At 43.5% G+C, this 72089-nt stretch overlaps 2 protein-coding genes and 1 long non-coding RNA gene across 7 annotated transcripts; 2 read left to right on the forward strand and 1 right to left on the reverse strand.

The window, feature by feature from the left end:
* Positions 1 to 1114: 1114 nt before the first annotated feature.
* Positions 1115 to 35304, forward strand: LOC118392135 (calpain-1 catalytic subunit-like). Its single transcript, XM_035783790.2, has 22 exons — positions 1115 to 1283; positions 9298 to 9963; positions 10854 to 10923; positions 12539 to 12657; positions 20373 to 20506; positions 20789 to 20957; positions 21249 to 21332; positions 21560 to 21645; positions 23442 to 23516; positions 23675 to 23835; positions 23923 to 24083; positions 26065 to 26076; positions 27793 to 28004; positions 28122 to 28161; positions 28389 to 28454; positions 28550 to 28607; positions 30032 to 30096; positions 30237 to 30305; positions 30808 to 30886; positions 31110 to 31226; positions 33546 to 33604; positions 34111 to 35304. The coding sequence occupies exons 2-22, from the start codon at positions 9712 to 9714 to the stop codon at positions 34135 to 34137; spliced, it is 2115 nt and encodes a 704-aa protein (XP_035639683.1). The 5' UTR covers positions 1115 to 1283; positions 9298 to 9711; the 3' UTR covers positions 34138 to 35304.
* Positions 35305 to 35870: 566 nt separating this feature from the next.
* On the reverse strand, positions 35871 to 43413 carry LOC118392142 (purine nucleoside phosphorylase-like). Its single transcript, XM_035783807.2, has 6 exons — positions 43104 to 43413; positions 42281 to 42450; positions 41817 to 41920; positions 39472 to 39647; positions 36905 to 37095; positions 35871 to 36712 (listed from the first exon to the last, which is right to left on the reverse strand). The coding sequence occupies exons 1-6, from the start codon at positions 43124 to 43126 to the stop codon at positions 36495 to 36497; spliced, it is 882 nt and encodes a 293-aa protein (XP_035639700.1). The 5' UTR covers positions 43127 to 43413; the 3' UTR covers positions 35871 to 36494.
* Positions 37149 to 39444, forward strand: LOC127906777 (uncharacterized). 5 transcript variants are annotated; one of them, XR_008062825.1, is made up of 4 exons: positions 37363 to 37381; positions 37412 to 37681; positions 37802 to 37921; positions 37999 to 39444. It is a non-coding gene; the product is annotated as an uncharacterized LOC127906777 (long non-coding RNA). The 5 variants fall into 5 exon arrangements; XR_008062822.1 differs by lacking the exon at positions 37363 to 37381 and adding an exon at positions 37149 to 37291 and having other exon boundaries at positions 37802 to 39443; XR_008062824.1 differs by lacking the exon at positions 37363 to 37381 and adding an exon at positions 37240 to 37351 and having other exon boundaries at positions 37442 to 37681; positions 37802 to 39443.
* Positions 43414 to 72089: the final 28676 nt, after the last annotated feature.

Consider the following 72089-nt stretch of genomic DNA (forward strand, 5'->3'; position numbering starts at 1 on the left):
CAATTCTTCTTTGAAAAACGCCATTGCAGCTCAGCTGTGAGACTGTCGATCACCTGATAAAAGATAGCTCTTTGGAAGCTCTCAACATCACTTTGGTCACTATTGCTCTGTCCTACAGGGCTCATCATCAATGAGTTGTGAAATCTTAAGCTTGTTTTAGGCTGTCTTTTACACACTGTTTGTACACTTATTTTGCAGTGATCTGCAATAAAATGCTAATCTTGCACTGTTTTTAATCCTTGGAGACACACCAGAATGCTTTCCACTCATGACAGATGCACCGTCATAGACTTGCTCCACAATATTATTTGTAACCCAGACCATGTTTTTCAAGGCAATCAATTATCATATTTGTGAGACCTGCTGCATCTAAGCTTTCAGCTGACTGAAAGTGTAAAAAGCTTTCATGGATGGCCCTTGTTGTAATAGTACCTCACAATTAAAGACGTGTTATTTTTTCTTAAAATCTTTGGTTTCATCTGCAATTACACTAAAAACGTCCATTTCTTTTACTTCTCTTATTATTTCACGTTGCACCATCTCAGCGAAGCCCTCAAAAACTTTGTTCTAGATACTTGTGTACTTAGCATTGCCACATGCATTCATCCTTTTCTCTTTGAGAGGGTCATGATTAGCTATTTCTTCTTACCCTGGTTGTGATTACCCTTGTTGTGAGAGTCATCAGACTCTCGATGACCTCTCTACGGATTATTTTGAGTGGCAGTTAATATGAAAGGTATAATTCAGGGATCCACAAGATTAGATACTAACAACTGCTGACTAAAATGTGTAGTTTAAAGTATAGGCCTGGCCTACATTTGGGTCCTTCTGGAACAGCATATCTGGTGTTTGATGCAGTTGGGAGGGGCTAGATGATATCTCCTGGGAGGTCTCTGTGTCATCCCATGATACATATATTACATTAAAATAACAGAAGAACCATTAGTGTATAATCACAATAAAAATGTGATGAATGAAAACTAGTTAGAAAATTCAAACATTTATTTAATGGAAAATTGATCTTTCTGGGCTGCACCATGCTACCTTGTTGACAAAATGGCCGAGCGCCACAGATTTCAGAATTGCGCTCCTCCCTCCCCGCTTTCTTCCGATGACGTGACGGGTCTTTTCCCGGTGACCAGCGGCTAAGCATAATCGAATCCACCCACTGGTTATACCCATGCGCTTCACGCTGGGCTGTGGATGGAACCGGGCTTAATTTAACGGACGAGAGAACAGAGAAAACAAAACAACATATTGAACCGCTAAACAACCACCAAAAGGTAGGATATTTCTTTAGCTTTTCTTAAAATAAGTCACACGTGTAACTTATTTTTACTCATTAGGGCGACGTCATTTACATCGGAGCTGTCTTCCAAAGACAACCTACAATGCTGCTTAGTACTGTAAAATAGTTGTATTTTCCTGTAAATACTGGCACCACAGTCACCAGCTTAATACTGCAATTAAATATTCTGGATCTTGCTCTGATCTGGTTTTGAAACCATGTAACATCATGTAGTAGTTGTATGGCTGTAGCAAGCAGTGTTGTAACAGTGTTTTGACATCTTCCTGTTCCCGTGAGGATTTCATGTGTGTTAGGCTACTTTTATATATTTTTTTAGACCGACCAATTCTTCCGTTTCTTCTGAAGGCAGCGGGTGTTAAGCACATTTCGAATTAATTTACTAAATAGCTTAGCGTCAAGTAGCCTCTCAGATACTCAACAAACAAATACTACTATGGTCGGACTTGTCGCTTGTTTATTCAAAAGCCACAACTAAATCCAAATGTGGTGACTGTCAATTGTGTGAAAGACATGTGCGGCGAGATGAGAGGACTCTGCTTGTCCAGCTGTTCACTGTGTCACCTCGATGAGAGCATGCCTTTGACAGCTGGCCAGCCCATCAGTTGTTTTTTTGGGGAAACTTACCTGACCTTCAGAATGTAGTTTTTCCTGTTTGTGTCTGTTTATAGCTGAATGTAGTTTTTCCTGTCTATGTCTGTTTATAGCTTACACTGTAAAACCTTTCCCTGTACATTTACAGCCTCATACTGGCACCACACCAAGGATGCTGTAATATGATTTACAGTGAGGAAAATAGTACTGTAAACTATATTACAGCATCTCTGCTGTAAAGCAAAATTACAGTATTAAGCTGGTGACTGTGGTGCCAGTATAATACTGTACATTTATAGGGAAAAAACCTACAGTAAAATACAATTATTTTACAGTACTAAGCAGCATTGTAGGTCGTCTTTAGAAGACAGCTCCCTGAAATGTAATATTATAAGAAAAACAATATGTTTACAAATATTTATACAGTACCAGTCAAAAGTTTGGACACACCTACTCATTCCAAGGTTTTTCTTTATTTTTACTATTTTCTACATTGTAGAATAATAGTGAAGACATCAAAACTATGAAATAACACACATGGAATCATGTATTAACAAAAAAAGTGTTTAACAAATCAAAATATATTTGATATTTTGGATTCTTCAAAGAAGCCACCCTTTGCCTTGATGACAGCTTTGCACACTCTTAACATTCTCTCAACCAACTTCATGAGGTAGTCACCTGGAATGCATTTCAATTAACAGGTGTGCCTTGTTAAAAGTTAATTTTGCTGCATCAGATGACCTGGCCTCCACAATCAACCGACCTCAACCCAATTGAGATGATTTGGGATGAGTTGGACAGCAGAGTGAAGGAAAAGCAGCCAACAAGGAAAAGCAGCCAACTCTGAGACTTGGAGTAGTTGTTCCCCTTGCTCTGCATGGGTAACGCTGCTTCGAGGGTGGCTGTTGTCGATGTGTTCCTGGTTCGAGCCCAAGTAGGAGCGAGGAGAGGGACGGAAGCTATACTGTTACACTGGCAATACTAAAGTACCTATAAGAGCATCCAATAGTCAAAGGTATATGAAATACAAATGGTATAGAGAGGAATAGTCCTATAATTCCTATAATAACTACAACCTAAAACTTCTTACCTGGGAATATTGAAGACTCATGTTAAAAGGAACCACCAGCTTTCATATGTTCTCATGTTCTGAGCAAGGAACTTAAACTTTAGCTTTCTTACATGGCACATATTGCACTTTTACTTTCTTCTCCAACACTTTGTTTTTGCATTATTTAAACCAAATGGAACATGTTTCATTATTTATTTGAGGCTAAATTGATTTATTTATACATTATATTAAGTTAAAATAAGTGTTCATTCAGCATTGTTGTAATTGTCATTATTACAAATAAAATTTAAAAATCGGTATCGGCTTTTTTTGGTCCTCTAATAATCGGTATCAGCATTGAAAAATCATAATCGGTCGACCTCTAGTAGTTACAGTCTTGTCTCATCGCTGCAACTCCCGTACGGACTCGGGAGACACGAAGGTCGACCCAACTAAGCCGCACAGCTTCTTGACACAATGCCCACTTAACCCGGAGCAAGCCGCACCAATGTGTCGGAGGAAACACCGTACACCTTGCGACCGTGTCAGTGTGCACTGTGGCTGACCTGCCACAGGAGTCGCTAGTGCACGATGGGACAAGGACATCCCTGCCGGCCAAACCCTCCCCTAACCCAGACGATGCTGGGTCAATTGTGTGCCACCTCATGGGTCTCCCCGTCGCAGCCGGTGCGACAGAACCTGGTGCCTTAGACCACTGTGCCACTCGGGAGGCCACCGAACTCTAATGAACTTATCCTCTGCCTTAGAGGTAACTCTGGGTCTTCCATTCCTGTGGCGGTCCTCATGAGAGCCAGTTTCATCTTAGCGCTTGATGGTTTTTGCGACTGCACTTGAAGAAACGTTAAAAGTTTTCCGCATTGACTGACCTTCATGTCTTAAAGTAATGATGGACTGTCGTTTCTCTTTGCTTATTTGAGCTGTTCTTGCCACAGTATGAAATTGGTATTTTACCAAATAGGGATATCTTCTGTATACCACCCCTACCTTGCCACAACACAACTGATTGGCTCAAATGCATTAAGAAGGAAGGAAAGAAAATCCACAAATTAACTTTTAAGAAGGCACACCTGTTAATTTAAATGCATTCCAGGTGACTACCCCATGAAGCTGGTTGAGAGAATGCCAAGAGTGTGCAAAGCTGTCATCAAGGCAAAGGGTGGCTACTTTGAAGAATCTCAAATATATTTAGATATGTTTAACACTTTTTTGGTTACAACAATTCAATGTTATTTATGTAATAGTTTTGATGTCTTCACTATTATTCCACAATGTAGAAAATAGTCAAAATAAAGAAAAACCCTTGAATGAGTAGGTGTGTCCAAACTTTTGACAGGTACTATATATAAAAAGGGCAAACTATTAACACAATAAAGCAACGAATGCGCAAGAATTAGTTGCATTCTGGAGAGCTGAGCACATTCGGTAGAGAGAAGTGCCAACATCTTCGCCACACACCCCTCCCCTTCTTCTCGTCTCAATGTGTCTTGAGTGTGATTAGACATTTTATCTTCACACATATTTTTAGATGCATTGCTTTTCACTGCCTGCCGCATCTCAATAATAAGCTAGGCCTATTGCCACGTGCTCAGACCAAATTGCGGCATTCCCAGCTTGGCATATTAGCCTCCACGCTTGTGATTTCAAACAATCCACAAATACAAGAAGCACATGATCATCTGTGGCTAAGTCATGCTCTCTGGTGAAGTATTTTGAATGATTCTGAAAAGTGTTTCTTGTTCGTTTGGCCTTCGCCACAGCTTTAAAACTAAATACTTAAACCATCTTTTGATTACTGAATGTGTCTGCACCGGGGTCTCGGGATGTGGCTGCGTTATTTACATCATGTTAATCATGCCTTTTGATTTGAACATAGATATTTTTAGTTTTGTAGGCTAGGCTACCTATTTCCTTAGTTCATTTATGGATCAAGCCTTAGCAGTCACTCCGATCTTGTTCCCAATGATCCGTGCTTTAGTTTATTATGTTGCTGTCCTGAATTTCTGAATTTGTACCCAACAGCGGTTCTGAATTTGCGATGTACCCCACTGTCCATGTCTTCAGTCCTGTTTAAGTAGGATAGATGGGCTATATGGACTACGGTATATGTTGAATGGGATTGTCTGCCTATAACCAGCCTGAGTAGGCATGTAACTCCATTCCTATTCTATTAATTTATATTTAGAGAAAGTAATCGAATTGGAAATTAGCTATTATCAGGCCGGTTAATGCGATACATGTCTGTTGTTGAATTTGGTAAACTCCACCGCAGTCGACCCCGCCCCACCTACTCAGCCAGTCAGGAGTTGCTACTGCGTTGCGGCGGTGGCATACTGCATACTTTTTTTCTTAAACAGTACATACTAAAAAGGATGAGTATAAGTATGTATGTAGTACGTTAGTATGGGTGTTCGGACAACCAGAGGGTGGTTGAAATGTGAGCTCCCTGCTATTTGGAGGACATGCACAATTACACTTGCGCGTGTTCCAATGCTTTAGCACGAATAATGGGGTTATTATAACCGACTGTTACTGTAATAGAGTAAACTGTCTCTTTCTGTGTGTGTATGTGTGTGTGTGTGTGTGTGTGTGTGTGTGGCCTATACAGTATAGTCTGGTCTAACTGCCTGTTTGTGGTCAAGCCTTTCTTTGTATCAAACAGTAGGTAGGCTACACTACTACACTTTTAGTAAAGATTTAATTACCGCAGGCAAAAATTGATACAGTATTACACTGTCTAACTGTACTCGAAGTCCATGTGTGAGTGGTAGGCTGTTTCCAGCACAGGTAGGCTCCAGAGGGGGTTATCTATTATCTCAAATCAGTCTTCTCTCTCTGCCTATATAGAGCTCACCAGTTGTAGTCTTCAAAAACGTCAATTAAACCTCTGGTTCGTTCAGCCATTCCTTATGGGGGAGATTTAATGGGGCTTTGGGGTAAAAGCTGAAAATAAGGTCTGAGGTTAACGCAGGTTTGGGAGATGTGATATGTTTTGTTCTGTGAGATAACATCAGTCAGTTGACATGACCTTTATGAATAATGAAGCCTTTTACACGCTTTATGTGCTTATTGTGATAACATTAACGCTTCAAAATTCACAAAAAGTGCTGTTAGCTGATGAAGATGATCTGATAGAATAAAATGGATAAAATCTCATAACCCTGTGTTTACCACAGACCTTATTCTCTGGGTTTATCCAAAACCGCCATTCATTTCCCCCATAGGCTTTTTTTCAACGAGCCATGTCAGAGTTGGCCTAAATTAGTGTCTACAAAAAGAGGCCATTACTATTGCTCTCTATATGCGGTAGCAGTTAGCCTGGGGATAAGGTTATCTCCCATGTGATACAGATGTCAATAGTGACAAATTGTCACTTCATTGCTTAATTGTTTTAAGTTTTAGGCTATTTGATTAGCAGTAATAATACAATAGTGATAGGCTACAGATCAGTAAGAAACGATATGTCGTGAATTGGGCACACCAGTGGGGCTGACTGGACTACTAATCTGTCATTTCACGTCAGTGAAACTACTTGCAGTGAGGCGCAAAACGGAGAAATATTCCACGTAAGGAACATCAAATGTTAATTTGAGTTGAAAGCCCTACTTGGTGAGAAGACTCCTGACTACACCCACACTCCGCTGTCTGTCGACCCACCACAGTCACAGAAATGTGAACGTTTCTACCCAGACGATGTGTAGGTAACTGACATGCATGTATAGGGGTTGACTAGGTATTCGGTACGTGCTGAAACTGTCCCAAAATATGGTATTTTTCTACCAAAAAGAGACGTGTTCAATATCCACTTGATTCTCTTCCGTCTAAGATGGTCGAACTTCATTCCATTATCTTTCCCCATAGTATTACCCTCGAAACTCTAAAGGAGTGGTGAGAGTCAGTCAGAAAGTCAACTCTGACCAGTGGGAAAAATCTTTGAGTCAGGGAACAACAGGCAATAGCGATGGGTGTGGCAGAGTAGTGGGTGGCAAGCTGTGCCTGACCGGGCTCTCTTTCTGCACCAATGAGAAACAGACAAGGCTTAGGTTTTGTTTTTACTGACAGTTGAGGGGTAGAACAAGAAGAGAGCTCAGTGTGAATAAGCGTCAGCCTGTGTGAGTGCGTGAAAGTGACAGGCTGAAAAAGAGTGAGAAAGAGGTGAGGCAAACTTAACTACAGAATGTGAGTAAAGGTTTAAAATAGACACAATAAGCAATTGTATGCCTCAGACTTTCTCTCTCTCTCTCTCTCATTGTTTTGTTTGTTGTGGGAGAGCATGAGTGGGAAAGCAGGAGGGAGAAAAAAATAGCGTGATTGTGATGTGAGGAAACGGGAAAGATAGAGAGGCTGTGGAACTATGAAAGAAGAGTCAAGCAGAGAGCCTGAGAGTCTTTTGCATGTTCTTGGCTGTGTTCCCTCCTATTATGCGCTGTCTACACTGTGTCACACACGCACGCACGCACACACACACACACACACACACACACACACACACACACACACACACACACACACACACACACACACACACACACACACGCACACGCACACGCACACGCACACGCACACACACATACCAGCTACAACTCTACCTTAGTCTCTGCTCATGATTAGTAGCTGTCTCTTCAGTACAAATCAGTGGAGGCTGCTGTGGGCCGGACAGCTCATAATAATGGCTGGAACGGATTATATGGAATGGCCTTGTTTGATGTATTTGATACTATTCCACTCCAGTCATTACCACGAGCCCGTTCTCCCCAATTAAGGTGCCACCAACCTTCTGTGGTACAAAGTCCATGCAAAACATTCAGAGAGTTTTACATTTGCAGAATAGAACTCAGATAGCACATTTAGTTTCTTGAAACATTTGGTTCTGGGAACGAAGCCATATTTTTTTATTATTTTTTTTTTTAGAACAGAAGGTACATTTTTTGCCTTTCTGGGAACGTTCATTTTTAGGTTGCAGGGAGGTTATGAGAACACTTTACTATGGTTCCTTGAAGTTTTTCCGTGGGAGGTTTTATAAACGTTCTGAAAACAGAAATGATAGGTTATTTGAAGGTAATTAAATACCGTTCTGAGAATGTATTAATAAGACTTTTAATAACACTGGTAGCTTAGTTTGGGTTAACTGTTTTGAACTCCAAGCACAGATAGGACACAAAGAAATGAATTTGCTTAGGCATTAATTATACAAACACACAATTTTTGTATTATTCTGGCAGAGATTCAAACCTGTAATGTTCTCTATCCATGGAATTAGTCCACTGTGCCACCAGGATGGAACTAGCATGGCATGTTTTTTTTTTTTACTCGCACAAAGCTATTTAATTAGTCTATTCAAACCCCATATTCAATGTAAACAAGCACTCATTAAGATCAGGTGTGGCTAGTTAGTGGGCGCAGACTACACACCTGAACACACTTAACAGGATCGAGAAGAACATTGTTTCTGAACATTCTCTGAATGTTTTGAGAACATGACTTTAAATAAGAACCACGATGAAACCTGCAGGGGAAAAATGACGCTGAAGTACTGAAATTCTCACAGAAGAACATTGTTTTTGAACGTTCTGAGAACATGACTTGAATAGAACCACGAGGAAACAAGTACAAAACGTTATCATGAAGTAGTGAAATTCGTACAGAAAAACGTTGTTTCTCTGAACAATTGTTTGTTGTTTCTCTGTAGGAAACGTTATGCTGAAGTACTAAAATTCACACTGAAGAGCGTTGTTTCTTAACGTTCTCTGAACGTTCTGAGAACATGACTTTAAATAGAACCATGAGGAAACCTGCAGAAAGTGTTATAACAAAGTATTGAAATTCCCACAGAAGAACGTTGTTTCTAAACAGTTTCTGAACAATTTGAGAACATTACTTGAAATAGAACCTTAAGGAAACCTGTAGGAAACGTTATGTTGAAGTACTGTAATTCCCACCTAAGAAACCTATGGTTCTCAGAATGTTATATGCTAGCTGGGACTCCCCAAGACAAGCACCTATGACTCAACTTTGTTCACAATGAGTAACTATGTTATTCACTAGAGAACTGAACTGAAGTCAGTTGGACTATTATTGTGAGTAATCCCAGTGCAATCCTCTGCTAGCTAGCGTGCATGGCGGGTTGACAATTTATAGGGGGTAGGGGGGCAAAGTGCAATTTGCTAACTCTCTCATGCTATGTGTATCTTGTTTCTTTTGTCTGTGCTGCACAGAGCTGTACAGGCTGTATTTGAATGAAGTATACATTCTTACATGAGTTAAACAGATATTTATGTGTTTTGAATTTCACTAATTTCCTTCTCTCTCTCGCTTCCTTCTCCAGGGGCTTTTGGTGGGACAACAAGGTACAGCCAACTCGCTGAGTCTCACCTCATTCTATTGGCTTCTGAGCCCTGTCTGCTAAAGGTACAGCCAGCCAATCAGTGAATTGTTGCCGTGACTCTGAGATCTGCCTGGTGCTGTGAAGAAGATGTTTTCCTTCTGAGCCCATCCTCCGGTCCCCACTCTACCACTTTTTACATGACTAGGACTGGCACTTCTCTCCATTAAGCCGTCTGCCTGTCACAGCCTATTATCACCACCTCATCTACAATTCTAGCCTCATATTTGGCTGTTGCTGTTCTATGTCTGATTCCTAATTGAACGTCAGCCTTTAACCTCCTCCCTGACTGGCTCCCTGGATTAGCTTTGACCTTTGACCTCGGCCACAGCCAAATACGACTACGGCCAGGTGAGAATGGAGCAGGTGTATGCGTCGGGGATGGCCGCCAAGTTGCGTAGCCAGTGGGACCGGGACGAGGGTCTGGGCCAGAACCACAACGCAGTCAAGTTCCAGGGCCAGGACTTTGAGTCGCTGAGGGCCCGGTGCCTCCAGAGCCGCAGCCTGTTTGAGGACAGCCTGTTCCCGTGTGCCTCCTCTTCTCTGGGGTTCAATGAGTTGGGACCACGCTCCTCCAAGACCCAAGGAGTACGCTGGATGAGACCTACGGTGAGATGATACTGCAGCTGGGACTGCCTGTTCCTTATACTTACTGAGCCTCTTGTAGTTTTTCCCGACCATATTACCTGACCAGGAAAAACTCACCTAAACCTAGACCGTATCTGAGCCTTACTGAGATGAATCTTAGACCCGATCCTTAAGTATTATATATGACTATTCTCAGATGACTCTGACATAATTATTTGTCTTTGGCTATAGTTTGTGTGTGTGTGTCTTATCCCGTTTGTGTGTGTGTCCTAGCTGGCGTGCCTGTCTATCCTAATGCTCTTCACACTCCGTCTCTCCTCATTCCCTTTCATAATGCATGTCCTCCAGCACCTCGCCCCTCAGAACTGCAATATCGACATCCCTGGAGAGAACACACACCATGCTGCTCCGCTCCTCAGCTCAAAATGCGGGAAGAGCTTTTTATAGCTTAGCTAGCTCTCAGCTAGCTCTCACGCTGCTCGTGTCTTGAGTTATGTGTGGATGAGGGGCGGTTGGGAGGCAGAGAGAGGAGATGCAGTACTCTGTAGTTTAGCAGGAATGTCTCAGCCATTTTTTTATGTATTCTATGAGCCACTTGTGTGACTGACGGGGACGCCGTTCGCCATGACAACAAGGACGACAGGCTTTACCAGTGCTGCAGTGCAGTGTCAACACTGTGGTGAAAGGAAAAGAGAAATGTCAGCCTACCAGTCACTGCTGTGTGTGTGTGTGTGTGTGTGTGTGTGTGTGTGTGTGTGTGTGTGTGTGTGTGTGTGTGTGTGTGTGTGTGTGTGTGCAACAACAACAACACCAATCTGGCATATCTTACCTCTCTCTTTCTTCCTCTCTCCCCCTTTCTCTCGCTATCTCTCTTTTTCTTTCTTTCTCCCTCTCTCTCTTTCTGTCTACAGGAGATCTGTACCCGTCCCCAGTTCATAGTGGATGGAGCCACTCGCACTGATATCTGCCAGGGAGCTTTAGGTGAGTCCAGGTCTCAGAAGGAGGGTTGGTGGAGAGCCTGAGAGCCCGATGGAAAGAGAGAGAGAGAGAGAGAGAGAGAGAGAGAGAGAGAGAGAGAGAGAGAGAGAGAGAGAGAGAGAGAGAGAGAGAGAGAGAGAGAGAGAGAGAGAGAGAGAGAGAGAGAGAGAGAGAGAGAGAGAGAGAGAGAGAGAGAGAGAGAGAGAGAGAGAGAGAGAGAGAGAGAGAGAGAGAGAGAGAGAGAGAGAGAGAGAGAGAGAGAGAGAGAGAGAGAGAGAGAGAGAGAGAGAGAGAGAGGAGATTTGATTTGATTTGATTTGATTTGATTGCAATCTTGGTACTCTTGTGTATTCCTCTACAAACACTGTGCCATGCATAATTTACACTCTGCTCTGCTATCTCACATCTATAAACAAAGTAACAACCTCCCTCTGGCTGAGATGCACTGATACTATACCGCCACTACAGTAAACATAGGGCAGGTATACACGTTGCCTGGTACTGTATCGCATACTAACTCTGAGCCGAATGGTTGATTTGAAAATTCTTCTCATCTCTTGGTACTGAATCAAATGCTGGGAGAGAGCTGGCTGCCTACCCCTCTCTTAAATATGCGGCATGCCGAGCCCAGAAAGAGGAAGTGGCGTGCTCAACTCTAAAGTGTGTAGTAGCAAAGAGTATTTGGGTGCCGGGGTTTAAAAGGCATACGTAAAACCTGCCCTCTTTAAGTTTGAATGTATTTTTAGCAGTAGCATACAGCCTTCGAGCCTTCGTCTGCGTTTGGATAACAATAGGCGTTCACCCCTATTTATAGATCATGTCACATTAGAAGGAAGCAGTACTACTGTCTTTTTTTTTTTTCAGCACGCCGAACCCAACCGTGGCGTCTTCTGTGGGCTTTTCAGCCTATGCCTCTACCCTGCATGGGCATTGTATTATATGACCTCTTCTGTTACCGTTACAGTAGATCGGGCTATTTAATCAGCATACTGTAGGTCCAGACAGTTCAAATTCGAACACACTCCTTGGAGGTGACATAGGGTCAGGCTGAAGTGTGTGTGAACAGATTCTCGGACCTCTCTCTCGTTACGCTTTCCTTATAAGGTGCATTCCAGTATTACAAGGTTTTCACCACTTAAGCCTGAAGTGCTCCGTTCCCACAGCAGTGAGAAACAGACGGCAGTATCTGTCTGTAATTAATAAGTCTAACCAGAGCGGAGGGTTTAGTCAGTTAGCTTCACCTAGCCTTGAGGCTCGGAATTATTCAAAGGAAGAACAGTTGGGAACTTTTGAAGAGGTGAATGATGAACAGGGCCAGGAGTTTTGTCTTACTGTGTTTACGAGATCAGAAAAAACTTTGGGCGTTACTTGTATGCTATGACTAACGGCCAGAGTATTTCCAGGTGGTCAAAACAAACACTACCGACTGATGAATGTTTGGTCACTTTTTTTTAAGGGACTGATACAATTCATTGCTATCATTAACATAGTGTGTGTGTGTGTGTGTGTGTGTGTGTGTGTGTGTGTGTGTGTGTGTGTGTGTGTGTGTGTGTGTGTGTGTGTGTGTGTGTGTGTGTGTGTGTGTGTGTGTGTGTATACGTGTGTGTGTGTGTTTCAGGTGACTGCTGGTTGCTGGCAGCCATAGCCTCATTGACTCTGAACGACAACCTCCTCCACAGAGTGGTGCCTCATGGACAGGACTTCGGAGGCCAGTACGCTGGCATCTTCCACTTCCAGGTCACCACACACTCACTTCCTCCTTCTGATTTGACTGTATATCCATCTATACGATAATATATACTAATGTACAGTAATACAGATATTCAGCTACTCTTGAAGTGAACTCGAAGTTGTGGCGGGGAGTGAGCTGGCAACCGGAGGCAATCTCAGGTGCCAGCTACCGCCGATGTTCCCTCGAGCAAGGAACTTCACCCCCTAAACTGCTCATTGGATGCAGCATGTGGCTGCCCTCTGCTCCAGCATCTCTAACCTAATATGTGTTCATATGTATGTATATTGGGAGGGAGGGGTAGGAGGGAGGGGTGGGTGGATAAAAGCAGAAGACAAATTTCCATCTCATGTGGGCTAATAGAAACAAGAAATGTACCTTAATTCACTCCAAGGCACGCTTCCTGCTTCTTGCCAGGCCTTATCACGATGACCTTTGCTTTGTACACAAAACCAGTTCTCTGACACACAGACACACCTATCATTCTCTGTATACGACCTTAAAGCGACACCACAGTTGCCCTCTAAATGGACGTCTCCATGCATGGGCGACCAGGTGGTGCTTGCGTGTCCGTGTCCAGTGCCCACTGTAGCGGCCCTCACTTTCACTCAGCTTTCCTCTCACCGAACCCTTTGATGGCAGTCAGCTGCCCACATTAATAGAGTCCGACTCAGTTGGGGGCCAGGACAGAGACGGAGAGACACACACAGAGACAAGAGCCAATACGGAGCCTGCTAGCCTAGTGCTGACCACTGTCCAGTCATTCAGAGTAACCTTTACTGCTGCTAGACTGAGCAGCAGGCAACCAAGAGGCGGGCAGCCATTAATGCAAACACAGTACTATTACATTGTAATAGCGTCCTGTATGTAGCTGGTGTAGAGAGTCAGGCGCAGGACAGCAGAGATGAGTAATCAACGAGTACATTAATCAAAATACAAAAATACAAGGCAAATATTACAAGCCCACAATAACGGACCGATTTACAAAGAACAACCACTCACAAACAAACATGGGGAACAGGGGGTTAAATAATAAACAGGTAATTGGGTGAGTAAAACCAGGTGTGTAAGACTAATACAAAACAAATGGAAAATGAAAAGGAGATCGGCGGTGGCTAGAAGGAGGCCGGTGATGTCAACCACCGAATGCTGCCCGAACAAGGAGAGGGACCTTGTGACAGTGAGGGGCGGGTTTCGGGTCGAGAGCCAGACCTGGTCCCCCGGTGCAAACACCGGGCCTCGCTGCGGTGGTGGTCGGCGCTCGCCTTTTGCCGCCTCACGGCCGTTGTAGATGCACATGGGCGGCGTCTCAGGTTTCCTCCGAGTGCTTAAACCATTCGTCCACCGTAGGAGCTTCGATCTGGCTCTGATGCCACGGTGCCAGAACCGGCTGATACCCCAGTATGCCCTGGAAAGGAGAGAGGTTAGTGTAGGAGTGGCGGAGTGAGTTTTGGGCCATCTCTGCCCAGGGGATGAACGCCGCCCACTCCCCTGGCCAGTCCTGGCAATATGACCGCAGAAACCTACCCACATCCTGGTTTACTCTCCACCTGCCCGTTCCTTTCGGGAGTTGAAAACCTGAGGTGAGGCTGACTGAGACCCCCAGACATTCCATGAACGCTCTCCAGACCCTGGACGTGAACTGGGGACCCCGATATACTCCGCGTGTGGCGGAGTATATCAGAATGTCTTCGATATACACCACTACAACCTGCCCGTGCAGGTCCCGGAAAATCTTGTCAACAAAGGCCTGGAAGACTGATGGAGCATTCATCAACCCGTACGGCATGACGAGGTACTCATAGTGCCCTGAGGTGGTACTAAATGCCGTCTTCCACTCGTCCCCCTCCCGGATACGCGCCAGGTTGTAAGCGTTCCTGGGATCCAATTTTGTGAAGAAGTGCTCCCCGTGCATTGACTCAATCGCACTGGCTATGAGAGGCAGCGGGTAGCTGTACCTCACTGTGATCTGATTATCCCTCGATAGTCAATACACGGGCGCAGACCCACATCCTTCTTCTTCACAAAAAAGAAACTTGAGGAGGCAGGTTAGGTGGAGGGCCGAATGTATCCCTGCCCCAGGGATTCGAAGACATATGTTTCCATAGCCGCCGTTTCCTCCTGTGACAGGGGATACACGTGACTCCTGGGAACTGCTGCGTCAACCAGGAGATTTATCGCACAATCACCCCGTCGATGGGGTGGTAATTTTGTCGCCCTCTTCTTACAGAAGAGCCAAATCGGCATATTCTGAGGGGATGCGCACGGTGGAGACCTGGTCTGGACTTTCCACCGTAGTCGCAACGATGGAAACCCCCACACACCTCCCTGACCACTCTTCTGACCACCCCTTGAGAGCCCTCTGTTGCCATGAAATAGTGGGTTTATGACAGGCCAACCAGGGTAGGCCCAGCACCACGGGAAACGCAGGAGAATCAATAAGGTACACCAGCTGGTCCAATGTGAGGGTGGTGTCTCGGCAGGCCAACACCCGACGGATGTCCTCGCGCAGACTGCACTGGTAGTGATCGATCAGGGCCCTGTCGTTCCATCCCGCACTGGCGGCCAGGGTCCGGAAGTCCAAAGCAAAATCCTGCTCGCTCCTCCACCTTAGGTGGAACAGTCGTTCACGTACTTTACTCAAAATACAAAAATACAAGGCAAATATTACAAGCCCACAATAACGGACCGATTTTCAAAGAACAACCACTCACAAACAAACATGTGGAACAGAGGGTTAAATAATAAACAGGTAATTGGGTGAGTGAAACCAGGTGTGTAAGACTAAGACAAAACAAATGGAAAATGAAAAGTGGATCAGCGGTGGCTAGAAAGCCGGTGACGTCGACCTCCGAACGCCGCCCGAACAAGGGGAGGGACCGACTTCGGCGGAAGTCGTGACATACATTTGCATACCACACAGAAGTAACACTACTAACACACTAACTGGAATTTACATCCCCAGTCCTCTGCCAAAAGGAAGTGACAATAAGAAACACCTATTTAAAAAGATGATTGACTGATTGCAGAAATATTGCAACATGTTTTCATTGTCACATTTATTTCCACAGTCATGGCCAACTTATTTATGTCCTAAACAGTTTCCTTGCTGGCATGAGAGGAAATAACAAAGCTATGTGTCTATGAACCTACTGGCATATAAGCTCATTCATGCCTTAAATACAGTTGAAGTTGGAAGTTTACATACACTCAGGTTGGAGTCATTAAAAGTCGTTTTTCATCCACTCCACAAATTTCTTGTTAACAAACTACAGTTTTGGCAAGTCGGTTAGGACATCTACATCTAAGTCATTTTCCCAACAATTGTGTACAGACATATTATTTCACTTATAATTCACTGTGGGTAAGAAGTTTACATACACTAAGTTGACTTTGCCTTTAAACAGCTTGGAAAATTCCAGAGAATTATGTCGTGGCTTTAGAAGCTTCTGATAGGCTAATTTACATAATTTGAGTCAATTGGAGGTATACCTGTTAATGTATTTTAAGGCCTACCTTCAAATTCAGTGCCTCTTTGCTTTGACATCATGGAAAAATCAGCCAAGACCTCAGAAAAAAAATTTAGACCTCCACAAGTCTGGTTCATCCTTGGGAGAAATTTTCTAACTCCTGAAGTCACCATGTTCATCTGTACAAACAATTGTATGCAAGTATAAACCCCATAGGACCACGCAGCCTTCATACCGCAAGGGAAGGAGACACATTCTGTCTCCTAGAGATGAACATGCTTTGGTGCGAAAAGTGCAAATCAATCCCAGAACAACAGCAAAGGACTTTGTAAAGATGCTGGAGGAAACAGGTACAAAAGTATCTATATCCACAGTGAAACGAGTCCTATATCGACATAACCTGAAAGGCCGCTCAGCAAGGAAGAAGCCACTGCTCCAAAACCGCCATAAAAAAGCCAGACTACGGTTTGAAACTGCACATGGGGACAAAGATTGTACTTTTTGGAGAAATGTCCTCTGGTCTGATGAAACAAAAATAGAACTGTTTGGCCATAATGACCGTTGTTATGTTTGGAGGAGAAAGGGGGATGCTTGCAAGCTGAAGAACACCATCCCAACCGTGAAGCACGGGGGTGGCAGCATTATGTTGGCATCATGAAGATGGAAAATGATGTGGATATATTGAAGCAACATCTCAAGACATCAGGCAGGAAGTTAAAGCTTTGTTGCAAATGGGTCTTCCAAATGGACAATGACCACAAGCATACTTCCAAAGTTGTGGCAAAATGGCTTAAGGACTACAAAGTCAAGGTATTGGAGTGGCCATCACATAGCCTTGACTTTAATTCTATAGAAAATTGCAGAACTGAAAAAGCGTGTGTGCGCAAGGAGGCCAACAAACCTCAAATCAAATTTATTTATATAGCCCTTCGTACATCAGCTGATATCTCAGAGTGCTGTACAGAAACCCAACCTAAAACCCCAAACGGCAAGCAATGCAGGTGTTGAAGCACGTTGGCTAGGAAAAACCTAGGAAGAAACCTAGAGAGCGACCAGGCTATGGGGGGTGGCCAGTCCTCTTCTGGCTGTGCCGGGTGGAGATTATGGAGATTATAACAGAACATGGCCAAGATGTTCAAATGTTCATAAATGACTAGCATGGTCAAATAATAGGTCTGGGACAGGTAGCACGTCCGGTGAACAGGTCAGGATTCCATAGCCTCAGGCAGAACAGTTGAAACTGGAGCAGCAGCACGGCCTAGGGCTCAGGTCCTCTGAGAGAGAGAAAGAAAGAGAGAATTAGAGAGAGCATACCGAAATTCACACAGGACACCGGATAAGACAGGAGAAGTGCTCCATATATAACAGACTGACCCTAGCCCCCCGACACATAAACTACTCCAGCATAAATACTGGAGGCTGAGACAGGAGGGGTCAGGAGACCCTGTGGCCCCATCCGATGATACCCAGGGCCAAACAGGAAGGATATAACCCCACCCACTTTGCCAAAGCACAGCCCCCACACCACTAGAGGGATAACTTCAACCACCAACTTACCATCCTGAGACAATGCAGAGTATAGCCCACAAAGATCTCCGCCACGGCACAACCCAAGGGGGGGCGCCAACCCAGACAGGAAGATCACATCAGTGACTCAACCCACTCAAGTGAAGCACCCCTCCTAGGGACGGCACCTGACTCAGTTACACCAGCTCTGTCCGGAGGAATGGGCTAAAATTCACCCAACTTATTGTGGGAAGCTTGTGGAAGTATACCTGAAATGTTTGACCCAAGTTAAACAATTTAAAGGCAATGCTACCAAATACTAATTGAGTGCATGTAAACTTCTGACCAACTGGGAATGTGATGAAGGAAATAAAAGCTGAAATAAATCATTCTCTCTACAATTTTTCTGACATTTCACATTCTTAAAATATAGTGGTGATCCTAACTGACCTAAGACAGGGAATGTTTATTAGGATTAAATGTCAGGAATTGTGAAAAACTGAGTTTAAATGTATTTGGCTAAGGTGTATGTAAACTTCTGACTTCAACTCTATGTGCATGTGATCTAATTCACCATATATCCCTTCCTCCATTGTGTGGCCTGTGTGTTAGTTAACAGTTGAAGGTTTAAACCCAGTAATACATTGTTCTGTTGAGATCTCCCTCTACACACACACACACTTTGTTTTACTATCCCTGTGGGGACCGAAACATGTATTCCCATTCAAAATCCTGTTTTCCCTTAACTTAACCTTAACCCTAACCACCCTAAACCTGTCACCACCTCCTAAACCTAACCCCTATTGCTAATTCTAACCCTAACCCTGATTGTAACCTTAACCGTAAACCTAACCCCTTAGCCTAAAATAGCCTTTTTCTCTGTGGGGACCCGGCAAAATGTCCAGATTTGTCCGATTTTTCCCGGTTCCACTATCCTTGTGAGGACTTCTGGTCCCCACAAAGATACTAAGAAACACACACACACACCGTCTAAACCCAATAATAGTGTTTTGTTGAGATCTCCTGATCCTGTGCCAGATCTCGTACGCCTGGGTGACTCATCCTCCCAAATGTAATTGGATGTTCTAATTGGTTTAGCCAGACAAAGGGGGAGCTGTGCTGCAGATTCTGGGAATGCGGTATGTGCTTAGCTAGGCGCAGAGATGAGCTGTGAGACTCAACAAATCCTGTATTGTAAAACAGACTACAGTATGCCTGTAATTTTCAGTTTGAAAATCTCCAGGTTGCTGATAGGATATTATTATCAGAAGGTGAAAGGAACTGCACAGTTGAAGTGCTGCGACTCTAGGACAAACTACACTCCCTCAAGCTTGCTACGCAGATGTGGATATTTGGTTTACTTTCCTTGTAGCCAGCACTGGGTGTGTTTACATCAGATAGCGTTGTGATAGCGGTGGGGGTCAATTTTAGTTCAATTCTCCTGTCCGTTGAACTAGTATGCAATTCAGTTCCCAAATTGGTATTTATATGGAACAGACCTCTACTCTGCTAAATAGATACTGTAAGTGATAGTTTTGATAGTATTCAACCCTAACTTCCACCTACATCAAATGTTCACTTTTCTACTTAACGTGGAAGTTAGGATTTGCCCCATAAAGGCTAACAGGGTAGACAGTGGCTCATGGTTTGGTTCCCCCTCTGTGTGTGTTGGTGGGCGTAGGGGGTGTTGTAATAATTCTGTGTCAACCCAGCCGATCATGTGATCCTGTTCTGCAGTCGACCGTACATTCCCAGCAGTCACTTTAGCCCTGCAGAGCATGCAAAATTAACCATTTATCTCTCCCTGTCTCTCTCACCACCACCACCACCACCAACCCACACAGCTCAGCTGTGGCTCTATGCTCTACATCCCCTCCCTCTGCCACTGTTTGGTAGTCACGAGTCAAAACAGTTTGAATCTAATTAGGTGTCATTGTCACTGCTGGTCTTGACACTTCAGTATTGTTACATTCATGTATCCCAGAGCCACATACCTCAAACTCTATATAATGTCCTGGTGTCCCTGATGTGATTTTGTGGTGGTGGAGCTATATTGCCTTCCCGTAGGTCTGCATCAGTTAGCTACGTGCAGCTGAGGAGAATGGTACATACATTATTGGACAGCCTGTATTTCTCCCTCTAAAAGCATACTAACATCACAGTGGTGTCGGCAGGCTACATGGAACCCGTGTGTATTGGAAGGAAGATAGCGTGATTGCTCAAGATCTTGCCATAAATTCCTGTGGTTGTTACCTCGGTCTTAGTTCCTCCCTCTTCCCTGTTGAGCCAGATGATGATATTGTTCTAATGCCACTTCTGCCACCTGGTGGTCGTTGGGTGTAAGTGAGTAAACGCTCCGCTCTGGTTAGAAGTTACCCCCTGGGCACAGTTCTGAGATCAGTTCACCATCACCACTAGAGGGGAAATCAGAGCTTGTCTTCAATGTTAAATGTATTCGTTCTTGGTGCTTGTGCTACTTTGCACAAGCACCAAGAACGAATACATTACTAATACACTACATGTAAAACTGACCTTAAATCAGTGCTTAGCTGCATCTCACTTCATCCTATCCCTATTCAGATTGCAGTGGCAGGTTGGAGAGTGGGTAAAGGTAGTGATATTGAGGTCCCTACTATCTGTGTGTTGTATTTCTACTGTCTGTGTGTTGTAGGTCTACTGTCTGCTTTGTAGTTCAACTGTCTGCGTCTTGTAGTTCTGATAGTCTCCCTACTGTCTGTGTTTTGTAGTTCTGGCAGTATGGGGAGTGGGTGGAGGTGGTGATCGATGACAGGCTGCCGGTGAAGGATGGGAAGCTACTCTTTGTCCACTCTGCCGAGGGAGGAGAATTCTGGAGCGCCCTGCTGGAGAAAGCCTACGCCAAGTAAGGCGGGATGAGGGATGGGAGGAGTTTAGAAAAAGGAGAGAAGAGGGTGGTTAGAAGGATTGTATACATGGGCTCGGCATTTATTTCACTCTGTATATGTTGGTATGGGTTATGAGATCTGTAAGTCGCTCTGAATAAGCGTCTGCTGAATGACCAAAATGTAAATACAAATGATGTAAAATGATATGTCTATATGCATACGTCCTGTGTGTGTATATTGTACAGAAATGTCTGTTTTTAAATAGTCTTGTGATACAGAATTGTCCACCCTCGTTGCAGGCTGCATGGCTGTTACGAGGCCCTGTCGGGAGGCAGCACATCAGAGGGTTTTGAGGACTTCACAGGAGGGGTAACGGAGATGTATGAGCTGAGGAAAGCGCCCTCTGACCTCTACAGTATCATCAGCCGGGCCGTGGAGAGAGGATCGCTGCTGGGCTGCTCCATAGACGTCAGTACTCAAATTTGTTACGTTCATTTCTTCGATTATGTAATAGAAAACACTGCCTATTTTAATCAGCGTAACGCGGTGCTAAGAACCAGGATGTTTCGCATGACGTCATCATTTTCACAGACTTTGTCATATCATGTCCCTGACTGGAACATGTAAAAGTGTGTCAAGAGTCCCTGTGTGTGTATCCTCTCAAATCAAATCAAGTCAACGGATGTCACGTGCACCGGGATACAGCAGGTGTAAACAGCACAGTGAAACGCTTACTCGGACTCTGTCTTCTGTCCCCAGATCACCGGCAGTCAGGACATGGAGGCTGTGACCTTTAAGAAGCTGGTGAAAGGTCACGCCTACTCAGTGACCGGGGTCGACGAGGTGAGCCAATGACTGCTCTGGTTCGAGTGGCACTCAGGGGTCAATTCCCCCAATTGCATCATGTGTTAGTGGAGTTCCGGAACAGACGGACACAAAAGACAGCATTAAAACGAATACAAACGTCTCTACCTTTACCTGTACATCAACCACATTGATTGAATTGACAGAAGGGTGGCCATTTCCCCAGCTACAATACATCTGTGTAATGCAGTATCCCTCTCCATCAGGTGGTGTACAGGGGGAACATGACCAAACTGGTCCGCATCCGCAACCCCTGGGGAGAGATAGAGTGGACTGGTGCCTGGAGTGACAAGTAAGAGAAGGAAACACTGCTATACACCTCTCGTGTTGCCTATCGTATAACTAGTGAGAGTGGTTTTATACTGCAGGTGTCATATTACATATCATACTGTGTAACTAGGGAGAGTGGTTTTATACTACAGGTGTCATATTACATATCCTACTGTGTAACTAGTGAGAATGGTTTTATACTACAGGTGTCATATTACATATCATACTGTGTAACTAGGGAGAGTGGTTTTATACTACAGGTGTCATATTACATATCATACTGTGTAACTAGTGAGAGTGGTTTATACTACAGGTGCCATATTACATATCCTACTGTGTAACTAGTGAGAATGGGTTTATACTACAGGTGTCATATTACATATCCTACTGTGTAACTAGTGAGAGTGGTTTTATACTACAGGTGTCATATTACATATCCTACTGTGTAACTAGTGAGAATGGGTTTATACTACAGGTGTCATATTACATATCATACTGTGTAACTAGTGAGAGTGGTTTTATACTACAGGTGTCATATTACATATCATACTGTGTAACTAGTGAGAGGGGTTTTATACTACAGGTGTCATATTACATATCCTACTGTGTAACTAGTGAGAATGGTTTTATACTACAGGTGTCATATTACATATCATACTGTGTAACTAGTGAGAGTGGTTTATACTGCAGGTGTCATATTACATATCATACTGTGTAACTAGTGAGAGTGGTTTTATACTGCAGGTGTCATATTACATATCCTACTGTGTAACTAGTGAGAGTGGTTTTATACTACAGGTGCCATATTACATATCCTACTGTGTAACTAGTGAGAGTGGTTTTATACTACAGGTGTCATATTACATATCCTACTGTGTAACTAGTGAGAGTGGTTTTATACTGCAGGTATCATATTACATATCCTACTGTGTAACTAGTGAGAGTGGTTTTATACTACAGGTGTCATATTACATATCCTACTGTGTAACTAGTGAGAGTGATTTTATACTGCAGGTGTCATATTACATATCCTACTGTGTAACTAGTGAGAGTGGTTTTATACTACAGGTGTCATATTACATATCCTACTGTGTAACTAGTGAGAATGGTTTTATACTACAGGTGTCATATTACATATCATACTGTGTAACTAGTGAGAGTGGTTTATACTGCAGGTGTCATATTACATATCATACTGTGTAACTAGTGAGAGTGGTTTTATACTGCAGGTGTCATATTACATATCCTACTGTGTAACTAGTGAGAGTGGTTTTATACTACAGGTGTCATATTACATATCCTACTGTGTAACTAGTGAGAGTGGTTTTATACTACAGGTGCCATATTACATATCCTACTGTGTAACTAGTGAGAGTGGTTTTATACTACAGGTGCCATATTACATATTCTACTGTGTAACTAGTGAGAGTGGTTTTATACTGCAGGTGTCATATTACATATCCTACTGTGTAACTAGTGAGAGTGGTTTTATACTACAGGTGTCATATTACATATCCTACTGTGTAACTAGTGAGAGTGGTTTTATACTGCAGGTGTCATATTACATATCCTACTGTGTAACTAGTGAGAGTGGTTTTATACTGCAGGTGTCATATTACATATCCTACTGTGTAACTAGTGAGAGTGGTTTTATACTACAGGTGTCATATTACATATCCTACTGTGTAACTAGTGAGAGTGGTTTTATACTGCAGGTGTCATATTACATATCCTACTGTGTAACTAGTGAGAATGGTTTTCTATCCCTTTTGATATGGAATACAGTCGGTAATTTATTTTCATTTGCAAATATTTTAGCTCCAGAGAGTGGGAGAGCGTGGACCGGTCAGTCAGAGGGCGACTCCAGAACCGCAGTGAGGACGGAGAGTTCTGGTGAGTGTGTATTTGTGTCACCAAGTCTGATGGCCTCTGGGTACGATACTTGAGAGAATGTGTGAGTTATTGCGTCATAAACACGACAGACGGTCCCTTCCTCTCCCCTTCCCCCTCCCCTGCCTTGCACCTCTCGCTCTCTAAATCCCTCCTCTCAGGATGTCATTCAGCGACTTCCTGCGTGAGTTTACGCGTCTGGAGATCTGTAACCTCACAGCAGACGCCCTGGAGGCCAACCAGCAGAAGAAGTGGAGCTCAGCCGTCTACCAGGGGGAGTGGAGGAGGGGCAGCACGGCCGGGGGCTGCAGGAACTTTCCTGGTAAGGAGGGAGGGAGGATATAAAGAAGTGGTACACAGTTGATAAGAAAATGTCTTCTGATAACTCCCCCCCCCACACAATACTTAGCCACATTCTGGATCAACCCACAATTCAAGATCGACTTGCAGCACCCCGACACAGCCGGCCAATCAGATTGCAGCTTCCTGGTGGCGCTGATGCAGAAGGACCGGAGAAAGAAACGCAAGGAGGGCAAGGACATGGAGACCATCGGATTTGCCATTTACGAGGTGTTGGGGTGTAATATGTATGAATATGCCTAGATCAATTCTTCTCTATCTCCTTTCAGTGTGTGTTAAACAACAGTGGGTAATACTGAAATCCGAATTCTACTCTCACTTACTCCAGGCTATAGTAAATGGTTCTAATAAAATCAAATATATTTCACACACGGGCCTCACATAGACAACTGCATGCTCGACTTCAATTCCTAATATTATATCTTAAGGGTGTAGTTTAACAGTAGTATATTATTCACCAGTGTCCCCTGAGGATAGCGTCACAAAGTCATTTTCTATGGAAATCTCTACAGAGCTCAACTTCCTTGTAATAATTTTACAAGTATACTAAGGGTTGTACATTTCCTATACTATCCTATGGTAGGAAAGTGTCACTAACAAATATGTTCAACCTTTTATTCAAATAACTTCTGTCCTACTCCTAACGTTTTATTCCACCATTGGGCCATTACCTAATAAAAAACCCTATACAGGCCTTTGCAGACACGGTGAGCGTCAACTTGGTTTTATTTGACAAGTCAGCCGTGTAATGATAATGGTGTAGGTGCCCTATGTTAGCCTTCCCTACCTATTATCTAACTTGCAATAATGTCAGTGTGGGTGTTGTATCAGATTGAACTCTTATTTCCTCCACTGTCTCCTCATATGCCCATAAAACAAAATGTCAATTCCACTTAAAAAGGCTCCTTAACTATCTTTCTACAAGTAATTATAGGTCGTATTTCAACGGATACAAAATATGTTGAGGGTTTTACTAGTTCCTCAGGGTGTAGGGTAATATACGTCTTATAGGTATTATCTTTATCATACCCTCCTTTTCTTAAACAATGACGGAACTCCTTCCTGTCTTCCTCACTTCCAAAAATCCCTTTCTTATGCTATTCCAATGTCATGCCTTTATCTACATGCTGTTCCTCATCCTCCTCTTTATCAAAAATCCACTTATAGCAGCTCTCAGTCCTCAGACCAAATAACCAGTTCTCGATTCGTTCATCTCCCCACCCGCTGCACATTTCACTCACACCAAACAAACACATAAGGACAGACAACAGTTTATTTCTATCTTAAAGGTGCCCCATAGGTTATCGCCCGTTTCAGAACTTTCACGCTAGATACAGCTTCTGCTCCCTAACTACTTTTGAGTACCCTTCCGGAAGTTACCCCAGCACCCCCAACACGCAAGAAGGCGAGCTACTGTTCTTAATACATGTAACATATAACACACATTGACATACAACAATTACCACACATTCATTGACTTATACAGGCACATTTTTTAGGTTCCTTTGTTTTTATAATTACAAGAGGGAGGTGGCGCTTTTACATACCAGCGAAACACTGAACACCCACTTCTTTTAAATTACGGACTTCGATATAACAGGTGTCTGCTTACCTTACAATTTGGTGATCAGAGAAGGTGGTTCAGGTTCCGTGCAGTGGCCTTGCACTCACTCCCTCCTGGCAAGCTCGCCAAATGTTGGCTCCGTTTTTCTGTGCTCCGTTTTTTTACTTAACAAATCAGAAAGACTCAAAATGTGCACAATTTAAAAAAAAATCTAAATACAGCTGTAGACAGAAGATCAAACATCACACATACAACTGATGTCTCTCCTGAGTTCTGCAAAATAGGAAAAGTCCAAGTTGCTTTTATCATGCTTTTATCGTGCTTGTAGTCAAACCCCTGTGATGGAACTGCCTTAGTCATTACCTTCTACTCATGAGACCAAGCCCATGCATCGACAGCTATACAAACATTGTTTCCGTGTTATCTAAAGGCTCAGCAGTAAATGTCCATTCCCCAAGTTGATTTATAGTGGTATGTCTGACTAGTCTCTTATCTCTTTCACCCCAATTTGACCCTAACAGAGGCAAGAGACGTTTTCTTCTTTTTCCATATTTTGCAAGGCAGTAGGATTTCTATCTAACGCAGTAGGTTTCTATCTAACTCTTGTCTTTCTGTGTCTTTCTACAGGTTCCTAATGAGGTATGTATTTTCTGCTGGCCAGTATTATTTTACATTGGGTTATGATGTAACTGTGTAATAATTGAAACACTTGTTGGACAGCATAACTGTATTTGAGAGATATTTAATGCATAAAAAATCTGTTGGAGAGTGCATTAAAACCTCTTAGGGATCCCTTCGCCCCCATTCCCGCTCGAATCCCGGTAACGGGATTGATTTGACAACATCCAGTGAAATTGCAGCTCGCCAAATTCAACAGAAATACTCATAATAAAAATTCACAAAACATACGTGTGTAATACATCAAAATAAAGCTTAATTTGTTGTTAATCCAGCCGCCATGTCAGATTTTTAAAAGGCTTTACGGCGAAAGCAAACCATGCGATTAACTGAGGACAGCACCCCGCATACAAACACATACAAATCATATGTGCGACACAAAAGTCAGAAATAACAAAATAATTCATGCCTTACTTTTGAAGATCTTCTTCTGTTGGCACTCCAAAATGTCCCAGAAACATCACAAATGTTCCTTTTGTTCAATAAATTCCTTCTTTATATCCCCAAAATGTCCATTTATTTGGCACGTTTGATTCAGAAATACACCGGTTCCAACGCGCCCAACATGACTACAAAGTATCTACTAAGTTATCTCTAAACTTGGTCCAAACATTTCAAACATTGTTCCTAAACCACGCTTATGTATGTTAAAACGTAAATAATCAAAAAAAAATAAGACGCGATAAAACAGTGTTCAATACTAGACAAAAACAAAGTGAAGCGCGTTCCAGGTTGCACGCTCCAAAAGACTTGACTCCCTTTGTGTGACACATGGAAAGGAAAGGAATACTTCTTCATTTCTCAAAGGAAAAACATTAACCAATTTCTAAAGACTGTTGACATCTAGTGGAAGCCATAGGAACGGCAAGCTTATTTCTATGGTAATCCCTTAAAAGATTACCATAGAAAACTAATGGGAAAACACATTGAGCTCAACATTTTTGGATTGTGCTCAGGGTTTCGCCTGCCAAATCAGTTCTGTTATACTCATAGACATTATTCAAAACGTTTTAGAAACTTCAGAGTGTTTTCTATCTACTAATAATATGCATATCCTAGCTTCTGGGCCTGAGTAGCAGGCAGTTTACTTTGGGCACGGTTTTCATCCGGATGTGAAAATACTGCCCCCTAGCCCAAAGAGGTTTTAAGAACCTCTTGGACAGTGCATTAAGAACCTGTTGGACAGTGCATTAAGAACCTGTTGGACAGTGCATTAAAAACCTATTGGACAGTGCATTAAAAACCTGTTGGACAGTGCATTAAAAACCTGTTGGACAGTGCATTAAAAACCTGTTGGACAGTGCATTAAGAACCTGTTGGACAGTGTGTCATAGCTGAAGTGGAATGTAGCCAAAAGGCCTATATTGACCTGCATGTCTCAAAGGTCAATGTAGCTTGTGCTTAGGCTCACAGCCAATTGTCTCATATGGAGATGCATGGTAGCATTCTCCTAATTTCTATGGTAGCATAGACATAAAGTCAGGGATTAGAGGTCAGGGGTGCTTTCCGTTTCTCTCTGTCCTCTCAGTACATGGGTTAGGTTCACCTAGTTTAACTAACTCACTCATGCTGCTTTCCCCTGCCCTCTGTCCTTAGTATGTGGGCAGATCAGGGGTTAGAGGTTAGAGGTCAGGGGTTAGTGAGTTCATTTTCCCCCTGCTCTCCCTGTCCTCTCAGTACGTGGGTAGATCAGGCATCCACCTGAAGAGAGATTTCTTCCTGACGCACGGTTCCAGCGCCCGCTCTGAGCTCTTCATCAACCTGAGAGAGGTGAGCTCTCGCTTCCAGCTGCCCGCCGGGGAGTACATCATCGTCCCTTCCACCTTCGAACCCCAGAAGGAGGGAGACTTTGTCCTCAGGGTTTTCTCTGAGAAACCAGCTAACTCAGAGTGAGTAATATGGAAACAGAGTGGTGAACAGGACATTTGAGGAGATTATGGACGATAAAAAGGCAATTAATTTAATGTAAGGACATTGATAATAGTGTTCTCTTCTGTCTGTGTTAGAGAGCTGGATGATGACGTCACAGCTGAACTTCCTGCAGAGGTGAGGGGAAGAGACAAGGGCTAAAATGGCACCCTGTTCCCTATATAGTGTGTTACGTTTGACTAGGGCTCTGGTCAAAGGTAGTGCACTGTGTGGGGAATAGGGCTCCATTTCAGATGCAGACCATGGAGAATCCTGTTTGATTAACAAGCCCATACTGTAACATGCCAACACCAGTACTACCAACAAGAAAGAAGAGTTGACGTTCCTCTGTATCTCTGTTTCAGTCTCAGCTGGACGAGAGCCAGATTGACGCTGGCTTCAAGAGTCTGTTCAGACAGCTGGCTGGGGAGGTGAGGAGACTCGGGAGGGGAAGTGAGGGGACAGCAGGGCGATTGGGCCGATGGGAACTGTAGTATTTCCTCATGCTCTGTTTCTGTGTCTACAGGACATGGAGATCAGTGCCACAGAGCTGCAGACCATACTCAACAGGATCATCAGTAAGCGTGAGTCCCGAGGAATAGAAATAGAACATAGTATTGTGCTTTATACACCGCATTCGGAAAGTATTCAGACCTCTTGACTCTTTCCACATTTAGTTATGTTACAGCTTTACTCTAAAATTAATTGAAGAAAAAAATATTATCCTCACAAATCTACATAAAATACCCCATAATGACAAAGCAAAAACATTTTTTTTTTTTTGCACTTTTATTATAAATTTAAAAAATCGGAAAAATCACATTTACAGACATTCAGAGACTTGTCCTGAAGCCACTCCTGTTTTGTCTTGGCTGTGTGCTTAGGGTCGTTGTCCTGTTGGAAGATGAACCTTCACCCCAGTCTGAGGTCCTGAGCGCTCTGGAGCAGGTTTTCATTAAGGATCTCTCTGTACTTTGCTCCGTCCATCTTTCCCTCGATCCTGACTAGTCTCCCAGTCCCTGTCGCTAAAAAACATCCCCACAGCGTGATGCGCCCACAACCATGCTTCACCATAGGGATGGTGCCAGGTTTCCTCTAGACGTGATGCTTGGCATTCATGCCCAAGAGTTCAATCTTGGTTTCATCAGACCAGAGAATCGTGCTTCTCGTGTTCTGAGAGTATTTAGGTGCCTTTTGGTAAACTTCAAGCGGGCTGTCATGTGCCTTTTACTGAGGAGTGGCTTCTGCCTGGCCACTATACCATAAAGGCCTGAGTGCTGAAGAGATGATTGTCCTGCAAGGTTCTCCCATCTCCACAGAGGAACTCTGGAGCTCTGTCAGAGTGACCCATTTGGTTCTTGGTCACCTCCCTGACCAAGGTCCTTCTTCCGCGATTGCTCAGTTTGGCTGGGCAGCCAGCTCTAGGAAGAGTTGGTGGTTCCATTTAAGAATGATGGAGGCCACTGTGTTCTTGGGGACCTTCAATGCTGCACACATTTTTTGGTACTCTTCTACAGATCCGTGCCTTGACACAATCCTGTCTCGGAGCTCTATGGACAATTCCTTCGACCTCATGGCTTGGTTTTTGCTCTGACATGCACTGTCAACTGTGGGACCTTATATAGACAGGTGTGTGCCTTTCCAAATAATATCCAACCAATTACATGTACCACAGGTGGACAACAATCAAGTTGTAGAAACATCTCAAGGATGATCAATAGCAAAAGGTCTGAATACTTACGTTTTTTATTTAACCTTTATTTAAGTAGGGAAGGTATTGTTTTAGGCAAGGTAATTAAAATAAAAACATTTGCAAATCATTTATAGAAACGTCTGAATACGTTCCGAATGCACTGTATCTCTGTATATGTGAGCCTACTCGAGATCTTTCACAATCCTTCGAACGGAGACCCACACTGTCGGTCCTTCCAGGCAGATTTGGATTTTACAGATGCGTATAAATCTATTTTTCTCTGTCTCTCTGTCTCTCACACACACACACATACAGACAAAGATCTGAAGACAGATGGATTTGGACCGGAAGCTTGTCGCACTATGATCAACCTGATGGACGTATCCTTGGTGTACTTCAATCAACTCTTTATACAGTACTAGTCCCATCTGTCTGGTCTTTCGGCATCTGTCTGCTCTCTCTGTCTGGTCTCTCTCTGTGACTGTCTGTATAAACAGGGTTCCTTGACCGTGTCCTTCAGACTGATGGTAGTGGTAAACTGGGACTGGCAGAGTTCCACGTGCTGTGGGAGAAGATTAAACGATACCTGGTGAGCCGAGCTGAAAATCCTGTTCTCCTATTCACTTGCTTCATTCGCTTGAACTGAGCCTTCGCTCTCGTCATTAGTTCCTTGTCCAGTCTCCGTAGAGCATTTGCACTCGTTTCCCTCTCAATCTCTGTCCCTCTCTGCCTGTGCCTCTCTCTCTCTCTCTCTCTCTCTCTCTCTCTCTCTCTCTCTCTTTCTCTTTCTCTTCTTTCTCTCTCTCTCTCTCTTCTCTCTTTCTCTTTCTCTCTCTCTTCTTTCTCTTTCTCTCTCTCTCTCTCTCTCTCTCTCTCTCTCTCTCTCTCTCTCTCTCTCTCTCTCTCTTTCTCTTTCTCTTCTTTCTCTCTCTCTCTCTCTCTCTCTCTCTCTCTCTCTCTCTCTCTCTCTCTCTCTCTCTCTCTCTCTCTCTCTCTCTTCCTCTCTTCTCTCTCTCTCTTCTCTCTCTCTCTTCTCTCTCTCTCTTCTCTCTCTCTCTCTCTCTCTCTCTCTCCCTCCAACCCTCCACCAGACTGTATTCCGTCAGTTTGACCTGGACAAGTCAGGCACCATGAGTTCCTATGAGATGAGGATGGCTCTGGAGGCGGCAGGTCCAGTAGCTCTTTCCCTTAAACCTCAATCTGTTTTTTTTCTTCTGTAGTGCATCATCACTACTTTTATTTAGCCACAGTACGGACACCTGACGAACAGACAATAACTGAAAATAGAAATGCATACGTTTCACCCATTGTTCCCTATGAAAGCATATCTGGTGGGTTTAAAGCCATTTTAAATGGTTCCTGCCTTTGTCAATTTTCTGTCGTGTGTCATCAGGCTTCAAGCTGAAGAACCACCTGTTCCAGCTGATCATTCTGCGCTACACTGAGGCCGACCTGACAGTTGACTTTGACAACTTTGTTACCTGCCTGGTTAGGCTGGAGACCATGTTCAGTGAGTACAGTCAAATCAAATCACATTTTATTGGTCACATACACATGGCTATCAGATGTTTAATGCGAGTGTAGCGAAATGCTTGTGCTTGTGACAGTGCCAGGCCATAATATCTAACAAGTAATCTAACAATTCCCCAAAAACTACCTACTACACACAAATCTAAAGGGGTGAATGAGAATATTTACATATAAATTTATGGATGAGTGATGGCCGAGTGGCATAGGCAAGGTGCAATAGATGGTATACAATACAGTATATACATATGATATGAGTAATGTAAGATATGTAAACATTATTAAAGTAGCAGTATTTAAAGTGGCATTGTTTAAAGTGACTCGTGATCCATTTATTAAAGTGGCCAGTGATAGTGATGGCTGTTTAGCAGTCTGATGGCCTTGAGATAGAAGCTGTTTTTCAGTCACTCGGTCCCAGCTTTGAATCACCTGTACTGACCTCGCCTTCTGGATGATAGCGGGGTGAACAGGTAGTGGCTCAGGTGGTTGTTGTCCTTGATGATCTTTTTGTCCTTCCTGTGACATCGGGTGCTGTAGGTGTCATGGAGGGCAGGTAGTTTGCCCCCGGTGATGCGTTGTGCAGACCTCACTACCCTCTGGAGAGCCTTGTGGTTGAGGGCGGTGCAGTTGCCAAACCAGGATGCTCTCGATTATGCATCTGTAAAAGTTTGTCATGGTTTTGACTGCCAAGCCAAATTTATTTAGCCTCCTGAGGTTCACCACACTGTCTGTGTGGGTGGACCATTTCAGTTTGTCTGTGATTTGTAGGCTGAGGAACTTAAAACTTTCCACCTTCTCCACTGCTGTCCCTTCGATGTGGATAGGGGGGTGCTCCCTCTGCTGTTTCCTGAAGTCCACGATCATCTCCTTTGTTTTGTAGACATTGAGTGAGAGGTTGTTTTCCTGACACCACATTCCGAGTGCCCACACCTCCTTCCTGTAGACTGTCTCATCGTTGTTGGTAATAAAGCCCACTACTGTTGTGTCATCTGCAAACTTGATGATTGAGTTGGAGGCGTGCATGGTCGACCACGCAGTCTTGGGTGAACATGGAGTATAGGAGGGGGCTGAGCACCCACCCTGGTGGGGCCCCAGTGTTGAGGGTCAATGAAGTAGAGATGTTGTTTCCTACCTTCACGACCTGGGAGCAGCCCGTCAGAAAGTCCAGGACCCAATTGCACAGGGCGGGGTTGAGACCCAGGGTCTCCAGCTTGATGATGAGCTTGGAGGATACTAGGATGTTGAATGGTGAGCTGTAGTCAATGAACAGCATTCTTACATAGGTAATCCTCTTCTCCAGATGGGATATGGCAGTGTGCAGTGTGATGGCGATTTCATCGTCTGTGGACCTATTAGGGCAGTATGCAAACTGAAGTGAGTCTAGGGTGGCCGGTATGGTAGAGGTGATATGATTCTTGACCAGTCTCTCAAAGCACTTCATGATGACAGACGTGAGAGCTACGGGGTGCTACTAGTCATTTACTTCTTCCTGTACCCTTCTTGGGAACAGGCACAATGGTGGCCATCTTGAAGCATGTGGGGACAGCAGACTGGGATAGGGAGCGATTGAATATGTCCGTCAATACACCAGCCAGCTGATCTGCGCATGCTCTGAGGACGCGGCTAGGGATGCCGTCTGGGCCAGTAGCCTTGCGAGGGTAAACTTTTTCAAATGTTTTACTGATGTCGGCCACGGAGAAGGAGAGGGGGGGTGCAGTCCTTGTTAGCGGGCCACGACGGTGGCACTGTATTATCCTCAAAGCGGGCAAAGAAGGTGTTTAGTTTGTGTGGAAGCGTGACGTCAGTGTCCGTGACGAGGCTGGTTTTCTTTTTGTAGTCCGTGAGACTACGTCTTGTGTCTGAGCCGTTGAATTGCGACACTTCTTTGTCCCTGTACCGGCATTTCACTTGTTTGATTGCCTTGCGGAGGGAAAAATGTCAATGTTTATATTCGTCCATATTCCCAGACCTCCATGGTTAAATACGTTGGTTCGCGCTTTCAGTTTTGCCCAAATGCCACCATCCATCCATGGTTTCTGGCTAGGGTAGGTTTTAATAGTCACAGTGGGTACAACATCTCCAATGCACTTCCTTATAAACTCACTCACCGCGTCAACTTATAGATAGATGATATTCATCATCCATACGATGTCCTTGTATAAGGTATATTTTACACTGATGTTTCAGATTGGCCAATGATGTATGATCTTGATCCAAATGTTCAGAATAGTGAATGTCATATTCGTATATGGGTGCTTTACATTTTTAACTGACTTTCGTAACACTACTACTGTACCTACAGAAACCTTCAAGACGATGGACGCAGATTCTGACGGAGTCATAGAACTCAACTTCTTCCAGGTCTGAATCTCACATTTCTATCTCTCTGTTACGTTTTTGTTGTTCAGTTGATCGGAGTATAAGAGTGCTGTCTCAGTCATAGCTAGCCGACACAGTTGAAAGGGGTTCCTTGTCATGTGATTCTTATGTCACTATTCATAATGAGCAAAGTTCTGATGACGTAAAAGTCAAATCAAATCATATCAAATGTTATTAGTCACATGCGCCGAATACAACAGGTGCAGACCTTACAGCGAAATTACGTGCCCCTAACCAACAATGCAGTTTTAAAAAAAATACAGATAAGAAATAAAAGTAACAAGTAATTAAAGAGCAGCAGTAAAATAACAATAGCGAGACTATATACAGGGGGGTACCGGTACAGACGCAATGTGCAGGGGCACTGGTTAGTTGAGGTAATATGTACATGTAGGTAGAGTTATTAAAGTGACTATGTGCTCTCTCCCTCTCCTCTGTACTCTCTCGCTGCATCTCTCTCTACCTCTCCCCCTCCTCTCTGTCTACAGTGGATCACCCTGACCATGTTTGCCTAAAGATGATGGACTCACTGATGTTATTGCACCAGACTACACTAATGTAATTTCAGAAGTGCCTTTCTCTGGCTCTTCCTCTCTGCACTGCAGGGATCCATGGATAAAAATGTTTTTTAAAAACTTGAGTAATGTTTACAACATTTAATATGGGGATCATGTGCCAAAACATTGCCTGTTACCTTAGAAACAGAGGGAGACAACTCCACTCACATGGCGCCACAACATAGAGGAAGACGGCAGGGAATTTTGATACTGCCTCCTATTGGATAGGAAGGAAACTTCCTAAAGTTTTTGTTTTACATATTGTGCCAATTTTCACAATTGCCTTGTCATATTTTCAACGTTCCTTTTGGAAGCCATTTTGTGACCTGTGTTTCAGGAATAGGCAATGGGGGTGTTGGCATGGAGTTTGGGTCAAAAGGATTTTCTCTGCTGAGAAAGAAGGCAAAGTGCTATTGTAATTTGGAAGTACTTCATCATCCTTAGAGGATTGAATCACCGGCATGACAATTTGTTTTAGAAGTCGTATATGTCAGTACTTTTCAGTGGGAAAACCCCCCACAATATCCTTGTAAGGCCGCATACTCAAAACTTGATATCCTCATTTTTAATGGATGCCAAAGACACTTCAAACATATCCCAGCTTTTTATTTAAAAAAAAAAAGGTTTAGTGTTCCAAGGGGAACATGAAACTACCCCACTGGGCACAGATGTCAACGTCTATTCAAACGTCATTTCATTGAAATGACATGGGAACATTGATTCAACCAGTGTGTGCCCAGTGGCTATTTGTGTTTTAGTATTTGGGATGTAGGTTATAAGCGATAACTGATTTTTGATTGGAATAGCAGGCATCAACCTGATCGCATGTAATGTCAGATGTATTCATGGATGGAGGATGGTAAAAAGTACAGTTGGATACATTTTGCCAAATAGACTGAGGGAACCAGAAACAGTATGACACTCTTATTGCCATGACATTCAATTCTATAGTTGCCATTTTTCTGTGTAGATTGACAATAAAATGTCTTATATGCATTATGCAATCACGACTGTTGTTTACAGTGCGCACTCTGGAATTGTGTTATGCTCGCTCTTATTATGGAATTATGTACCTTTTCCATTTCTATCTATAACAAAACTTCAATAAACTTTTCCGGAACACAATTATATTCATGTGGATATGTCATAATTTGGGTTTTTGAGCAAAGCTAACATCTCTTCCAAAAATCAATATCAGACTCATGGAATGTGTCCCATTGTAAATGTATAAACCCACGAAGAATACTCCCAAGTTTCTTCCTCAAACTTTTCTGAACTTATAATTCACACAAGTGAGTATTATTAGAGGGGGAAAAGGGCGAAGCGAGAGGATTTACTTCGCCCACAATTTGTCCGTGTGATAAATAGACCCAAGTGGGGAGGTCTATGAGAGTGTGTCGATTTACATTAAGCGTATTTGATCGAATAGAAGTTTCATAATGTTTCAGCTGTTACAAATGTACTGATGTAAGTGATGGCATTCAGGCCACTTTGAGAAAAACTACTGTTGTTCACATGCGTATATGCCCTCTCATTGGCTAGAATGGTCCCACCTGATCTCACCTCCTCCCGTCTGCCTTCCATCTTTGAGAACATTTATTTCCATTTGTTAGAACGGTCGTTTGACTATCTTGTCACTACAATAGACAATCTTCGATATCATTAACCAATAAATCCTCCAATCGACTTGATCACATGAATAAATACAAACTTTAGTAAGCACATTCATATTTAAAAAAGAACAAGAGCAAAAATAACACTTTGTCAACAACTAATGTACATTAGACAGGATACATACGTTAAAAGACATGTACAGCAGATCCATAGCATTCTCATTGTTAAGTTAAATCAAGACATTTACACATGCAGCTCAATATTAAGTTAACATTATCAACTTATAATAGACAATAATAATAACGATAAACATTTTTGAGACAGCCTGTAGAGTCGCGCATGATAGGAATGTACACCATCGTCTTGAAAATGGGAAGAATGTTTTAAAAAGAGGGACTGTGAGCGTGAGAGGTCAGCCAGTAAGTGACTGTTCCACACAGCTCTCAGAGCAGGCAACCTTGTGTCAAAAGCAGGTCATTGGGTTTCATAACTTCAAGGCGGTCGGTTTCTACTGATCTAGAGCCAGTTTTACCATAGAAATGGAATTCCTAGAATGGGTTTTGCACCTCAAACCAAGGCAATTTCACTTACACTGCATTGGTAAACTCAAAATGGCCGCCAGTCCACCCATTGTCTTAAATGGGATTCCCATTGTAGGAATTCTATTTCGATGAGTTTGGTGGTTGGTTCCATTCGTTCATTTAGGCGTTGGTGTTGTTGTATTCCATGCGGGTGACCATGGTAGAGATCAGTTTCTCCAGCTGGATGGCGCGGTGCTGGCCTGTCTCAAGGACTTCCTCATGGTTGGCCTTCTCCTCACTGTCGTAGTCCATCACAGCCCTGTTGGTTATCAGGGATAGGGCGAACACACGCATGCCGCAGTGACGCGCCGCGATCACCTCGTGAGCCGTGCTCATGCCTGAGAGAGAGAGGGAGAGAAAGAATGTTAGAGCAGTACAGACATAGGGAAAATTCGTTTGATAACCGCGTCAGTTATGTTTCCTCAATATAAGGGAAGATTTTGAGTTCAATATGTCAAATGCAATGAACGGAGCATTGTGACGGTCTTGTGATTAAGACTAGGGGAAGGCACGGTGGAGATGAGACTTACCGACAGCGTCAGCTCCCAGTTTGTGCAGCATGCGACACTCCGCGATGGTCTCGAATGAGGGCCCGCCCAGGACGCAGTATACGCCCTCGCGCAGGAAGTCACCGTAGCCTAGTTCCTGTCCCACATCCACAGCCAGCTGCTGCAGCTCTCTGTTGTACGCGTCAGACATACAGGGGAACCGCACGCCGAACCTAGGAAAGTGAGAGAGGGAGGGAGGAAGGGAGAGATGGTTACACCTCAATGCCACAAAACTAGAGATGCACGATAAATAGGTAAGCATATGGGAATGGGCCGTTATTAGCTAAAAATGCCAACATTGGAAAATCTAGTTTAACGCCGATGTGCAAAACCGATGTCAAAGCTGACGTGCATACCTATACAACGTAGGTAGATGATGTGCATACCTATACAACGTAGGTAGATGACGTGCATACCTATACAAAGTAGGTAGATGATGTGCATACCTATACAACGTAGGTAGATGACGTGCATACCTATACAAAGTAGGTAGATGACGTGCATACCTATACAACGTAGGTAGATGACGTGCATACCTATACAACGTAGGTAGATGACGTGCATACCTATACAACGTAGGTAGATGACGTGCATACCTATACAACGTAGGTAGATGACGTGCATACCTATACAACGTAGGTAGATGACGTGCATACCTATACAACGTAGGTAGATGACGTGCATACCTATACAACGTAGGTAGATGACGTGCATACCTATACAACGTAGGTAGATGACGTGCATACCTATACAACGTAGGTAGATGACGTGCATACCTTTACAACGTAGGTAGATGACGTGCATACCTATACAACATAGGTAGATGACGTGCATACCTATACAACGTAGGTAGATGACGTGCATACCTTTACAACGTAGGTAGATGACGTGCATACCTATACAACGTAGGTAGATGACGTGCATACCTATACAACGTAGGTAGATGACGTGCATACCTATACAACGTAGGTAGATGACGTGCATACCTATATAACGTAGGTAGATGACGTGCATACGTAGATGACGTGCATACCTATATAACATAGGTAGATGTCGTGCATACCTATACAACGTAGGTAGATGACGTAATGACGCCACGAAAAACACAGCGCTACAGGTGCAACACGGCGTTCCTAACCGAGCCCACAATGTCTGCCGTGTGGATCTATTTTGGTGTTTCGAAGGAAGATAACAAAAAGGCCATCTGCAACGTTTGTGCTGCTGTTATTTCCCGAGGAGGAGAGAAAGTGAAATCTTTCAATACCACAAACCTAATTACTCATTTGAAAGTGCATCACCCCCCCCAGACGTTCAGCGACTACTTCGGGAAAAAAGCTGAATAAAAACAAAAGTGCACACTTCCAACAACTAAACAAGTTCAAGTCGAGCAGTCATTTGAAAGAGCAAGAACATTTCAGCGAGACAACTCAAAGGTGAAATCCATTAATGCCAAGATAATGAAATTCATTGCCCTTGACAGCCCAGGTACACACCACCAAGTAGCCAATATTTTTCAGATGTTGCCCTACCGGAGTTACAGTATTGTCGAAACTCACCTCCATGAGCTACTTGCTATGAGCGTCACTCTTATTAGCTTCACTACCGACATTTGGACGAGCGATGTCAGCCCCATGAGCATGCTGAGTCTGACAGCACAGTGGGTCAATGAGGATTTCGTACTGAGCAAAGCCGTATTGCATGCTCAAGAATGTCCTGGTTCTCTACCCCTGTTGTCATTTCAATGGCATTTGAGAACATGTTTGAAACTTGGAATCATGAACACACTCCTAGCTCCATTCGAACAACTGACTCGAGAAATAAGCTCATCAAACTGCAGCAGACGTGATGTCGTGGCATTGAAACTCCTGCTCCACAAAACTGCAGACAGACCGTGGGATGCAAACTTGAGGCTGTGAACAAGCGATTAGGTGTCATTCTCTCTGAGCCTCTTCACTGTGTCGCCACCATGCTCGATGCTAGGTAGAAGTACCGCTACTTCGACGCAGACAAGAAACGGGGTTTACGTGAAATGTTACATACACAGCTGGACAAGATGGAAATGGACACAGTGACAGTGCCCACCGAGGAAGAGAGGCCACAGACGGACAGACTGAGCTGAAACTTCACTGCTTGACATGTATGATAATCCTGGTTGAGAATGAAACGACAGAACAAACTAACAACGAAACAGCACAGCAAGTAAGTGAAAGAAATAGGTTTTGATTATGTTTCACTGGTAATGGAGACATACGTGAATGCCAAAAAAATTACTTTTTGGTTAGTGTGTGTGTTTCAACTATTTAACTGTACTAGAATGCTTAAAAGGCCACTAAAGTATTACATATCGGTATCGGGGTTTTTTGGCAAGGAAAATATTGGATCTCAGTATCTGCCAAAAATGTAGTATCAGTGTATCCCTACAAATAACTATTGTGAGCGTAAAGAAGTTAAACAAAATTCTCTGTCATGCGCACGCACACACACACACACACACACACACACACACACACACACACACACACACACACACACACACTTGCCAAGCCTACCTGTCGTCGTTCGCTCCAGCAAGTGGGTTGCTGCCAGCAAAGCCGGGCATGTTGATGTGGTCTTTCATGATCATGATGTCTCCCACTTTGAAGTCCTGGTTGAGACCGCCAGCAGCGTTGGTCAGCATGACCGTCTCTACACCCAGCAAGCTGAAGATACGCATAGGCAGGGTGATCTGGAACACGCATACGTTCCCAGTCAAAAGTTTGGACACACCTACTCATTCAAGGGTTTTTCATTATTTGGAATCATGTAGTAGCCAAATAAAAGTGTGAAACAAATCAAAATATATTTTAGATTCTTCAAAGTAGCCACCCTTGCACACTCAACACACCTCTCTCAACTCGCTTCACCTGGAATGCTTTCCCAACAGTCTTGAAGGAGTTCCCACATATGCTGAGCACTTGTTGGATGCTTTTTCTTCACTTGTTGGATGCTTTTTCTGCGGCACAACTCATCCCAAATCATCTCAATTGGGTTGAGGTCGGGTGATTGTGGAGGCCAGGTCATCTGATGCAGCACTCCATCACTCCCCTTCTTGGTCAAATAGCCCTTACACATCCTGGAGGTGTATTGTGCGATTGTCCTGTTGAAAAACAAATGATAGTCCCACTAAGCACATACCAGATGGGATGGCGTATCACTGCAGAATGCTGTTGTAGCATTGCTGGTTAAGTGTGCCTTGAATTCATTTTTACCACTGACAGTGTCATCAGCAAAGCATCCCCACACCATCACATCTCCTCCATACTTCACGGTGGGAACTACGCATGCGGAGATAATCTGTTCACCTCCTTTGCGTCTCACAAAGGACAGATTTCCACTGGTCTAATGTCCATTGCTCGTGTTTCTTGGCCCAAGCAAGTCTCTACTTCTTATTGGTGTCCTTTAGTGGTGGTTTCTTTGTACTAATTCGACCATGAAGGCCTGATTCACGCAGTCTCCTCCGAACAGTTGATGTTGAGATGTGTCTGTTACTTGAACTCTGAAGCATTTATTTGGGCTGCAATGTCTGAGGCTGGTAACTCTAATGCACTTATCCTCTGCAGCAGAGGTAACTCTGGGTCTTCCTTTCCTGTGGCGGTCCTCGCGAGAGCCAGTTTCATCATAGCGCTTGATGGTTTTTACGATTGCACTTGAAGAAACTTTCAGAGTTCTTGAAATGTCCCGCATTGACTGACCTTCATGTCTTAAAGTAATGATGGACAATCATTTCTCTTTGTTCATTTGAGCTGGTCTTGCCATAAAATGGACATGGTCTTTTACCAAATAGGGCTATCTTCTATATACCACCCCTACTTTGTCACAACACAACTGATTGGCTCAAACGCAATAAGATAAAAGAAATTCCACAAATGTACATTTAACAAGGCACACCTCTTAATTGAAATGCATTCCAGGTTATTACCTCATGAAACTGGTTGACAGAAGGCCAAGAGTGTGCAAAGCTGTCATCAAGGCAAAGGGTGGCTACTATGAAGAATCTCAAATATAACACATATGGATTTGTTTAACACTTTTTTTGGTTACTACATGATTCCATATGTGTTATTTCATGCTTTTGATGTCTTCACTATTATTCTACAATGTAGAAAATATTAAAAATAAAGAAAAATCGTTGAATGAGTAGGTGTGTATAAACTTTTGACTGTCCTCCACAATAGTATGGGGCTTGCCTGTCCTCGCCACTCGGTAGCTCACCATATAAGAATCTTCTAGCCCTTTCTTATTAATGGTATCTGTTGCTTTTAAACACGTCTTACTACTCGAAAGTAGTCTTTATTTTCACTCCAAAACCTCCGGTGGCTTATATTTCAAATGGTTACGTTTCGTTTCTAAATGTCTGCGCAAGAGTGAAGGTTTCCCGTGAGAGAGTAACGTGATTGGATGTTAATTATTTGACTAGGCTACCTGTATTTGACATTGTATTGTTATTTTGCTGAACACTAGATGGTTTAATTTTATTTTGGGCAGTGAAATGAGGCTACACAGGGAATAATTTTTTTTTTTAAATCACCCAAATGTATAGCCCCGTTGGAAAATATAAATGTACTGTTTAAAAATGTGGGGGAAAAAATAAATATATATATTTGATGTACCCCCGACAGCATTGCGCGTATCCCACTTTGGGAATACCTGGGCTAGTTGATTTAATACTGTGTTTTTATTCTCTTTACTTCTATGTATGGTATATTTTACCTGTGTATTTGACTGACTCATCTAGTTGTCAAGAAAGGCATAATAATGAATCCATCTTCTCTACCTATCATTTAAAGTAATGCAGAAGAACACCATATGTCTGAATACTACAGTTTCTACACGGTATGTTGGTAGACAGACATACCTTCTGTATGGCGTATCCCTCGTACAGGTGGAAGCGTCCCTGCATGCACACGCATGGCCTTCCCTTCAGTGTCCCAAACACCAAGCGTCCAGCATGGCCATGCACTGTAACATACAACAACCAATTAGAATGCACTGACGAAGCACAGCAACCAATCAGAAAACATCTTATAGAACCACACTTAGAAGAAAAAGGTGATTTCTATGGAGAACCCTTTTGGAATAAAAAAGGGTTCTACTTGGAACCAAAAAGGGTTCTCCTATGGGCACAGCCAAAGAACTCTTTTGGAACCCTTTTTTTCCTAAGAGTGCAGCTGTTTTTCATAGGCTATAATCTGAGCCCAGAATTTTCCCTGGTTAGGTAACATGGCCAACGTAGACCTCATATACCTTGCCCTGTACATCTGCAATGCAGATTCACCAAATAAGAAAACAAGTAGACAGATATACACTACTACTACATACCTGTGCTCTGGGGGAAGTTGGGGATGTCCTTGTAGTTGAATGCCACTTGGTCTTTCAGCATGTCAGCCAGTCCTCCCATTCCTGAACCACACACGATGCCAACCACAGGGCGAACGGAGGTCTGGGCCAACAGCCAGTCTGCTGTGGCCTTGCAGTCCTCGAAGCTGTACCTGAAACTCACAGAAATAAGAGAGATAGACGTTAGAATATCATTTACTTATAGTAATACTTTATAATGAAAACAAATGGATGTCGTGGTCAATGCGATCACGACACATAGCTGATGTGCCACGGGATGTTTCAGAGTGTCTATGGGAAGTTGAAGTGTGTGTGTGTGTGTGTGTGTGTGTCCTTATTAAACATATGTCTTCTGAGCAATAATCTAAGTCTGTGTGTTAATGAGTGTGAGGCTCCATAGTGTGGAATCTCCCAAGGACACACACACACGGGAGGAATTCGATAACATGATTTCAACTATCATTTAATCTCAATGAAAATATCAAATTCTTTCTGCTGCCCCAATCGCATGTGACTCGTCCGATCCACACAAATCCATTTCTGGTGTTTCATCTAAAATTACACACACACACACACACACACACACACACACCTATATCCTCCACTTGCACAGTTGACCATGTGTGGTAGACCTACAGTAGCACCACATTGAATACAAGTTGCGGCTGAGTACTGTTAGTAAATACAATGATATAATGTTGCAATTGCCTATTAGGCTACGCACTTGCCCGCATAACAATGTGAGAAGCGCGTCCAGAACACGAAAGGAATTAATGAAATTTAGCTAATAGTCTATGCTACTCACCCGGTGCTTGAATCTGGAAACATGATAAAGTAATGTAATGTAATGTCTCTTGTATCCTCTCAAAAGCAGCGATTTATCAATTGGCTTATTGTAACTGCAGCAGATAGACTTGTCTGGCGGCAAAACGTCAAGCGGAAAAAAATCCTTACAAATGTAAACTTAAAATAAATACATGAAAGTGATAGGCCTATTTATAATAATGTTATATCGTTTAAACGGTCAAAATCTACAGTTGAAACCCGTTGAGCTGTTTCGTAGCCTTTCAGTTCACTGCTAAAATGCTTTGGCGCTCGATTCGCTGATCAGTGTTTAGTCAGCCGCGTAGTTATAGACCGAGCCCGTCTCTGTTATCCCTCCCCCTGAGTGACGCAAATAGATCCCGAGGTTTGGATTGGTCTGCACAGCACACCTCCTTTAAACTGTGCAATTTTGGACAGAAATAATGCACCGTGACTGGTGGAAATATGTGGTACATCAGTTTGAGTTTATTCTAGGGCAAATCCCGAAACGCCTCTTCAGAATGTTCAGCACGTCAGAAGCTTCAAATAAATATTTATCAACAATGGGGTGTAATTGTACCACGCCTATTTCATACGAACCATCTGCTGTTGATCACTTGAAAAAGCGAGTTTTTTAAAAAACGTATCTGCGCTTACTTTTCAGCATTTTATGTATCGACAAGATATAATATGATGATGGGGATTCACACAAGGAAGTGACTCAACAGCCTGGACATGAATTATGCTTTTGTTTTGAATATCACCCGTGACTCGATATACTTCTCTCATCACAACCCACCGATGATTATTGCAATATTTGGGTTATCGGCACCGACACAGTCAAAGAAAACACATGGAAGCGCGCGCAAAACCCATGTAAAAATGTTTCAACCTGATCTTTGGCAGAAATGAGCAAAGACAGAGAAAAGTAGCTAATTTTTTTTTACATCTTTGCATCTACCAGTTCTTCCAAATATAAGAAATAAGCTCTAAAAGGAGTGAAATGGTCCTTGTGTGATGGACACCACATCCCTCTTTCCTCCATTTTTTTTTGCGTAGGCTACCACCTTGAACATAGTGTAAGGACAATAAACATAGCTATTTGACATTTGAGATTGTGTGCCTGATAGTAAGATGATATAACATCCTTATAGGCGGCAGGTAGCTTAGTGGTTAGAGCGTTGGACCAGTAACCCGAAAGATTGCTGGATAGAACCCCTGAGCTGACAAAGTAAAAATACTTCAAGGCAGTTAACCCACTGTTCCACGGTTGGCTGTCATTGTTAATGAGAATTTGTTCTTACCTGACTGGCGTAGGTAAATAATGGTTAAGAAATAAAATAGTGCCTCTCCGTTTTGTTATTCTAAAATGGATTACATTCTTAAAAATGCTCAGTAAATCCTCAGCAGTCTACACATAATGACAAAGCAAAAGCAGGTTTTTAGAAATGTTTGCACATGTTTACAAATAAAAAACAGAAATACCTTATTTACATAAGTAGTCAGAATCTGCTATGAGACTCGAAATTGAGCTCAGATGCATCTTGTTTCCATTGGTCATCCTTGAGACGTTTCTACTACCTGATTGGAGTCCACCTGTGATCAATTAATTTGATTGGATATGAATTGGAAAGGTACACACCTGTCTATATAAGGTCACACAGTCTGACAGTGCATGTCAGAACAAAAACCAAGCCATGAGGTCGAAGGAAATGTCTGTAGAGCTCCGAGACAGGATTGTATCGAGGCACAGATCTGGGGAAGGGTACCAAAACATTTCTGCAGCATTGAAGGTCCCCAAGAACACAGTGGCCTCCATCTTTTTAAATGGAATAAGTTTGGAACTACCAAGACGGTTCCTAGAGCTGTTCGACTGGCCACACTGAGCAATCGGGGGAGAAGGGTCTTGGTTAGGGAGGTGACCTAGAACCTGATGGTCACTCTGACAGAGCTCTAGAGTTCCTCTGTGGAGATGGGTGAACCTGCCAGAAGGACAACAATCTCTGCAGCACTCCACCAATCAGGCCTTTATGGTAGAGTGACCAGAAGCCACTCCTCAGTAAAAGGCACATGACAGCCTGCTTGGAGTTTACCAAAAGGCACCTAAAGATTCTCAGACCATGAGAAACAAGATTCTCTGATCTGATGAAACCAAGATTGATCTCTTGAATGCCAAGCGTCACATCTGGAGGAAACCTGGCACCATCACTATGGTGAAGCATGGCGGTGGCAGCATCATGCTGTGCGGATGTTGAGAGATCCTTGATGAAAACCTGCTCCAGAGCATTCAGGACCTCAGACTGGGGCGAAGATTCACCTTCCAACAGGACCACGACCCTAAGCACACACCGAAGACAACGCAGGAGTGGCTTCAGGACAAGTCTCTGAATTTCCTTGAGTGGTCCAGCCAGAGCCCGGACTTGAACCCGATTAAACATCTCTGGAGAGACCTGAAAATAGCTGTTCAGCGACTCTCCCATCCAACCTGACAGAGCTTGAGAGGATCTGCAGAGAAGAATGGGAGTAACTTGCTGACCAGACCGGACACGTCACGTGCGCGAGCGTCGCAAAATACATTTAGAAATCCATGTTATTCAATTATTGCACCCACACTGCTCGCGCGCGCCAATGAGCGTCTGCGATGCCAAAGGCTAAAATAGAACTCCTTTCGATTTCTGACGCAGATCGCGCTGAAAGTCCTGCCTCTCCCATCTCTTCATTGGTTTATAGAAGCAGGTACCCATGTGCCATCTCCTCATTGGTTATACCCACGTGGGTGATTGAAAGACGAACTGTTTTGCCAATCACCATGTAAGTTCAAAGATGAAAAAGCCTGGAAGGAGGAGAGATGACTAAAAACGATTCGGTTGGCCATTTTATGTGTGGATTAATTGGCAGAGTAGAGGAGCTTGTGCATTTCAGGTAAAATAACAACTCAATGTTTATATCCCAGGACAAATTAGCGAGCAAGTGCAAGCTAACTAGCTAAATTGCCACACATGTTTAATGCTTTTCGACCTGTCCCCAAATTAGTGTCATTGGTTCAGAGTTTGTTTTGCTATTTTAACCTGTGTGTCATGAACATGTTTGGTGTAGGGGGACAAAATAAATGTATGCACGTTAGCACACGTGCGCAGCCGGTTTGTGTTCCGTGTTACTCACCAAATACAGGTGTGCCTAGCTTGTAGCTCCATACCCAAGAAGACTCGAGGCTGTAATCGCTGCCAAAGGTCTTTCAACAAAGTACTTAGTAAGGGTCTGAACATTTATGTAAATGTGATATTTCTGTTTTTTTATTTTATACATTTGCAAAAAATTCTAAAAACCTGTTTTTGTTTTGCCAATTTGAGGTATTGTGTGTAGATTTAATACATTTTAGAATAAGGATGTAACCTAACAAAATGTGGAAAAAGTGTGGAGGTCTGAATACTTTTAAAAATGTACTTATGACACATGTTCCTGGCTCTACTATAGTCAACACGAAAGATGACAATGGTCTACTAGGTCTAAAAGTACAAGAATGGAATTAAGAAATATATAAATATTAGATTGAGCAATGTCGGAGTGGCATTGACTAATATACAGTACAGTAGTATACATTACTCATATGAGAGGAGTAAAGCAGTATGTAAACATGATTTAAACCTCTTTGGGCTGCAATCCAGTTAACGGGATGATATGACAACAGCCAGTGAAAGTGCAGGGTGCCAAATTCAAAACAACAGAAATCTCATAATAAATATTCCTCAAACATACAGGTATCTTTTACCGTTTTCAAGGTATTCTTGTTTTTAATCCCACCACAGTGTCCGATTTCAAATAGGATTTACGGCGAAAGCACCACAAACGATTATGTTAGGTCACCACCAAGCTACAGAAAAACACAGCCATTTTCCCAGCCAAAGAGAGGAGTCACAAAAAGCACAAATAGAGGTAAAATGAATTACTAACCTTTGATGATCTTCATCAGATGACACTCATAGGACTTCATATTACACAATACATGTATGTTTTGTTTGATAAAGTTCATATTTCAATAAAAAAATCGGAGTTTACATTGGCGCATTACATTCACTAGTTCCAAAAACATCCAGTGATTTTTCATAGCCACTTCGATTCAACAGAAATATTCATCATAAATGTAGATGATAATACAAGTTATACACATGGAATTATAGATATACCTGTCCTTAATGCAACCGCTGTGTCAGATTTTTAAAAAAACTTTACGGAAAAAGCAAACCATGCATTAATCTGAGAAGGCGCTCAGAACAATCAAGTCAAAATAGCCGCCATGTTGTAGTCAACATATATCATAAATTACATTCTAAATATTCACTTACCTTTGATCTTCATCAGAATGCACTCCAATGAATCCCAGGTCCACAATAAAGGCTTGATTTGTTCAATAATGTCCGTTATTTATGTCCAATTAGCTACTTTTGTTAGCGCGTTTGGTATACATATCCAAATGCTCGTTCTGGTCAGTGTTACGTCAGACAAAAACTTTAAAAAGTTATATTACAGGTCGAGGAAACATTTCAAACTAAGTACAGAATCAATCATTAGGATGTTTTTAACATTAATCTTCAATAAAGTTCCAACCGGAGTATTCCTTTGTGTCTTCAAGAGCCATGGAACGCAGGTCGCTATCATGTGCAATGCGCATGACCAGAAAATGGCTGACTGCCAGACACCTGATTCATTCTGCTGTCATTCAGTCCCACAACACAGTAGAAGCCTCATTCAAAGTTCTATAGAAGGTTGACATCTAGTGGAAGCCCTAGGAAGTGCAACATCATTAATATCTCAAGGGGATTTCAATGGCAACTGTGTTGAGTACACACCAGCTCAGATGCCTTACTTCCTGTTTTGATTTCTCCCCAGGTTTCTGCCTGCCATATGAGTTCTGTTATACTCACAGACATCATTCAAACAGTTTTAGAAACTTCAGAGTGTTTTCTATCCAAATCTAATAATAATATGCATATATTAGCAACTGAGACTGAGGAGCAGGCCGTTTACATTGGGCACCTAATTCATCCAAGCTACTCAATACTGCCCCCCAGCCATAAGAAGTTTTCAACATTATTAAAGTGACCAGTGTTCCATTATCAAAGTGTCCAGTGATTCCAAGTCGATGTATATAGGGCAGAAGCCTCTAAGATGCAGGGTTGTGTAACAGGGTGGAAGCCAGCTAGTGATGGCTATTTAACAGTCTGATGGCCTTGAGATAGAAGCTGTTTTTCAGTCTCTCGGTCCCAGCTTTGATGCACCTTTACTGACCTCGCCTTCTGGATGATTGCGGGGTGGCTTCATGTGGTTGATGTCCTTAATGATCTTTTTGGCCTTTCTGTGACATCGGGTGCTGTAGGTGTCCTGGAGGGCAGGTAGTTTGCCCCCGATGATGTGTTGGGCAGTTGCCGTACAAGGCGGGGATACAGCCCGACAGGATGCTCTTAAATATGCAGCTGTAAAAGTTTGAGGGTTTTAGGGGCAAGCCACATGTCTTCAGCCTCCTTAGGTTGAAGAGGCGCTGTTGCGTCAATGTAGATAGGGGCGTGCTCCCTCTACTGTTTCCTGAAGTCCACGATCAGCTTCTTTGTTTTGTTGACGTGGAGTGAGAGGTTATTTTCCTGGCACCACTCTCCCAGGGCCCCTGTGTTGAGGATCAACGAAGTGGTGTTTCCTACCTTCACCACCTGGGGGCAGTGCGTCAGGAAGTCCAGGACCCAGTTGCACAGGGCAGGGTTCAGACCTAGGGCCCCAAGCTTAATGATGCGCTTGGAGGGTACTATGGTGTTGAATGCTGAGCTATAGTCAATGAACAGCAATCTTACATAGGTATTCCTCTTGTCAAATTTGGGATACGGCAGTGTGATGACCATGGCATTGTCTGTCGATCTATTGGGGCGGTAAGCAAATTGAAGTGGGTCTAGGATGTCAGGTAATGTAGAAGGGATATGATGCTTTTTTAGCCTCTCAAAGCTCTTCATGATGACAGAAGTGAGTGCTATGTGGCGATAGTTATTTAGTTCAGTTACCTTTGCTTTCTTGGATACAGGAACATTGGTGGACATCTTGAAGCAAGTGGGGACAGCAGACTGGGATAGGGAGAGATTGAATATGTCCGTAAACACTCCAGCCAGCTGGCCTGCGCATGCTCTGAGGATGCGGCTAGGGATGCCCCCCTTGTGAGTGTTAACACGTTCAAATGTCTTACTCACGTCGGCCACGGAGGAGAGCCCACATTCTTTGGTAGCGAGTCGGGGGCGAAGAAGGTGTTTAATTCGTCTGAGAGCAAGACGTTGGTGTCTGAGACATGGCTAGTTTTCCCTTTGTAGTCCGTGATTGTCTCTAGGCCATGCCACATACGTCTCATGTCTGAGCCGTTGAATTGTGACTCCACTTTGTCTCTGTACTGGTATTTCGCCTGATTGACTGCCTTACGGGGGGAATAACTACACTGTTTGTATTTGGCTGAATTCCTAGTCACCTTGTCATGGTTAAATGCGGTGGTTTGTGCTTTCAGTTTTGCGCAAATGCTGCCATCTATCCACGGTATCTGGTTTGGGTAGGTTGTAATAGTCACAATGGGTACAACTTCAGCTATATACTTCCTGATGAACTCAGTCACTGTATCCGTGTATTCGTCAATGTTGTTCTCAGAGGCTACCCAGAACATATCCCAGTCTGCGTGATCAAAATAATCTTGAAGCATGGATTCCGATTGGTCAGACCAGCATTGAATAGACCTTTGCAAGGGTACTTCCTGTTTGAGTTTCTGCCTATATGAAGGGAGGAGAAAAATGGAGTCGTGATCAGATTTGCCAAAGGAAGGGTGGGGGAGGGCCTTGTGGGTATTTCGAAAAGTTGAGTAGCACTTGATCAAATGTTTTTTCATCGCGAGTACTACAGTCAATGTGTTGGTAGAACTTCAGGAAGCATTTTCCTCAAATTTGCTTAGGTAAAATCCCAGCTACAATAAATGCAGTCTAGGATATGTGGTTTCCAGTATGCATAAAGTCCAGTGTTGTTCTTTGAGGGACATCGTGTGACTATGACCAAAGAGAATTCTCTTGGGAGTTAATGCGGTCGGCATTTGATTGTGAGGCATTATAGATTGGGTGAACAAAAGGACTTTAGTTTTTGTATGTTATCACAATCACACCATGAGTAGTTAGTCATGAAACATACACCCCCGCCTTTCTTCTTCCCGGAGAGTTCTTTATTCCTGTCTGTGCAATGTACTGAGAACCCAGCTGGCTGTATGGACGGGGACAGTATATCCCCAGAGAGCCATGTTTACGTGAAACAGAGTATGTTACAATCTCTGATGTTTCTCTGGAAGGAGATCCTCTCCCTGAGCTCATCTACATTGTTATCCAGAGACCGAACATTAGCAAGTAATATACGGTGTGCACGGCTCCTGAGTTGGACTAGAAGTCCACTCTGAATAACTCTTCTCCGCCAGCGGTGTTTTGGAGCAGCCTCTGGAATAAGATAAATTGCTTTTGGGGGTACAAACAAAGGATGCAATTCTGGAAGTCGTATTCCTGATCGTAATGCTGCTCTGATATCCAAAAGTTATTTCCGGCTATATGTAATAACACCAACAAAAATTCTGGGATAATAATGTAAGAAATAACACACAAAAAAACAAAATACTGCAAAGTTGCTTAGGAGCTAGAAGCAGAGCTGCTATATCTGTTGGGACCATCTTACTATTATAACTATTACTGTTGTATTATAGCTGGATTATTATTCATGTACTTGTAGTTGCCAACAAAATCTTCAACCAAGCCTCTCAAACGAATGCCTCTCTTCTAAACAACTATGTTCTCCAAAGGAACACGTTATGTAGAGTGGGATGTCTTCTTGAGAATAACTCAAAGGAACACATTCTGTGTGCAATCTGACACTACAATCTAGTTCTGCCCTCAATTTAAGGACTTCCCTCCATGCTGCTGTGTTCTTTGTTGCTACTTGGCTGTCTGCCAAACATTTTTACATTTATTTTTTTACTTTTAACACATTTACCCACGCCTTAGTTTTTTCCTCGCTATACTTTTTTTAGTCAACTTTTTCATCCCTGATGCTTTATCTGGACATGGTTCTACAGGACCTCCACCAGCCGAAAGAACTTAGCAGTAACATTAACACTATGCCACCCAATTGCAGTTGCTTTACTCATAATATACAGGAGAACTATCACCGTATGGTGAGGATAGCCGTGTTGCAAGCGCAGCTTCAGATGCAATCATTAGGCAAGGGCAATTTAAGTGTAGGAAAGGATGAAACAGCGTCTGTGCCACCAGTAAGTACAGATAGTAGTATAAATCCCCCCCGCACAGTCCCCGCCACCGGACAATTTTCTCAAGGCTTCTGGAAAGAAATGCTGTTTGAATGCTCAACCGGTGTTGATCATTCAGCGAACAGAAACTTTCAACCGGTTCTCCCCATTAAGCAACGAGTCGGAGTCAGAGGCCAAGCTCTCTCAGGTCTCTCCTCCACCCATTAAGGGGTCTGAGCCACCAAGGCCTCCCACCATTAGCTCGGACAAATTGAAAACCCTAGTCATTGGCGACTCCATTACCCGCAATATTAGACTTAAAAAGAATCATCCAGCGATCATTCACTGTTTTACCAGTGGGCAGGGCTACCGACGTAAAGGCTCATCTGAAGATGGTGCTGGCTAAGGCTAAAACTGGCAAGTGCCGAAAGTTTAGGGATATTATTATCCACGTGGGCACCAACGATGTTAGAAGGAAACTGTCAGAGGTCACCAAGAGCAACATAGCCTCAGCGTGTAAATTAGCTAGAAGATGTGTCGGCATCAAGTAATTGTCTCTGGCCCCCTCCCAGTTAGGGGAAGCGATGAGCTCTACAGCAGTCTCACAACTCAATCGCTGGTTGAAAACTGTTTTCTGCCCCTCCCAATAGATAGAATTTGTAGATAATTGTCCCTCTTTCTGGGACTCACCAACAAACAGGACCAAGCCTGGCCTGCTGAGGAATGATGGACTCCATCCTAGCTGGAGGGGTGCTCTCATCTTATCTATCAACATAGACAGGGCTCTAAATCCACAATGATATAGGGTGCAGGCCAGGCAGCAGGATTGATAACAACTTCAGTAGAGTCTGCCACTAGCACAGTCAGTGTAGTCAGCTCAGCTATCCTCATTGATACTGTGTCTGTGCCTCAATCTAGGTTGAGCAAAACTAAACATGGTGGTGTTTGCCTTAGCAATCTCACTGGAATAAAGACCTCCTCCATTCCTGTCATTATTGAATGAGATTGTGATATCTCACATCACAAAATAGGGCTACTTCATGTTAGATCCCTCACTTCCAAGGCAGTCATAGTCAATTAACTAATCACTGATCATAATCTTGTTGTGATTGGCCTGACTGAAAAATGGCTCAAGCCTGATGAATATACTGTGTTAAATGAGGCCTCTCCTCAAGGTTACACTAGTGACCATATCCCCTATGCATCCCACAAAGGCGGAGGTGTTGCTAACATTTACAACAGCAAATTTCAATTTCTCCCCCCAAAATTGACTGCATTTTCGTCTTTTGAGCTTCTGGTCATTAAATCTATGCAGCCTACTAAATCATTTTTATAGCTACTGTTTACAGGCCTCCTGGGCCACATACAGCGTTCCTCACTGAGTAATCGTGGCAGATAATATTCACATTTTTGGTGTCTTTAATATTCACCTGGTAAAGTCCACAGACCCACTCCAAAAGGCTTTCGGAGTTATCATTGACTTTTATCCAACATGTTTTTATTTATTCATTTGATTTATTTCACCTTTTATTTAACCAGATAGGCCAGTTGAGAACAAGTTCTCATTTACAACTGCGACCCGGCCAAGATAAAGCAAAGCAGTGCGAGAAAGACAACACAGAGTTACACATGGAATAAACTAAAGTACAGTCAATAACACAATAAATGTTGTAAGATGTATCGTGGATGTCCGGATCTTTGTCTCTGGACATACTGTACTGATTGCCACAGTCATACCCTGGATCTAGTTTTGTCAGGTGGAATAAATATTGTGGATCTAAATGTTTTTCCTCATAATCCTAGACTATCGGACCACCATCTTATTACGTTTGTAATCGCAACAAATAATCTGCATAGACACCAACCAAGGATCATCAAAAGCTGTGCTATAAATTCCCGGGACAATCCAAAGATTCCGAGATGCCCTTTCAGACTCCCTCCACCTACCCAAGGATGTTGGAGTACAACAATTGGTTAGTCATTCACTGAGGATCTAAATTTTACCTTGCATAATAGCCTAGATGCAGTCGCACCCCTAAAACGAAAAATCTTTGTCACAAGAAATTTGCTCCCTGGTATACAGAAAATATCCAAGCCCTGAAGCTAGCTTCCAGAAAATTGGAATGGAACTGGGGCTCCACCAAACTGGAATTCTTCCGACTAGCTTGGAAAGACAGTACCGTGCAATTTCGAAGAGCCCTCACTGCTGCACGATCATCAATTTTTTCCAACCTAATTAAGGAGAAGAAGAACAATCCTAAATGTATTTTTGATACTGTTACAAAGCTAACTAATAAAGCAGCATTCAACAAGAGAGGATGGCTTTCACTTCAGAGGTGATGAATTCATGAACTTCTTTGATGAATAGATCATGATCATTAGGAAACAAATTACGGACTCCTGCTTGAGCCTGGGTATTTCTCCAATGCTCAGTTGTTCTGAGTCTGCACAGAATTGCCAGGACCTAGGATTAACGGAGACACTCAAGTTTTTTAATCCTGTATATCTTGACACATTCATAAAAATAGTCAGGGCCTCTAAACCCTCAAGCTGCATACTGGACCCTATTCCAGCTAAACTATTGAAAGAGCTAGTTCCTGTGCTTGGCCCTCCTATGTTGAACATAATAAATGGCTCCCTATCCACCGGATGTGTACCAAACTCACTAAAAGTGTCAGTAATAAAGCTTCACTAGAGAAATCCAAACCTTGACCCTGAAAATGTAAAAAAAAACTGTTTGCCTATATCAAATATCCCATTCCTAAAATACACTGCTCAAAAAAATAAAGGGAACACTTAAACAACATAATGTAACTCCAAGTCAATCACACTTCTGTGAAATCAAATTGTCCACTTAGGAAGCAACACTGATTGACAATAAATGTCACATGCTGTTGTGCAAATGGAATAGACAACAGGTGGAAATTATAGGCAATTAGCAAGACAACCCCAATAAAGGAGTGGTTCTGCAGGTGGTGACCACAGACCACTTCTCAGTTCCTATGCTTCTTGGCTGATGTTTTGGTCACTTTTGAATGCTGGCGGTGCTTTCACTCTAGTGGTAGCATGAGACGGAGTCTACAACCCACACAAGTGGCTCAGGTAGTGCAGCTCATCCAGGATGGAACATCAATGCGAGCTGTGGCAAGAAGGTTTGCTGTGTCTGACAGCGTAGTGTCCAGAGCATGGAGGCGCTACCAGGAGACAGGCCAGTACATCAGGAGACGTGGAGGAGGCCGTAGGAGGGCAACAACCCAGCAGCAGGACCTTTGTGCAAGGAGGAGCAGGAGGAGAACTGCCAGAGCCCTGCAAAATGACCTCCAGCAGGCCACAAATGTGCATGTGTCTGCTCAAACGGTCAGAAACAGACTCCATGAGGGGGGTATGAGGGCCCGACGTCCACAGGTGGGTGTTGTGCTTACAGCCCAACACCGTGCAGGACGTTTGGCTTTTGCCAGAGAACACCAAGATTGGCAAATTCGCCACTGGCGCCCTGTGCTCTTCACAAATTAAAGCAGGTTCACACTGAGCACATGTGACAGACGTGACAGATCCTCAAACCCCTTGTGAGACCATATGCTGGTGCGGTTGGCCCTGGGTTCCTCCTAATGCAAGACAATGCTAGACCTCATGTGGCTGGAGTGTGTCAGCAGTTCCTGCAAGAGGAAGGCATTGATGCTATGGACTGGCCCGCCTGTTCCCCAGACCTGAATCCAATTGAGCACATCTGGGACATCATGTCTCGCTCCATCCACCAACGCCACGTGGCACCACAGACTTTAGTCCAGGCCTGGGAGGAGATCCCTCAGGAGACCATCCGCCACCTCATCAGGAGCATGCCCAGGCGCATGTGGAGGCCACACACACTACTAAGCCTAATTTTGACTTGTTTTAAGGACATTACATCAATGTTGGATCAGCCTGTAGTGTGGTTTTCCACTTTAATTTTGAGTTCAAATCCAGATTTCCATGGGTTGATAAATTTGATTTCCATTGATCATTTTTGTGTGATTTTGTTGTCAGCACATTCAACTATGTAAAGAAAAAAGCATTTAATAAGAATATTTCATTCATTCAGATCTAGGATGTGTTATTTTAGTGTTCCCCTTATTTTTTTGAGCAGTGTACATTTTAAAAATACCTGTTGTGCATATACTAAATGCTTCAGTCTGGTTTTAGAGCCCATCATAGCACGGAGGCTGCACTTGTGAATGTGGTAAATTACCTTTTAATGGCGTCAGACCAAGGCTCTGCATCTGTCATGCTCCTAGACCTTAGTGCTTTTGACACCATCAATCACCACATTATTTTGGAGAGATTAGAAACCCAAATCTACACGGACAAGTTCTTGACTGGTTTAGATCTTATCTGTCGGAAAGATATCAGTTTCTCTATGGATTGTTTGTCCTCTGACAAATCAATTGTACATTTCGGCATTCCTCAAGGTTCCGTTTTAGGACCATTATTGTTCTCGCTATATTCTATCTCTTGGTGATGTCATTCGGAAACACAACGTCAACTTTCACTGATATGCAGACAACACACAGCTGTACATTTTGATGAAATATGGTGAAGCCCCAAAATTGACTTCTGTGGAAGCCTGTGTTTCAGACATAAGGAAGTGGATGGTAGATTTTTTAAAACTTCGACAAAACAGAGATGCTAGTTCTAGGTCCCAAGAAACAAAGATATTGGCTGTTGGATCTTACTTTGGACCCTGACAAACATATCAAGAATATTTCAAGGACAGCTTTTTTCCATTTTCGAAACATTTCACAAATCAGAAACTTTTTGTCTAAAAATGATGCAGAAATGCTAATCCATGCATTTGTCACTTCTAGATTAGACTACTGCAATGCCTTCCTCTCCAGCTACCCAGATAAAGCACTAAATAAACTGGAACGAGCTGGAACAAACACTCAAACTGGACAGTTTTATCTCAATCTCTTCATTCAAAGACTCAATCATATACACTTTTACTGACAGTTTTGGCTGCTTTGCGTGATGTATTGTTGTCTCTACTGTCATGCCTGATCAGGTCAGGTTACAGGAGACCACAACCCTACAGATTATCTCTCAACCCCAACAGAGGAGGAGAGATCTAGGGGTCTGAAGATGTGGGAGTTTTATGACCCCTCACTCCCATGGTAAATCTTCCTTTTGTCCTGTTACTATGGAGAACCAGCCTCAGAACATTAAACATTAAATAAAGGGACTTTGGAACAATGGTTTCGGTCAGCCACAATGGTGGTCACGGCGATAGATGGAATATGAAAATGTATGTCATAGATGACGTTATTACGAAAACATTGTAACGTCAACAGTTTACTTAGTATGTTTGATGTTTATACATGGTACATTGTATGGAAAATGTCCAAATCAAACAGAATGTTTTGGTACAGACAATGTGAGATTGGTTGTCTAAAATTGGATTTTAGTCAAATCTAGACCTTGCCTTTTAACTTGGTACTCCCAGAGAATTGCTCTAAAGGTGGTTACGCCCACTTCTGACCCAAGGGTATAAAACCTGTGATTGAAGAAGTAACAGATCGGACTAAGTGACCCAAGCTGCAGCCGAGGTCTAAAAAGTAAAAAACGCAACACAAGTTTGAAGACAAAGAAATCTCTTTCTACCCAAGCTACGGATGAATAGCTGTGTCTAAGCGGGTGAATTCAAGTCGAAATACCTAGCATCCACTCCCCATCGAATCGTGGTATCTACACTGTTTCATTCCTACGCTGTGAGCTCTGAGCTACAGAGCTGTCTGTCCTCAGAAGAGCCCTTCCAGAGCAAGGGGGCGAGGGAACAGACTCCTAAGCCAAAAGGACACTGACATCGTGAGGACAACCAAAGAGTTGCGCCGGAGAAGTGCGTCATTGAGCAGCCTGAACGGTCCACGCGGAGAACCCACGGAGACCTTCCCCACGTAATTACATCATTATATTCTGACCCATAAGAGCGGCAGTTTGGGGCAAGGCTAGGTTTAGAATAAGCATAGCTGACAAATTCACCCAAATGCATATTTCTCTCGTGTACTTTCTCTTTTTCTCTCTCTTTTAAATCCCAATTTTGGTTCATACGCGCCATAGTGTGTTGGCCCGTTATACTAAGTTCTAATCAATAGCCTAGAATGTGTTTTTGTGTATGTATATCTTTTATCATCATTTTAACTTTCTAGTAAATAAATACTCAACTAAGATTGGTGTGGTACGAACTCATTGGTGAGACCCGGGCCCGTGCAGATTCCCGGATTATGCATCGTTCAGAACGAGACTGTAGAGGTAACTGATTAATTAGCGGCTGTTGTAAAATCGACATTCTGATATTCTTTGAGTTAATTTGGGAAATAGAAACTCAATAAAACTAATTTTCCCATGGTGCCCCAGGTTAATGAGTTAATAATTGCTTGATTCAGTTAATCACTTAATTAGAAACCTTTAATCATTTGATGAGCAACAGTCGTCACATTAACTAATACAATGTCACGACACTACCTTCTTGCCCTTTGTGCTGTTATCTGTGCCCAATCATGTTTGTATCATGTTTTACGCTGCTACCATGTCATGTTGCTACCATGTTGTTGTTATGTTGTGTTTCTTCCATGCTGTGTTGTTCATGTGTTGCTGCCTTGCTATTTTGTTGTCTTAGGTCTCTCTTTTTGTGATGTGTGTTTTGTTTATATGGCATTTTTATTACATTTTTTATCCCAGTACCCCGTCCCCGCAGGACACTCTTTGCCTTTTGGTAGGCCGTCATTGTAAATAAGAATTTGTTCTTAACTGACTTGCCTAGTTAAATAAAGGTTAAAAAATAAAAAACATTAAAAAAACATTCAGTTAGTGCTAAAGATGGCTGCTAGAATCTTGACTAGAACCCAAAAAATGTGATCACATTACTGCAATGTTAGCTTCTCTACACTGGCTTCCTGTTAAGGCTCGGGCTGATTACAAGGTTTTACTGCTAAACTACAAATCATTTCATGGGCTTGCTCCTACCTATCTCTCCTATTTGGTCCTGCCGTACATATCTACGCATACGCTACGGTCACAAGATGCAGGCCTCCTTATTGTCAATAGAATTTGTAAGCAAACAGCTGGAGGCAGGGCTTTCTCCTATAGAGCTCCATACTTATGGAATGGTCTGCCTATCCATGTGAGGCTGCAGACTCACTCTCGACCTTTAAATCTTTACTGAAGACTCATCTCTTCAGTAGGTCCTATGATTTAGTGTAGTCTGGCCCAGGGGTGCGAAGGTGAACGGCAAGGCACTAGAGCAACGAACTGCCCTTGCTGTATCTGCCTGGCCGGCTCCCCTCTCTCCACTGGGATTCTCTGCCTCTGACCCTATTACGGAGGCTTAGTCACTGGCTTACTGGTGCTCTTCCATACTGGTGCTCTTCCATATGCGTCACTTGAGTGGGTTGAGTCACAGACATGCTCTTCCTGTCTGGTTTTGCGCCCCTTCGGGCTCGTGGAGGAGGAGGAGGAGGAGATCTTCATGGGCTATACTCAGCCTTGTTTCAGGGTAGTAAGTTGGTGGTCTGTTGATATCCCTCTAGTGGTGTGTGGGGGCTGTGCTTTGACAAAGTGGGTGGGGTTATATCCTGCTTGGTTGGCCCTGTCCATGGGTATCTTCGGACAGGGCCACAGTGTCCCCCGACTCACCCCTGTCTCAGCCTCCAGTATCTATGCTGCAATAGTCCATGTGTCGGGGGCTAGGGTCAGTCTGTTATATCTGGTATAATTCTCCTGTTTTATCTGGTGTCCTGTGTGAATTTAAGTATGCTCCCTCTAATTCTCTCCTTTTCTCCCTCCCCTCCCAGAGGACCTGAGCCCTAGGATCATGCCTCGGGACTACCTGGCCTGATGACTCCTGGCTGCTCCCATTCCACCTGGTTGTGCTGCTGCTCCCCGTTTCAACTGTTCTGCCTGTGGCTATGGAACCCTGAACTGTTTCACTGAACATGCTACCTTGTCCAGGACCTGCTGTTTTTGACTTGCTCTCTCTTTCTCTCACTCTACCGCACCTGCTGTCTCGACCTCTGAATGATCGGCTATGAAAAGCCAACTGACATTTAATCCTGAGGTGCTGACCTGTTGCACCCCCTACAACCACTCTGATTATTATTTGACAGTGCTGGTATGTATGAATGTTTGAACATCTTGAAGACCAATCTGACCTAAATGGACTCTTATAATCTCCACCCGGCACAGCCGGAGGAGGACTGGCCACCCCTCAGAGCCTGGTTCCTCTCTAGGTTTCTTCTCTAGGGAGTTTTTCCTAGCCACCGTGCTTCTACATCTGCAGTGCTTGCTGTTTGGGGTTTTAGGCTGGGTTTCTGTATAGCACTTTGAGATATCAGCTGATGTTAAAAAGGCTCTATAAATACATTTGTTTGATTGATTGATTAAACAAGGCTTACCTAGGCCTAAATAGCCTTTGACATTATAGAACATGATCATAATCCCAAAATGTATTTGGTCTCTCTTTTTTATGATTTAGCATTAAAAACATAGTGCCAAGAATCTCAGGGAGAAGTCACGAGACTAGTTCCAGTAACTAGTCTTGAACACAGTAAACACCACAACACAACAGAGTGGTGAGGCTCTAACGTACATTGGCCTTGTGAGGTTGTTTGACTTTGACACCCATCACAACGTACTGTATTATGTTGCTCAGACAGAGATTACCCTTTTATTTTTCCTTTATTTAACTAGGCAAGTCAGTTAAGAACAAATTCTTATTTTCAACAATGGCCTAGGAACAGTGGGTTAACTGCCTGTTCAGGGGCAGAATGACAGATTTGTACCTTGTCAGCTCAGCAGATTTGAACTTGCAACCTTCCGCTTACTAGCCCACCGCTCTAACCACTAGGCTACCCTGCCGCCCCACCCTGATCTGTTTGGGTGCTTTTCCATATCTGTTATTGCTTTTTTGAGGGGAGGAAGAGTCACCCGCTCTAAAATACATACAGACAGATTCTAACTACACGGGACTCGCCTTTCACTTGACCAATAAGAGAGCTCAGTGAGCTGACCTGCTGTAATATCACAGTCTGACCTGTTTGTTCTTTCCCCCGTTTGCCAGTGTTTACGGCCCGATAAAGATCAATAAAAATGTTCTAGAGCCTTCTAAAGCACCTGTCACCTTGCCCCTCTTCTGTTCCCTTGTTGCATCAGACCTCAGACGGGATAAAAGGTCAGCACAATATTTAGACGACTATCTGACCGGCTGACGACGGTTGTGTGTGTTTTCAAGTTTCAAGATTTAATGCACAAGTACAGTGACATTCCTTTCTTGCAGCAATCGATAACAATGTAATACTAAAAATAGCAAGGCAAAGCAAAAACACACAAGATATAAAAATCAGAAGAACATGATAAAGTAAGCAAGCAAATTATGTACAGGGTCAGGTCCAGTACCATATTTACTATGTGCAGGGATACTGGATTGATAGAGGTAGATATGCATAGGGGTAAGGTGACTAGGCATCAGGATATACAATAAACAGAGTAGCAGCAGCTTGTATGTGAGTGGGTGTGTGTGTGTAGATTCAATATAAATGTATGTGGGTATTATGTGTGTGTGATGGAGTGAGTGTTTGGAGTATCAGTGTGTGTGGTGTGTGATTTAGCATTAAAGGCTCCTGAAAGACTGTGAGTGTGCATAGAGACGGTGCAAAAATGAGGTCAACTCAGATAGTCCTTGTTGCCATTTTGTTAGCTATTTAGTTAGTTATTTAGCAGTCTTTCAGGAGCCTGTTGGTGTCAGACTTGACGCATCAGTACTGCTTGTCGTGCAGAAGCAGAGAGAACAGTCTATGGTTTGGGTGGTTGGAGTCTTTAATGGTGTTCCGGGCCTTCCTTTCACACCACCTGATATCGAGGTCCTGGATGGCAGGGAGCTCGGCCCCGGTGATGTAATGGGCTGTCCCCACCACCCTCTGTAGCACCATGTGATCGAGGGCGGTGCTATCGCCATACCAATCAGTGATGCAGCCTGTCAAGATGCTCTCAGTGGTACAGCTCTATAACTTTTTGAGGATTTGAGGGCCCATGCCAAACCTTTTCAACCTCTTGAAGGGGAAAGGCTGTTCTTCACGACTGTGCGTGTGTGTGGTCCATTTAAAGTTCTTAGTGATTTGGACACCGAGGAACTTGAAGCTCTCGACCCACTCCACTACAGCCCCGTCGATGTGGATGGGGGCGTGCTCGAATCCCCCCCCCCCATTTCCTGTAGTCAACAATCATCTCCTTGGTCTTACTGATGTTGAGGGAGAGGTTGTTGTTTCAACCCCACATTGCCGGGTGACTGACCTCCTCCCTGTAGGCTGTCTCATCATTGCTGGTGATCAGGCCTACCACCATCGTGTCATCAGCAAACTTGATGATGGTGTTGGAGTCGTGCGTGGCTACGCAGTCATGGGTGAACAGGGACTTAAGGAGGGGACTCAGCACACACCCCTGTGGGGCCCACGTGTTGAGGGTCAGTGGAGGTGATGTTGCCTACCCTCACCACCTGGAATCGGTCTGTCAGGAAGTCCAGGATCCAGTTGCAGAGAAGAGTGTTCAGTCTCAAGGTCTTAAGCTTGGTGACGATCTTAGAGGGGACAAGGGTATTGAACGCTGAGCTGTAGTCAATGAACATCATTCTCACATGCAGTGCATTCGGAAAGCATTCAGACCCCTTGACGTTTTCCACATTTTGTTACGTTACAGGCTTATTCTAAAATTAATTTAATTGTTTTTTCCCCCCCTCATCAATCTACACACAATACCCCATAATGATAAAGCAAAAACAGGTTTTTTGAAATGTTTGCAAATTTACAAAAAATGAACACTGAAATATGACATTTACAAAAGTATTCAGTACCTTTACTCAGTACTTTATTGAAGCACCTTTGATAGCGATTACAGACTCAAGTCTTCTTGGGTATGAGGCTACACGCTTGGCACACCTGTATTTGGGGAGTTTCTACCATTCTTCTCTGTAGATCCACTCAAGCTCTGTCAGGTTTGATGGGGAACGTCAGTGCACAGCTATTTTCAGGTCTCTCCAGAGATGTTTGATCGGGTTCAAGTCCGGGCTCTGGCTGGACAACTCAAGGACATTCAGGGACTTGTCCCGAAGCCACTCCTGCGTTGTCTTGGCTGTGTGGTTAGGGTCGTTGTCCTGTTGGAAGGTGAACCTTCTCCCCAGTCTGAGGTCCAGAGCACTCTGGAGCAGGTTTTCATAAAGGATATCTGTGTACTTTGCTCCGTTAATCCTTCCCTCAATCCTGACTAGTCTCCCAGACCCTGCCGCTGAAAAACATTCCCACAGCCTTGTTGCTTCACCGTAGGGATGGTGCCAGGTTTCCTCCAGACGTGATGCTTGGCATTCAGGCCAAAGTTTTCAATCTTGGTTTCATCAGACCAGAGAATCTTCTTTCTCATGGTCTGAGAGTGCTTTAGGTGCCTTTTGGCAAACTCCATGTTCCTTTTACTGAGGAGTGGCATCTGTCTGGCCACTCCACCATAAAGGCCTGATTGTGGTAGAGTGCTGCAGAGATTGTTGTCTTTCTGGAAGGTTCTCCCATCTCCACAGAGGAACTCTGGAGCTCTGTCAGAGAGACCATCTGGTTCTTGGTCACCTCCTTGATCAAGGCCCTTCTTCCCCGATTGCACAGTTTGGCCGGGCGGCCAGCTCCAGGAAGAATCGTGGTAGTTCAACATTTCTTCCATTTAAGAATGATGGTGGCCACTGTGTTCTTGGGGGACCTTCAATGCTGCACACATTTTTTGGTACCCTTCTCCAGATCCATGCCTCGCCGGACAATTCCTTCGACCTCATGGCTTGGTATGGCTTGGTTTTTGCGCTGACATGCACTGTCAACTGTGAGACCTTATGTAGGCAGGTGTGTGCCTTTCCAAAACATGTCCAATCAATTGCATTTGCCACAGGTGGACAGGATGCACCTGAGCTCAATTTCGAGTCTCATAGCAAAGGGTCTGAATACTTAAGTAAATAAGGTATTTCTGTTTTTGTTTTATTATACATTTGCAAACATAAAAAAACAACTGTTTTTGCTTTGCCATTCTGAGGTATTGCGTGTTGATCGACGAGGGGGGAAAAAAACATTTTCATCCATTTTAGAATAAGGCTGTAATGTAACAAAATGTGGGAAAAGTCAAGGGGTCTGAATACTTTCCGAATGCACTATAGGTATTCCTCTTGTCTAGGTGGGTGAGGGCAGTGTGGAATGCAATTTAGATTGCGTCGTCTATGGATCTGTTGGGGCGGTATGCTAATTGGAGTGGGTCTTGGTCTAGGATGTCTGGGACGATGGAGTTAGTGTGTGCCATAACCAGCTTCTCAATGCACTTCATGATTACAGATGAGAGTACTAGAGGGCGGTAGTCATTGTGGCATGAAGCCTTAGAGTTCTTGGGAACAGGAATGATGGTGGTGTGTGTGTGTGTTGCGGGGATGGGTGGGCGGAGGTGAATCATCATAGACGAGACAGATACCAGTGAATAATATGATATTAATGTGATATTATCCAGTTAGCATGCGTGTTATTGTGTTTTTTTTTGCTTAATATTTGTCCTACCTTGCTTCTCAAAGTGCATCCTTAGATGTAGGCCTGGTAAAATACTAGTAGGCAGACACACACAGCAGGAATTATGAAAGGGGGATGTAGTCTAACAGGGTTAAAGACCACATAATACTGTTATCCAGTGGAGGAATGTGCCTGCTGAGGACACACACTTCATGATGGGGACCAATGCCATCCCGGGTCAACTGTCTGTCTGTCTCTCTGTCTGTCTGTCTAATTGCTTGTCTGTCTGTCACAGGAATTGTACGGTGAACGGGTGATCTAGTTTAACGGGGTTAGCGGCCAATGTCATCCCAGGTCAACTTTCATTGCGTGGGTGTGGTAGTGTGTGTGTCTGTCTCCCTGTCTCTCCGTCTGTTTGTCTGTCGGACTGCTTGTATGTCTGTCTGTCTGTCTGTCTGTCTGTCTGTCTGTCTGTCTGTCTGTCTGTCTGTCTGTCCGTCTATCTGTCTGTCAGACTGCTTGTCTGTCTGTCTGTCTGTCTGTATGTCTCTGTACGTTTCTGCAGTAGGTGTTTACCATACGTGCTGGTTGTAACCTGATTGCATGCCCACCATGTGAATATAAAAACAACGTTTTCTGTGTCTGATAATGTGCACACTGCTGTGTCTGAAACAGTGTTAGTCCTGCATACACCACACTAGTATATCTCACATGGTACCAGATTTCTTGTACCATGTGAGAGGTAGGCCATAGATTAAGACAGAGATACTGGTGGTCAGTGTTTTGTCATTTTATGTGTTGTCGATGTGTGAAACAGATGGTCAAGCCCAGCAGCGGTGATGTGGACAGAGAGGGTGGGCTGCTGGCCCATCAATGTGTGCTGTGCTGTGGTCATGTTGACTCACACAAGGCTGAGGCCGAGAGCCAATCGAGAGAGGTTAGTGCACTACTTTTGACCAGAGTCTTACGAGGCCTGTCAAACGTGGTGCACTATATTGTAAAAATGGTGCATTTCAGACACAGCTGTTGTGTTTGGTATTTAGCCAGCCAAACCAGGCCAGGTTTACGGGCTCCTTTCTCCTGTCCTTCAGGGTTACCGCCACCACTTCCGGACATTTCAGTCTACTCAAAGTGGAGCAGAATGTTCAGAATTACCTTAGCTTAGAGACATTGGTCTCAAACATGTGTTGCCTTAACTTAGCGACATAGCTTTCAAACAGGAGGACATGCCATCCTGGTGTTTGCTTGGGTGTTGAGGTATCAATCATTGAAAGTAGAACTTCACAGGAATCCTCAGAGCATGCATAAACACCAGTCATATGAAGGGCTCAATGTGACACAAGATCACCACTACGATAAGCACATTATCACTGGACGTATGCAAAAATGAGGTCAAATTAGGTCCAAAGCAAAGGAGTATCTATGCTATTATTCCAACTACTGTACGGTCATAGGCTACTCCCGACCTCCCTGACCTCACTGTCCTGTGCTATAAAAGGTGACCTCCTGACTCGCTCCTTCAAAGACATTTGATTTATTTATTACAAATCAAATCAAATCATGACAAAAATGTTTTTGTCACATACACATGGTTAGCAGATGTTAATGCGAGTGTAGCGAAATGCTTGTGCTTTTAGTTCCGACAATGCAGTAATAACCAACAAGTAATCTAACTAACAATTCCAAAACTACTGTCTTATACACAGTGTAAGGGGATAAAGAATATGTACATAAAGATATATGAATGAGTGATGGTACAGAGCAGCATAGGCAAGATACAGTAGATGGTATCGAGTACAGTATATACATATGAGATGAGTATGTAAACAAAGTGGCATAGTTAAAGTGGCTAGTGATACATGTATTACATAAGGATGCAGTCGATGATATAGAGTACAGTATATACTTATGCATATGAGATAAATAATGTAGGGTATGTAACATTATATTAGGTAGCATTGTTTAAAGTGGCTAGTGATATATTTTACATCATTTCCCATCAATTCCCATTATTAAAGTGGCTGGAGTTGAGTCAGTGTCAGTGTGTTGGCAGCAGCCACTCAATGTTACTGGTGGCTGTTTAACAGTCTGATGGCCTTGAGATAGAAGCTGTTTTTCAGTCTCTCGGTCCCAGCTTTGATGCACCTGTACTGACCTCGCCTTCTGGATGATAACGGGGTGAACAGGCAGTGGCTCGGGTGGTTGTTGTCCTTGATGATCTTTATGGCCTTCCTGTAACATCGGGTGGTGTAGGTGTCCTGGAGGGCAGGTAGTTTGCCCCCGGTGATGCGTTGTGCAGACCTCACTACCCTCTGGAGAGCCTTACGGTTGTGGGCGGAGCAGTTGGCGTACCAGGCGATGATACAGCCCGCCAGGATGCTCTCGATTGTGCATCTGTAGAAGTTTGTGAGTGCTTTTGGTGACAAGCCAAATTTCTTCAGCCTCCTGAGGTTGAAGAGGCGCTGCTGCGCCTTCTTCACGATGCTGTCTGTGTGAGTGGACCAATTCAGTTTGTCTGTGATGTGTATGCCGAGGAACTTAAAACTAACTATCCTCTCCACTACTGTTCCATCGATGTGGATAGGGGGGTGTTCCCTCTGCTGTTTCCTGAAGTCCACAATCATCTACTTAGTTTTGTTGACGTTGAGTGTGAGGTTATTTTCCTGACACCACACTCCGAGGGCCCTCACCTCCTCCCGTAGGCCGTCTCATCGTTGTTGGTAATCAAGCCTACCACTGTTGTGTCGTCCGCAAACCTGATGATTGAGTTGGAGGCGTGTGTGGCCACGCAGTCGTGGGTGAACAGGGAGTACAGGAGAGGGCTCAGAACGCACCCTTGTGGGGCCCCAGTGTTGAGGATCAGTGGGGTGGAGATGTTGTTGCCTACCCTCACCACCTGGTGGCGGCCCGTCAGGAAGTCCAGTACCCAGTTGCACAGGGCTGTGATTATAATCGAAGAGAATTCTCTTGGTAGATAATGCGGTCGACATTTGATTGTGAGGAATTCTAAATCAGGTGAACAGAAGGATTTGAGTTCCTGTATGTTTCTTTGATCACACCACGTCTCGTTAGCCATAAGGCATACAGCATACATTACGTTTATTTGGACAGGGACAGTGTACAACAAAAACATGCAACACAGAAGTGATGAGTTCATCTACATCTTCTGTCCCTGTCAGGGGTGCGTAGCTGGTGGCATGGAAGTCAAACGAAGGAGAACAGAACTTGGTAAATGGCCGGAGCCGTTTAATGTACATAACTACCGGCGTACAAAAATATAAAAAAACACAAAACCCATAATGCACCAGTCACATAAAGCACACGTATAACAATAAACAATTCCCGACAAGGACATGGGGCAAACAGAGGGAACATATACACCATGTAATTAGGGAATTGAAACCAGGTGAGTGTGAAAACAAGACAAAACAAATGGAACATGAAAAATAGTTTGATGATGGCTCGAAGACGGGTGGCGTCGACCGCCGAACACCGCCCGAACAAGGAGAGGAACCGACTTTCGGGCAGAAGTCGTGACAGTCCCTGGAGCAGGTGAACATGTCAAATGTAACACATTAAATACTAAAGGACAACATATGTACATCAGACATTTTAAAAACAGATACTAAGACATTAGAGGTAAAAGTCCTTGCACACATTGCTGTTGGACCTGATCATATTTGAGTTGTAAAACACATAGCCACGTAGTAAAATCTGAATATTTCACAGAGCCCAGTGATTGCACCTAATGAAAATGCACACGTGTGTTTTGATGTGTATTTTGTTGCATTAAAAAAAGTCACTGTGGCCTTTTAGATGAAAACTATTGGGGGCATATCTGATTGGATTTACTACATTTTTGGGCCTCGGACGAGAAAGTTTGGAAGCTGCTAGGAAAGAATAGCGTGTTACGTACAGTATGGATCAAATAAATAGTGTGGGCTGCTGACTCTCACTAAATATTGGACTTTAAATTGTACATTCCTGTATTGTACTTATGCTAAAAAAAATAAAAATTCTACTGAGCCATTTACTTTATGTTAGTATTCTTATCTTTTAGTATTTGATCGTTCTTGCATGGTCGAGAAGGAACCTGCAAGTAAGCATTTCATTGGACGGTGTATACAGTACCATGTGTATCCTGTCCGTATGACTAATAAAACTTGAAACTGAAACTTGAAACTGTGCCAGGGCCTATAAAAAAGTAGTTACACATAGCACACTTTCTGGATATGAAGTATGTGCTGTGCTGTAGACAGTTATTTCCGTGCCTTGTATAGCCATGGCTAAACAGTGTTAGTTATAGCGTGGACGTGAGATGGGTCTTTATAAGAACAGAGGCATTCCTGTGTGTCTCTGTCTGATCCAACAGGGTTTGGCGTCACAGAACGTTGACAAGCCGTTATTATGCCACACAGACCAGAACTTTGCATCAAAACAGCAGTACATAACATAGGATTGTGAACTTTCTAGAAGGAGAGAGAGAGAGAGAGAGAGAGAGAGAGAGAGAGAGAGAGAGAGAGAGAGAGAGAGAGTTCACAGTTTAACTTCTGATTGTTTATTTTACTTTAGTATATTTTCTTTTGCGCTTGCTTTGGCAATGTAAACACATGTTTCCCATGTCAATAAAGCCCTTTGAATTGAATTTAATGGAGAGAGAGAGGTTTTTGTAACCTGAAGATCTACTGAACAAGATGAGACAGCCATACAGCCATACAGAGGGAAAGAGATGTGAGAAATGAGAAGATAAGAACGGAAACACTTTCACGTTTTCGAGGCTGAAAAGTCAAAGGTCAGGTTTGATCATAACCATTAAATCAATACCTACCCAGGGGTTTAGAAGCCTATCAATCATTGTTTTTGCAACCAATGGTCTATTCCTTACGAAAAAACGTTTGAGTTCCAACCAGAAGCAAACAGAGCAGAACGTTTCTATTTAAAACAAATTCAGGTATCTCCCTCCCCGTTTCTTTCCGCTTGCTTACGTTTAAGAAACGTTTTGCAACAGAATATGCCCCAGTGGACAGCTTGTGAAAAATGCACCCTTTCGTTCCTCCCATCTAAACTCCCCCGAGTTTAATTTAATAAGACAACGAGCGGGGCTTTTATTGTACAGTCAAAGTCGTGCTGATTTAAAAAAAATTTTTCCATAGGCCTAACGGACACATGCTCAAACTCGCACATGTTTGAAAGACTTAACAGCTGCAAATTATCTAGATATCAAAGTGTCACCAACCAAAAACGTAAACAATAGGCCTATAGCAAATGTAGCATATGGAATGAATTTTTCAAGTGCAAAGAGCACTTTTCAGTAGTGCTCAAAGTATATAATTCCGAGAGCTGCATTTATGTTTCAACTCGAAAGCAATGAGCCCAATCAGTCCTCCATGACAACAAATCATGAACAACAGAGTAGGCTAAATAGTCCTTAATTTTGGTGTTATTCTTAGGTAAAACAATTTGGCTAATCTATATTTCCATATTTCCAAGTCCTATTATTTAAAAAAAGAAATCTAGTTAAATTAAGCGGAATGACAAAAGTAAAGATATAGCCTAATCATATTATTATCTGTAGTAGAAAGCAATGAAGCCTACATAACCAACACATACAGTAAAATGCTACATTCATTTATGGCAAGCTATGCAAACTCTAACATTGATTTATTCTGCAATAGATGTTTAATTTGTAATATACATTTTTCTTCTTCTCATGCCTCTTAATTAATTAAGCAGGTTGAGCTTTCTTAGGATGAGTCTGGTCCTTGAGGCAGAACTGAGTGATTTCCGCTAGATAGGCCAGCTGCAAAGTCCAAATGTGCTATATTGTAAAGGTTAATGAAAACAAAAATGAAGGTTAGGGTTAGGCATTCGGGTTAGCAGCGTGGTTAAGGTTAGGTTTAAAATCAGACTTTGTGGCTGTGCCAGCTACTAGTCCTTTGGGTGGTGGACCATTCTTGATACACACACAAAACGTTTGCAGTTCTTGACACAAACCACTGCGCCTGGCACCTACTACAATACCACGTTCAAAGGCACTTAAATCTGTTGTCTTGCCCATTCACCCTCTGAATGGCACACATACACAATCCATCTCTCAATTGTCTCAAGGTTTAAAAATCCTTCTTTAACCTGTCTTCTCCCCCTCATCTACACGGATTGGAGTGGATTTAACAGGTGACATCAATAAGGGATCATAGACTGACCAGGTGAATCCAGCTGAATGCAATGTCATGAAAAGAACAATAGCAACCTCCTGAGAGGCGCAGCGGTCCAAGGCACTGCATCTCAGTGGTAGAGGCGTCATTGCAGACCCTGGTTCAATTCCAGGCTGTATCACAACCGGCCGTGATTGGGAGTCCCATAGGGTGGCGCACAATTGGCCCATCGTCGTCCGGGTTAGTGTTTGGCAGGGGTAGGCCATCCTTTTAAATAAGAATGAGTTCTTAGCTGACTTGCCTAGTTAAATAAAGGTGAAATACATTTTTTTTTAATAAACTAATGTTTTGTACACTCAGTGTATATACAGTAAATGAGCAAGCAGAGAGAGGGAGACAGAGAGAGAGAGAGAGAGAGAGAGAGAGAGAGAGAGAGAGAGAGAGAGAGAGAGAGAGAGAGAGAGAGAGAGAGAGAGATAGCAGGGGGCTATCCTACAGTGTTGCAGACCTGTCACCATACTTTATGTATGATGTAGACAAGGATGTGTGAGTTCTCAGGTGGAGATCCCAGACCTACCTCCTCCCATTCCTCACAGGTGCACAGGATTGTGGAACTAGGATATGACTGGAAGATTGTGTGTGTGTGTGTGTGTGTGTGTGTGTGTGTGTGTGTGTGTGTGTGTGTGTGTGTGTGTGTGTGTGTGTGTGGACAGCGGTATCGGGCCTGTCCCCGAGCTTGTAACCCAAGTTGAGGGCGCTCCTCCAAGCAATGAGTCGATTCCAGGAAGTTGAACGAGGCCACTCACAAAGACGCCTAGCGGAGTCACTAACGAGGCTGAAGAAAGCTCAGTGGACCGTGAGAAAACTGCCTTTACCACGTCCCTGGGTTTCGGTTTGACCAATGCCCCCACCACGCTTCAGAGGCTCATGCAGTGGTGTCTGGGGGATTCCCTGCTGATTTACCTCAACGGCATCATTGTGTACTCGCTGGATTTCGGAGGCCATCTGGCCTTTCTGGAACAGGTTTTCCAGAAGCTGCATGACCATGGGTTGGAACTCCATACCTTGACCACGTCATCAGCTAGAAGGGGGTGGATACAGATCCATCCAAGGCTAAATTGACAAGGGAGTGGCCAGTTCTCCAGACTGTTAAGTAAGTACGGTCCTTTCTTGGCTTTGCTAGTTATTACCGGCATATCATCCAGGCTTCTCCAAAGTGGCTGCACCACTCAACACTTTGTTACACGAAGTGCCAGTCACCTGGACACCAGGCTAACAGGCCTTTGACCGTTTGAAGAGCCTTGTTGAGTGGCCCTTTCCTGGCCTAAGCAGACTTCTCGCTCCCCTTCCGACTGTACACAGGTGCCAACCTTGAAGGGCTGGGGGCTGGTTCAAGACGTTGGGGCTGGTTCAAGATGCACAAGTTCAAGATCGCCAAGAGCGAGCAATTACTTACGCCAGCTACAACATGCATCCAACAACGAAGAAAGACCCGGAACTATAGCTCCTTCAAACTGGAGCTCTTGGCTTTCAAACGAGACACAACTGGTACTGGCAGACCAGCAAGGGTACGGTCACAATATCAACAGTTTTACTTTGTTATATGTGTGTGTGTGTGTGTGTGTGTGTGTGCACGTTCTTGCGTGAATGTTTGTCCGTGCATGTGTGTTTACTGGACTATGACTGGAGGACACCCCTTCTCCCTCCCTGAGCCTGCCAGCCAGCCAGCCCGGTTATTAAACTCCAGCTCATTCCCCTGTTCTATTGTATAACAGCACAGTGCCCTGTTCTTCCTTTCTGCAAGTCATCTGGCACTGACCTGCTGTTGGGCTCTGTCTGGAGCTCACACAGGCCTGTACAGACATGGGCTAAGCACAGTATGTACAGTGCCTTCAGAAAGTATTCACACCCCTTGGCATTGTTTTTGTGTTACAGCCTGAATTTAAAATTTTATTGATATTTTGTGTCACTGGCCTACAAAATAACCCCCGTAATGT

Source organism: Oncorhynchus keta, chromosome 13, assembly GCF_023373465.1.
Source record: "Oncorhynchus keta strain PuntledgeMale-10-30-2019 chromosome 13, Oket_V2, whole genome shotgun sequence".
Taxonomy (NCBI): domain Eukaryota; kingdom Metazoa; phylum Chordata; class Actinopteri; order Salmoniformes; family Salmonidae; genus Oncorhynchus; species Oncorhynchus keta.

Coding starts and splice junctions, on each gene's coding strand:
- LOC118392135 (XM_035783790.2), top strand. CDS start 9,712: ATGGAGCAGGTGTATGCGTCGGGGATGGCCGCCAAGTTGCGTAGCCAG. Junction 20,958..21,248: donor TGCTGGGCTGCTCCATAGAC/GTCAGTACTCAA, acceptor TTCTGTCCCCAG/ATCACCGGCAGTCAGGACAT. Junction 30,887..31,109: donor GATGGCTCTGGAGGCGGCAG/GTCCAGTAGCTC, acceptor GTGTGTCATCAG/GCTTCAAGCTGAAGAACCAC.
- LOC118392142 (XM_035783807.2), bottom strand. CDS start 43,126: ATGTTTCCAGATTCAAGCACCGG. Junction 41,921..42,280: donor CAACTTCCCCCAGAGCACAG/GTATGTAGTAGT, acceptor TGTATGTTACAG/TGCATGGCCATGCTGGACGC. Junction 37,096..39,471: donor GCTGGAGCGAACGACGACAG/GTAGGCTTGGCA, acceptor TCACTTTCCTAG/GTTCGGCGTGCGGTTCCCCT.